The 72,089-nt window shown below is 31.2% G+C and overlaps 3 protein-coding genes and 1 non-coding gene across 4 annotated transcripts in view; all 4 read right to left on the bottom strand.

Annotated features, from left to right (window-relative positions):
• LOC111639661 overlaps positions 1–12,392 on the bottom strand; it is a 14,784-nt gene extending 2,392 nt beyond the window's left edge. The window contains exons 1-5 of the mRNA XM_023385575.1: positions 12,299–12,392; positions 7,708–7,827; positions 1,765–1,840; positions 1,520–1,647; positions 1,179–1,238 (exon numbers count right to left, since the gene is read on the bottom strand). Coding sequence (XP_023241343.1) covers positions 1,179–1,238; positions 1,520–1,647; positions 1,765–1,840; positions 7,708–7,827; positions 12,299–12,392 — 478 coding nt within the window. The remainder of the gene's footprint in view (positions 1–1,178; positions 1,239–1,519; positions 1,648–1,764; positions 1,841–7,707; positions 7,828–12,298) is intronic.
• Positions 12,393–18,636: 6,244 nt separating this feature from the next.
• On the bottom strand, positions 18,637–25,045 carry LOC111639660 (apolipoprotein R-like). Its single transcript, XM_023385574.1, has 5 exons — positions 25,042–25,045; positions 22,796–22,975; positions 21,608–21,682; positions 21,438–21,519; positions 18,637–18,736 (listed from the first exon to the last, which is right to left on the bottom strand). The coding sequence occupies exons 1-5, from the start codon at positions 25,043–25,045 to the stop codon at positions 18,643–18,645; spliced, it is 435 nt and encodes a 144-aa protein (XP_023241342.1). The 3' UTR covers positions 18,637–18,642.
• Positions 18,989–19,070, bottom strand: Trnas-cga. The gene has a single exon. It is a non-coding gene; the product is annotated as a tRNA-Ser (tRNA).
• Positions 25,046–30,323: 5,278 nt separating the features above from the next.
• LOC111639658 lies at positions 30,324–46,010 on the bottom strand. Its single transcript, XM_023385571.1, has 14 exons — positions 45,880–46,010; positions 43,081–43,199; positions 42,396–42,461; positions 42,140–42,226; positions 41,259–41,337; positions 40,703–40,824; positions 39,940–40,035; positions 38,349–38,534; positions 38,190–38,276; positions 38,031–38,097; positions 33,875–33,996; positions 33,703–33,798; positions 32,395–32,583; positions 30,324–31,451 (listed from the first exon to the last, which is right to left on the bottom strand). The coding sequence occupies exons 2-14, from the start codon at positions 43,178–43,180 to the stop codon at positions 30,703–30,705; spliced, it is 2,046 nt and encodes a 681-aa protein (XP_023241339.1). The 5' UTR covers positions 43,181–43,199; positions 45,880–46,010; the 3' UTR covers positions 30,324–30,702.
• Between the last annotated feature and the right edge of the window lie 26,079 nt (positions 46,011–72,089).

Genomic DNA, 72,089 nt, shown 5'->3' with positions numbered 1-72,089 from the left:
GTAGTGTCTTGCCCATGTATATCATACTTTCCTGCTAGCAATAGAGTCGTGCCGGTCAAATATGTAACTCCATTCAGGGGAAAATTTTAAATTGAAATAACGAGATTTCTGGTGCATATCAGAACTCCTTATATAGTTAATCAGGGCCTGTTGCCCCTAAGCTTTCCATATCTGGTCTCGACTTTCATATATCTAACATATTTTCGAGTCTAAGGGAAGACAAACAGACAGACGACAGTGGAAGTTTATAGGTCTACAATTTTTTGAAATTAATGACCCCAATAAATGTTATATGGACATTTAGTTAAATCGGCAAAATATTTGAATACTTTCTTAACTGTCGATTCTCTACAAGGAAAATTAAATCATGATTTGAAATGTAATTATCGAAAGATTCAGATTAATTATTTATTTTAATTAATAACAAAATTTGTTTAGTTAACTCGNCTCATCCGATTTCAAAAATTCTTTCACCAATATTTAGAATGGAACCTCAGGGTGGACATAGGCTGTATATTATTCCGTTAAACATTCATATAAATTAAAATATATAATCTAGGTTAAGGCTTTTATGTCCAACAGATACCGCTACGAGTACGACGCCCTAAGTTTGCTTTTCTGTGAGGCATTATGCTTTTCTGTGAAAATGAACTAAAGCGGATCATCATCTATCTATCTATATAAATAAAAATGTAATGTTCGTTTGTTCCTACCGATTCCTTTGAAATTTTGACACAACGCTGCATTCGAATACGCACATGTTTTTTATATAATATATATGTCGAAATTCCCCCCACTAAAGGGAGATGGTTAGGATTAAGGCTTATCGTAAAGAACTCTGCTTCTATTTATACTATTGTAGATGCGGTTTTTTGCGTTTTAATAGGGTACGTCAACAGAATGTACACTAAGAAGAAATTTTCGAAAAATCCCCCCCTCGGGGAAGTGTTATAAATTTATAATAGATACATTTTGAGCCACAACAACGCGTGGCGGGGTCTGCTAGTATTTAAATACTTTCTTAACTGTCGATACTCTACGAGGAAAATTAAATCATGATTTAAAATGTAATTATCGAAAGATTCAGATTAATTATTTATTTTAATTAATAACAAAATTTGTTTAGTTAACTCGAAGTAGAGCCTGCAAAGACGTGCATCGGTTACTAAGTAGCTTACTTGGATTTCTAGTATCTTCATTGTCGAGTTTCTCTTCGTTATCATTATTAGGAGTATTGCCTGAAATAGATGTGAACAACGTTAAAAAAATAAATATTTTCTTCTGCAATAACAATTGAAGCATACGTAAATTAGATTTTCTTAATATCTAGAATTATTTTTTAAATTAAATATTTTAATTCGAATCATTTGAATTGCTTTCAAATTTCCACTTATACTCTATTATAAAAATGAATAAATATAAAAACAGACTATAAAAATACGAGGAATCATTACGCCAGAAAATTATTACATTCCGTACAAAATTAAAATATTGTGAGTAAGGATTGAAAGGTTTGTACCTATCTCGTAGCACGGAGGAAAGACGCTACGAGGAGACCATTTTCCGGAAGTAAAGGAGCAAGTTAGCGTCATCGAGGTTATTCCGTTAGAAAAAGCGTAATCGGGCATGCAGGTTCCAGTGCATTCTCTAAAAAAGTTAGAAAAATAATTTAGCGCAAAAAATACAATTATTCGTTCGAATCAACAAGCAAATTGTTATCACAATCACTGATAAAATTTGCGGTCAATTGAGTCGAAGACTTACAAAGCGTGAGAACGATTTAAACAAGAGAGATATCCGGTGAGCGGAGGATTGGGTTTCCGACATCTATTTTCGATGGCTGCAAAAATATTGCAATAAAAGTTTTAAGAGAATTTACATTTAAAAGAAGAAAATAAGTTGTACTCGAAATTTTATTTATTTATATTTATACTTTATTTTATTTTATTATTNGAATTTTGAAAAAAACAAATTTGCTGATTAAATACGGACAACCGTTTAACTGAAGTAAAACGGGTTTTCCCCTTGCTATGGATGTCTGCCTAGTTCAGTTCAGCCACATTCCGCTACAGTTCGCCTTTATTATCAGTTCGAAATGGGGTGGTTCCATAATACCCGCAGTGTTCCATAATACCACCTTCTCCTCTACTTATTATGAATACAAGTTATACTCGAAAGTTTATTTATTTATTTATTTTTATTCAATTATAACAAATGATCTGGAAATGTAACTTTAAATTAATCGTTAGATACTCGTTTAGCCATTATTTTTCACTTTTGCTGTTGGAAATTGTCCAAAAGACTTTAACATAAAAGAAAAAGTATAATTTTGAATTTCTTTTGCGCATTTTCATTTTGAAGCAAAACTTTACAAATAAATAGCTATATATATAGCAATTTATATTTAATAGCTATAGAAACTATATTAGTAGGTTTTTTGATTCAAATTTTCATAAATAAATAAAATAATTTGCTAGTACAGTATATGTTCTCAGTACTAATCAGTAGTGAATCGCGTTATTACTCATATTTCCTTTACTTTGCTAATGTTTGTATTGTTCTTATTCTGTGTAAGTTACTGGTTTTTTTATTTTTGGTTATTGAGAATGATTTTTACATATGGTCTTTAATAAAATAAACTGTGTTACTAATTTGATACTAAAGATAATAATGATACGTATTATTTTACGTAATTTTAGACAGCGAAACAATAGAAAACAATGGGATTGTCTAATTTTTCGAAACGCAGATGTTCTTAACATAACTAAAGTATAATACCCACTTTGGTTCTATTATAATGAATGTAATTTAATTATAAAACTCTACACATTTAAGCAAAAACATAATATTAGGCGAAAACAATATTAATATGCTTTTCGTTCATATTTATACATAAATAGAACTTTATCGGACTAAAACTTTAAATAAACAAAAATTTTAACTTTTGCAATTATTATTATTAGACTATTTGGTCTCGAGAACTAAACGTCTTCAATTTATTACTTGGTTTCTTTAGAATAAAGCATTAAGCCATTTTTTAAATTCTAAAATATTAATACTTTTACGTCGAGTTCATAATAGTTATGGTTTTAATTGTTTCATTATTAAGATTTCAATCTTTTTTTATACTTAATAACTTTCAAAATTAAGTTTCCAATTCTAATGGAAGGCATACTAAGAAATACAGCTATTAATTATTGAGTAAACTGTCTTAAAGGAGAGAAACATAATATATTCGTATTGGTCAACCTGCACTAAATATAAAAAGAAAAACACAGCGAATGTCCTATCTCGTAGCACGGAGGAAAGACGCTACGAGGAGACCATTTTCCGGAAGTAAAGGAGCAAGTTAGCGTCATCGAGGTTATTCCATTAGAAAATGCGTAACCAGGATAGCAGGTTCCATTGCATTCTCTAAAAAATGTTGGAAAATAATTTAGCGAAAAAATACTATTATTCGTTCGAATCAAAAACAAATTATTATCACAATCTGATAAAATCTGTGGTCAATTGAATCGAGCACTTACATAGTGTTTGAAGTTTTTAAACAGTTAACATATCCTTTACGCGGATTATCAAGTTCCGGACATTTCTTTTCGGTGGCTACAAAAATATTGCAATAAAAGTTTTAAGAGAATTTACATCGTAAGTATCTTAATTATTAATGTAGCATTGTGAATATTTAGTAAATTTTTTTTCAATAAATTAGTTCTATAATTAAAAAAGTACTTATTATGAATACAAGTTATACTCGAAAGTTTATTTATTTATTTATTTTTATTCAATTATAACAAATGATCTGGAAATGTAACTTTAAATTAATCGTTAGATACTCGTTTAGCCATTATTTTTCACTTTTGCTGTTGGAAATTGTCCAAAAGACTTTAACATAAAAGAAAAAGTATAATTTTGAATTTCTTTTGCGCATTTTCATTTTGAAGCAAAACTTTACAAATAAATAGCTATATATATAGCAATTTATATTTAATAGCTATAGAAACTATATTAGTAGGTTTTTTGATTCAAATTTTCATAAATAAATAAAATAATTTGCTAGTACAGTATATGTTCTCAGTACTAATCAGTAGTGAATCGCGTTATTACTCATATTTCCTTTACTTTGCTAATGTTTGTATTGTTCTTATTCTGTGTAAGTTACTGGTTTTTTTATTTTTGGTTATTGAGAATGATTTTTACATATGGTCTTTAATAAAATAAACTGTGTTACTAATTTGATACTAAAGATAATAATGATACGTATTATTTTACGTAATTTTAGACAGCGAAACAATAGAAAACAATGGGATTGTCTAATTTTTCGAAACGCAGATGTTCTTAACATAACTAAAGTATAATACCCACTTTGGTTCTATTATAATGAATGTAATTTAATTATAAAACTCTACACATTTAAGCAAAAACATAATATTAGGCGAAAACAATATTAATATGCTTTTCGTTCATATTTATACATAAATAGAACTTTATCGGATTAGAACTTTAAATAAACAAAAATTTTAACTTTTGCAATTATTATTATTAGACTATTTGGTCTCGAGAACTAAACGTCTTCAATTTATTACTTGGTTTCTTTAGAATAAAGCATTAAGCCATTTTTTAAATTCTAAAATATTAATACTTTTACGTCGAGTTCATAATAGTTATGGTTTTAATTGTTTCATTATTAAGATTTCACAACTTTTTTTATACTTAATAACTTTCAAAATTAAGTTTCCAATTCTGATGGAAGGCATACTAAGGAATACAGCTATTAATTATTGACTAAACTATCTTAAATGAGAGAAACATAATATATTCGTATTGGTCAACCTGCACTAAATATAAAAAGAAAAAACAGCGAATGTTCTCGAAAATATTGAAAACTATATTGTTTCTAAATAGAACGAAGAGAAAACAAACTTTTAACAACGACACTTGCAGTTTAAATTAGCGTTAAAGATTTATTTTTTCTTCTTATTTTGATGCCACTCACTCGGAAGACGAACATTTCGAACAAAAGTTTTTATTTTTACTTGACAAATTCGTTCGGCACTTATCTCTGGCTTAACGATTTATGTCACGATAAGCAAGACGATTAGAAATCTCTGTTGTCCATTACAATTACTTTTNTTCACTTTTGCTGTTGGAAATTGTCCAAAAGACTTTAACATAAAAGAAAAAGTATAATTTTGAATTTCTTTTGCGCATTTTCATTTTGAAGCAAAACTTTACAAATAAATAGCTATATATATAGCAATTTATATTTAATAGCTATAGAAACTATATTAGTAGGTTTTTTGATTCAAATTTTCATAAATAAATAAAATAATTTGCTAGTACAGTATATGTTCTCAGTACTAATTAGTAGTGAATCCAGTTATTACTCATATTTCCTTTACTTTGCTAATGTTTGTATTGTTCTTATTCTGTGTAAGTTACTGGTTTTTTTATTTTTGGTTATTGAGAATGATTTTTACATATGGTCTTTAATAAAATAAACTGTGTTACTAATTTGATACTAAAGATAATAATGATACGTATTATTTTACGTAATTTTAGACAGCGAAACAATAGAAAACAATGGGACTGTCCAATTTTTCGAAACGATGTTCTTCACAGAACTAAAGTATAATACACACATTGGTTGTATTATAATGAATGTAACTTAATTATAAAACTCTACACATGTAAGCGAAAACAATATTAATATGCTTTTCGTTCATATTTAAACATAAATATAACTTTAATTGAACTAAAACTTTAAATAAACAAAAATTTTAACTTTGGCAAGTATTATTATTAGACTTTTTGGTCTCAAGAACTAGACGTCCTCAATTTGTTACTTGGTTTCTTTAGAACAGTGTTTCTCGACGGGGGCGATATCGCCCTCATGTGGGCGTTTTTCCATGTTGAGGGGACGATTAGTAACAATTTATATTTTGGGGGAGGAAAAACAATTTTCTGGGCGATATAGTAAAACATTATAGTAAGAATAATTAGATATTTTATTCGTTATATCGTACAATAATTAAACAAATAACATTATACTAGTCACTAGTCTATTCAACGCAGTACGAATTTAGCGTTAGCCTTGGCCCTCGGCATCGGAATTTTGAAGTGAAGGGGCGATACTACGTAACGTTCTATTGAAGAGGGCAATACTAAGTTGAAGGGGGTGACGATTCGTTAGAGGTTGAGAAACACTGCTTTAGAATAAAATATTAATCCAATTTTTAAATTCCAAAATACTTTTACGTCGAGTTCAAAATAGCTATGGTTTTAATTGTTTCATTATTAAGATTTCACAACTTTTTTTATACTTAATAACTTTCAAAATTAAGTTTCCAATTCTGATGGAAGGCATACTAAGGAATACAGCTATTAATTATTGACTAAACTATCTTAAATGAGAGAAACATAATATATTCGTATTGGTCAACCTGCACTAAATATAAAAAGAAAAAACAGCGAATGTTCTCGAAAATATTGAAAACTATATTGTTTCTAAATAGAACGAAGAGAAAACAAACTTTTAACAACGACACTTGCAGTTTAAATTAGCGTTAAAGATTTATTTTTTCTTCTTATTTTGATGCCACTTACTCGGAAGACGAACATTTCGAACAAAAGTTTTTATTTTTACTTGACAAATTCGTTCGGCACTTATCTCTGGCTTAACGATTTATGTCACGATAAACAAGACGATTGTAAATCTCAGTTGTCCATTACAATTACTTTTCTTGTCCAAATATTGAGTATTTGTGATGGACGGGAGTTTCGCAACTTGATTTCCACGTTCCATCAGTTGCGTGTAAATTATAATTTCTATTGACGAGATCTGGCATTTTTAAAATAATTGTAACTTTATTCGAATTACATACATATTAAAGTAAATGAGGTACCAAGTATCGGTTCGGGAAAATAATATATTAAGTAAAGGCATTAGTGTAAAAATATACACACATAAAAAGTACCTGTACACACGAAAAAAAGAATATGTACCGTATTTTACGAAATATAAGACGCAGCTTTTATCTTAAAAAATTGGCATGTCTTATAAGTGAAATTGCGATCTCCCATAGGCTAATGAATTCCTAAACGGCCTCCAATAGGTAAGCTACAGGCAATATCTAACTAGCTCAACTCTAATTAAACAAAGCATTATTAAAACATATAATTATTATTTGCTATATTCATGTAGAATATTTTGATAGAAAATTTTGATTATAAATGACTTATTTCGAACAATCTAAATAAATTCTATAATCTGAGAAGGATTTAGCCGTTTTCAGGTTATAGAATACTCGAAGACAGACAGACAATCAGACATGAATTCGAAAGTAGCCTACATCCTTTTTAGGACTATCCTGAATGTAGTTTCATACAAATCGGATCATGTGATACTCGAACAAACGGACAGACTTAAAGACAATGTCAGAAAGACGTGAATTCAATTTTATATAGGCCTACAGGTCTATAGATAAATCGAGAAATATAATAAAGGAAAAAAAGAAGCAGAAAAAACAACTCTATATTATTGCAAATTAACATAATTCGAAATACCTACAGTAAAAGAAAAAATACTAATAAAAGTAACCGTATCCGCGAATTAGAGTAACGAGGCTTTCGTTATATCAAATTTATACTTCAATTTTTAAAAAATTTCAATAATTTATTTTTAAAAAGGTCTAAATAGTCTTGTCTTACCTTCCAGTTCCAGATTTTCTTGAGTGAGTTTGTCATCGGTTTGATCTTCTTTAACTGAAAAAGACNATAATATATTAAGTAAAGGTATTCGTGTGAAAATATACACACATAAAAATGTACCTGTACACACGAAAAAAGAATATGTACCGTATTTTACGAAATATAAGACGCAGCTTTTATCTTAAAAAATTGGCATGTCTTTTAAGTGAAATTGCGATCTCCCATAGGCTAATGAATTCCTGAACGGCCTCCAATAGGTAAGCTGCAGGCAATATCTAACTAGCTCAACTCTAATTAAACAAAGCATTATCCATTTAAAACATATTATTATTATTATTTGCTGTATTCACGTAGAATGTTTTGATGGTAAATTTTGATTATAAATGACTTTTTTCGAACACCTCTTTCCCCTGCGAAATCAATGTGCACATTGTAATTTTACTTTGTTTTTTCCAGAATATAGTTTAAAAAAGAAAATTTCGAGACATGATGTCTAAGGCGCGGTAATGGCTTAATTAAATACGCTAAATACTTTTTTCTAAATATTCTGATCTGATATGGGGTGCATCTTATATGCAATAAAATATAAGTTTAAATATATTATATAAAATAAATTTGTCTTCAAATTTATTTTATATAATTGCCATCCGACGAAATTCTACTTATGAAAATTTTTTGCAAAGATTCGTCATCAGGGGGCAGCTAAAAATCTACATTTACAAGCGCCTATTCTCTAGTAGATATAAAGCTGTAATATCCTCAAGCGGTAAGGATGGTCCACCAGTGGCCCTTGTCTTTGTCTCTGAATACTGGAGTTGGATTCGCGCCTCGCTCGCTCGCTCGGACAGGCTGGCCACTTGGAGTTTTCCAAGTTTACTCCACGTCTGTTACTCCTAAATAGCGACCAGTTTCCCTTGAAAGACCCAAGTCATTATTGTCCCGTGCGCGTAAGGCCGGCTACATCGGACGCATCAAGATAGATGGACGCATCATCGGATGTTCCATCATCGTATCTTTGGAGTCATAGCCTCAGGAGCTGCATACTCCATATGAACAACGTTGGAATAAAATAAAAGTAATAAGGATAGAAAGAAAGAAGACGTCTGTAATATCGCCAATTCCAATTTTGAAATTTGTATTTTTGATTGGATATTTTTCTGTGTTTTTTACAGGACGTTTTAATTTTGACGGCCAAGTAGGCCTAATCTACAAAGAAAAGTCGGTCGTCAAAGTTTCTGTATGCCGGAATACAAAGTGAACAAATGGTGATTCCTTTTTTGGACGGACTTTGTCTTCAAATTTATTTTGTAATTCTAATTATATAAAATTTAAGTTTATCGATTAAATAATTAAAATAATATCGAATTATAATAGAAATTTAATTTATATTATTACATAGATGATCGTCTATTAATTATTTGTATAGTTTTAAGGGGAAGGAGGGTCACGAAAATTACACCACTGTAGACGATAGGAAAAGAGGAGTCGAGACATCGTTTATGTCAGGGGTGTCCAACCCGCGGCCCGCGGGCCGCATGCGGCCCAAGGCAAGTTCCAATGCGGCCCAATAAACGTGTAAACAAAACCAAAAAATTGTTTTATTTTTGTTTTATTTATTTATTTCGACGGCATAAACTCAAAAAAGAAGTTTCACAAAGCCGTAAACTTTTATACATATTTAATTTTTGAGCGAAAAGGAAATATTTTCAAATACCTGGAGATGTGTGAATGACGAAGAAATACTGAATAAAGCTGAAGTTGTGACTCAAAGGAGTATAGACCCAAATTTGAAAAAAGGAGAGAAAGGCCAAAAGAAAAAAAGTGGTGAAAAAGGTTAAATAGACTTTTGTTATGCAAATATCGACTTTAATTTTCCAATCTTCCTCACTACTTTTATCTTTCGGCCTTTCTCTACTTTTTCTCAAATTTGGGTCTATAATCCTTTAAGTTCCAACTCCAGCATTATTTAATATTCTTTCCAGCATTGCAAGATTTGGCTACTCTGCGACAAATTTGGCTACCCTTTTTTTAGTTTGGCGTAAAAATTATCATTTTGCGCATTGGCTACTTTCTAGGTTACATATTATTTATAAATATATTAGTCGAATAAAAATGCACTTTAAAATGGTGTTTTGTCGTTTTTTATTAATTAGAGACCAGAATAGAACAAATATTTGTGTTTTTCAAGTAAATTTTTGTCTGTTTCCTTTATAATAGATGAATTTATTTAATTCTAAGTAAAAATTGGAAGAGTCTGTAGAAGTAAATTTTTAAAATATCCTTTTTCGTGATAAAGTTTTAATACTTATTACTATAATCCTTGCTAATCCTTAAATATACTTGTATATTTAAGGATTGGGTCACAAATATATTATATAGGCCTATACTTGTGGCCCAAAACTCCATGACGTCTTCCAATGTGGCCCAAAGGAACGAAAAGGTTGGACACCCCTGGTTTATGTGGACCTTTTTAGTGGTGTTAGTGGCATATGAACTTGTTCTTATAAGTCTACTTACTAGTCATGTAAATAAACTATCAGTTAGAAAATGTTCACAGAACTGTAATTATTTCTTCGGTGTGGAGATTTATAAAATGTAATTAAATTAAAACACTATAAACCATGTAATCCACTATGCATAGAATTAAAAGAGAGGAAGTTTATCAAAAGTACTGTACCTGTACAGTACATCATCGCACACAACAAGAAGGAAGGAACTCAAAAGTGGCTCAAAAACTGTTACGCAATTCCTAAATTGGAAATAAAACGTTTCTACTCAGAACCGTCAATCGACGAATAAATCGCCACGAGAATCATCAAAAATGTTTCTTTACCGTAGATTGCGTTTTTACAGGATTTAGCTATGTAAAGCATCGCAATGATTCTCTCAAACGCAGCCTCCTCTTTTCTTTTATCCTAAAAATTATCACAGTAGAAGTTCGTTAATTTAACCTATGGGACAAGAGTTAGTGTCGGCTTATAAAAAATTACGCATCACCAGAAGTTTTGTATTTTCGCAAACTTCAATAAATTTTATGCGGTCTGAACGTTACAGATATTGCTGTGGATTTTATACCAACGCAGGCTTCCGATTTGATTACGCAAGTTTAATCAGAAATTGGTTGACTAAAAAAATTAATAAAGATATCCCAGAGACACATTTACATTAATTCAATTGCCTTTATGTTATTATTTACTATATTTTTTTATATTATTGTCTATTTAGGACTTATCATATTATTAGGATTTATTATACTGCAGAAATAGAACAACAGTATAATAAGTCCTAAGTAGACATTAACGTAATAAACATATTTACATTCCTTACCTTGTTATGGAACTTGGAATATTTTAATTGGTCTGTTTTTATAAACTGGTATTATATCAATGTTAACATATTTCATGTTATTATTGATATAATACCAGTTTATAAAACAGTGTTAAAAACTGATTTCATGTAATGTATTATATTTTTATATTATATATATTACATTATATTACATATATATTATATATTACAAAAAAAGTTTTAAAATCTTATACTGGCTTATAGATTACTATAAGCCAGTATAAGATTTTTAAAACTTTTTTTGCTATCTGGGCACTAAGAGAGTCTCTTTTAGCGAGCTCATTATGGTTTCGGCCAAGTCCACAATGGGGCAGCCGGGTGGTGAGGGACAGGGCCCGACATATCCAGAAAGGAGCACACCAAAGAATTGTTGGGTTTTTCGACCCACCAAGATTCGCTTCCGAATTCACCAGAGCGGTAGGCTTCCATCTTAACCATTTGGCCGCCGCCTTAATCATTTTGCCATACGGCCGCATACATTGTAATAATGTAATTACAACTACAACTGTAATTTCCCATTGATTTAGAATGGAGCTCGCGCTCCACTATGGCCACGCCCTATAGTTTGAGAACCACTGTTATAAACTTATCTCTTTGTTTTAGAATTCCAGATTAGAATTCTATGCGATTCTCATATTTACGATTTAAATTAATACACATATCTATTTATTTACATCGATATATATATATATTTACATCGATGACAAGATAATTCATTGATAATAAAGGTTCTTTTTATTAGATATATTAAATTATTTAAATTCTATTTTATAACTTGGTAAAAATTTTTGCCATTTTTAATTGAAATTTTATATCTTTGTTAATTAATTTATTTAAAATTTAGTGAAGAATTAACAATAATTAAATTATTTAAATATAAATGTAAGTATATTTGAATTTAAATTAAATGTCAAGCGGTTATATGAGATACAACAAAATTTTCTACGTGTAGTTTTATAATGTAGTCTATATCGTAATCACAATAGAAATGATAAAAACGAACGTCGAAAATTGCATTGGGAAAAAATAAATGAAAAAATGGAAATTTATCTTAAATGAATTTCAGAAAAATGCGTTATATGCAATTCAAGTATAAATTATTCATTATGATTTTTGTTATACTAAAAAAGGTTCAAAATCCATTGTTTCAAAAATACAAATATTTAAATAATTTTTCTGGAGAACATTATTCCTCGTCGTATCGAAAATGTGTTAAAAAATTATCAAATTAAATAAAATTTACCTCTGAAAGCTCCTCCAGATTGGTGAGATACAGTTTTTCCACCTTTTTTTCTATAAAAACAAATATTTCGGTTAGTTAGATCTCCGAAATTCATTATATTAACAAATATTGTTTATAACTTAATTCTAAATTGAAACGTGAGAAAAATATGTTCGATTATTTCAAATCTCAGTTTAAAATATTAATTGATAATTATTAGTAATTGTTTGGCAGAGCGTTTGGTAAAATAAAACATTAAACATAAAATATCTAGCATTAAAGCAATTTCAGACGAATGTAGTTACGAAACTATTGCGCTAAATGGTTAACTTAATTTATTTGTTGCGGCAATAGATAGATTTTTATAATTTAAATAATTAATCATGTAGCTTTTGAATATAAAGTTGAACCTGTCTATCTCGAATTTCAAAGCAATGAGAAAAAGGTTGGAGATACACAGGTTTCGAGATATAGTGGTTCTCACTGCCAGCCCGAGCAAACTCAACGCCCTAGGCAAATGACTTTGACGTCGCCCCATTTAAAAAAAATTCGCAACAATATAAAACACCGATGTAAAATAGAGTATCTAATTTTTATCCAATATGCAGCACACAATATCGCGATCGTGAGACTATGGCGCTACTTTCAAAATGGCGACTCACGGGTAAATACGTGAGAAAGAATAGAGATCAAAAACATTTATTTTTTCATTATTCATTGTAATTTATGCATGTACTTTCGTCATGCCGCCCCACCCGAATTCAAACGCCCTAGGCTATCGCCTAGTTCGCCTATATGAACTATAGGCCCTGGTGGTTCCTGTACAGTAAACAGTAACAGGTTTTAATGGAGTACGGTATTTTATTAATACAATAGCAAGTACAGTAAATACCTGTATTACGGATAAATAAAGCGTTTTTGACATCCCTTAACAAAAATAGTTTGTCAATATTTTCCGATGCCCGATTTTTTTTCAATTAAGATTTAAGCCAAACTCGTAACCAATCAGAGAAAAGCAGAGTTAATTAGTAAGAGCTATGTACTATATTGCAAGAAATGTTTCTCAACTACAAATACTCAGTAACTCTATCTATGCTATCAAAATAGAGGTACTGGGCTTTGAAATTGTAATTGACAGTTTAATAAGTGATTAAATTACGTTTTTATAATTTGTTTTATTAAAGTAAAACAGACTGTAATATTCTTACGCGAGGTTTTTATCGTAAGTTTAAAGATTTGTGCATGTCGTCTTTATCAGTTAGCGACGACTTCACTCTATAGTCTCTGCCGTGGCTTAGTTCTTCGAGATGTGGTCGAAAAACTAAAAATTGCCATTAAAACAAACGGTAAGATGTTTTGCGTATCTACCAGGTAAAAATTTTACTAAAATTTAAGCGAAACTGAAAAAGCCAACGTCGAAATTCGTTATGAAGTGTTTTAAACAGTCGTGTCGTTATATCTGTTGCAGAGAATAAAGCTGGATGAAAATAAATTTCAGTTATCAGAAATTTTTAGAAAGAATCACAAAGGACACAAATGCCCAAGAAAGATAATTTAGTAATTATAGAAATAAAATAAGAAAAATATTAGAACTAGACAATACTTAGAACTATAATTTATTATTACGAATTAGAAATAGTCATTGGTATTTTCTCTAATGCTTTATAAATTTCGTAAGACACTTGCTTTTGTAGTCTATGTGTTTACAGTATGTATACTTACATGCGTTTGCAATATAGATAATTATTTAAATACAAAAGATTAATAATTCCAAGTTAAAAAATATATTTAAAGCAAAAAACTTTTTAAATTAATTCATACGTGCGAAAAGTATTTTCATTTCGATAATAGTGAATCGTCCTAACGAACGATTGCTTAGTTAACATTCCAATGATGTAAAATATCTTGATGCACGAGAGATAAAAGATCAATTTTTTTTTTTTTTTTTTTTAATATTTTGAAAGGATGTTTTTAATTCTTTATTAACGATTACTAATAATTTCACCATTTTGATCAAAACATTATTTCCCTTTATTTATATTTATAATTAACTAGCTCCTTACATCCGGCGTTGTCCGGATTTATAAGAGGAAAATATCCGAGTTATTAGATGTGAAAAACCAAATATAAAAGCCAAATATTATATTATTCTACGATTTTCACAGTGTAGGTTACACTGTGTAGCCTATTTTCGACTCGACGCACGTGAGTGCTATGGGCTACCCATCGCAGTAATAATATAGTTCGTCTATTTTGCGTTATATCATTGTCCCAGTTATCAAGTGAATAAAATATTTGCCCTTTTTAAAAAATTATATCTTTTTTGTATGAATTATATTTAATTTATTATTTTAAATTTTTTGCCAACAGATGACGATATACATGTAAAGCTGTACTGTACAGTAGGCAGATATTAACTGATATATAGAAATTATATCAAAATTTTGGGATGGAATGTATGTACTAAGTTGGGGTGGAATGTATTATCTACGTTAGAAGTATGTTAACGTAATTACCGAGTTTTATAACAATTAGTCGAACAGTTTAGGAGTGCATTGGGAACAAACAACGTCCTCATTTAAATACAGTATATAGTGTTTTAATAAATCAATTCAATGAATTTATTTATTGAAAGATTCCGGCACGATTATTTCGAGCTATAACACAATATTTTGTTCTAAAAGTATAGGAGCATCCCGGAAAAGAAAATAGAACCCGAACGATAACAGAGAAAACACGACGAGCATTTTACTTCAACTAAACTAGATTTTTAGAGTTAATGAGCACTTATGTAATAATATCTTATTAGCACGTAAAAAATTATCAAGCTCAAGAGCGAATTCATAAACTTATGAATATTTGATGAACAGAATACGAATATCAGGAAATAAGTTACAGCTATCAATGTCTAAATATTTATTAAATAAATACCAATTTCTCGAATTTTTTCACCTTATTTATTCTTTTACCGTATGTAATCGATTTTTGCAAAATTTTAATGAAATCATTGAACTCCAGTTAGTTTATAATAATAAACATATCTCTATTTACACGATGCACGCAATTAGAGAATGGCATTAGCATAGATTTAAAGCATCCAATTAGGCTAATTCAGTTTTACAATTACAGCGAGTTCTAAACCGCTCAAGTTTCGAAATTAGATAAGAGGATCAAAGCTTAAAAAAAATATGAAACGTATGACAACCTCTTGAAAATTAAGTAGTAAGAAAGATTTTTTCTGGATCAAACATCCCAGATTATCGGATTCCATTGTAGATCGCTGTTTTTTCCTATTCCCAGTCCAAAAAGTTCAACGAAAGTTTCTTTTCTTCTGCCCATTCAGTCGGAAATATTATGAGGAGGATCAAATCTATCATATAATTTTCTTTTAAGACATTTAATTACGGATCGTTAAGAAAAACGCTAATATAATGAGTTTTTATAGACTACTTGTAGAAACGATTTTGATTAAATGATAGTTTTTAGTGTAATAGACTAATTTTTTGTATATTTTTTAATACTTTATTTTTCGGAATGCCGCCGATCCCAAATTAATATACAAATGTGTAGTTATACCAAAAAGTAAAAGGACGAAAAGAAACGAGAAAAGACTTACGTTTTAGCCGCACTATTCGCTTGCACCAAACAAGCGACGATAAAGTAAATCACAACACGGCGTAATCCTAAAGGCATGCTTCCTCAATTCTACTTCCCATCAAGTCATTCCTAAGCTCGGCTTTATAATATCCTTTTCTTACGTCTTATCGAAATCGAGTACCGGATTGGACCGTCGATAATCGTCGGAATTTACGTAACCGCCGATGCGACGACGGATACGTTCCGAATAACCCCCAAAAATTTCGTTACGTAACGACCTATTCGATAAATGTATAATTTTATTTAGTCATTGGTAAAGAAAATTTATTTGTTTGGTTAAGTAGAAGAAAATTACACGGTTAATGACTTAATATTTATCTAACGAATTTTTGACGCGTTGAATTCTTTTTAACGTAGAAATTTCCTACGGACAGGCAAGTTTTCGAAAGATCTGAGTAAAATTTCGAGTGTCTTACTTTATTTTGACAAATATTTTGTTACAATTTCATAAGAACATTTTCCAATTTTTTGTGTCAACTTTTACCATTATTTTCGCGCCTCTCTTACATTATTTCTCGTTTCATTCACAAAAGTATTCGAATTTATGGAAATATTTTATGAATTATTATTGTATCGATAAGTGTCCGGTTTTTTTTTTTTATTTTTTTTATTCCAAAATTTGAAAATAAACTCCTTCAGTTTTGTTTAGCCTAGAAAATAATGTATTAAAAATTTTCCGTAGAAAGAGTAGATAATAGACGATGGTTTATCGACTCATGGTTAAAAATAAAGATAGAAATGTAGTTGAAAATTCGACAAAAAATGTGAATAATAATGTTAAATTTTTAAATAAACTTTTGTTTCTTAAGATTGTCGCTTTTTTAAAGCACAATTTTTCTATATTTCTCTTATTTTACTTTCGTGTTAAATTCTTCGTCAAAGTACGAAACATCTATTCCGAAATCTTCTATCTTGTCTTAAAATAACCATGATCACGAAAAAAAAACTGACGATGATTAAGTTAGAAAAATTTGCAAGTTATTAAATATTATAAATTCTGTTCCGAATGGTATTGTACGAAACTTTAATAAATTTCTGTTTTCAAAAGGACGATCATTAAATTACGATTTTAATTAAAATATGAATACAGAATAGCGAAATGTTTCTACAACATTAAAGTTATTATTGTTTAATCGTAATCGTAATTGATTACTTCTCAGTGTAATTAACTATCGTAAATTCGATAGTTAATTACACTGAGAAGTAATCAATTGTTATTAGGAAATTATTATTATTGTATGTTTAAAAATATAAAGCAAATTTTTGATTAAAACACATTTAAGACAATCTATCATTTAAATGTAATTAAAAATTTAGAAATGTCGAATTTTTCGGAAATGTGACTAGCACCACGAATGTCGGATTTCAGATTTTAGAAATTAGTCCCTAATATCTCAAAGAAGTTATTTTTTTAGTGCCCTTTTGTAATTATATTTTATCTTTTTCGTGATTATTGTATCTGTTCAACATTGGCTTAGAGTTTTACGTATGTACAGTACTGTACTGTCTGAATGCAAAAATATAATCATGGTTATATATGGAAATAATTAACCGGATTGCGCAGATATTTGCAATTTTATTTTAAAAAATTAAACAAGGTTTTGATTTTTTATTATTGTTTTAATAATTAAATACACAAAGTTTGTTGCTAATGAGGCCCGAAGCACTAAAATGCGCCTTAGAAAACTTGAAAAACATAATCTGATTAATTAGCATACAGTAAGAAGTCATCAACTTAAAATACAATATCAAACAAGTGAATAATTCCCAAAAAAGATGGGGTCCTATGGGAACCCCAGCTTAATAAACAACGTTGACTAAAATGCTTGGTATATTAACTAATGGTTAACTAACAAAGCAAGTGTTTGAAGGATATCAACGAGCAATTTCATCGAAAATGATGAGAAATTTAGAATGAGAAAAGTCGAAAAATTGAAAGTGTTCAGACCAGGGCGCCGCAGTAGACGAAGATTAAAGGTCCCGTTAATTCGTTCACTAATTTCTGGAACAGCGAATAAAATTTTCCGCAGTTCTCTCTAATTAATTCCGATTGACATTCCACCAATTTTCTCAGATTTCTGCGAACAACAAAAACGTTATTGAACGTAATTAAACTAGTTGAATTTAATTACAAAAAGTAATGAAATTCAGGATACTCACGAACAAATTTTAATCGAATTGTATTCGAAATCTTCGGAGAAAGACGAAAAGCATTTTTCGAAAGACACACTTTTTAAGCAGGATCGGGATTTTATCAGTTCTATTAAATTACGATAAGATCAGATTTAGGAAAAGTTAAAATGCGGTATAATTTTTTTGTATAATATTTATATAGATGTCAGTTAATATTAACGTTTTAAATTTAATATAAATTATTTTATTATTATTATTATTATGATGATAAATATTTAAGCTAGCTTACATAATAATGAAAGTTTAGTAATAAGTTATTCAAGATTGTTTCACATTTTCGTTATGTTAAATTGTATTCAATTNTCACCAATTAATTATATAGTTAGAATTATTATTATTTTCTTTGCTTATAAATAAAAAAGTAAAATATGCCCTTCAGGTAATCTTTATCAATAAAATTATGTATATATAATTCAATGCAAAAATTTGTTAATTACCAGATTAATTAACCAAGCACAATTGCTTCTAGTATAAAAGATGAAAATAATTTCCGAAAATGTTAGTATTACCTTGGGTTAACGATAAAAAGACAGGTATCCTAGTTCAGGATTCGGTCGACAAGGAACATTCCACCATGGCTGAGGACGAATTCTAGTCTTGGATGTAGAACTTTATAACAATTGGAAGAAGTTATGTTAAAATTATTAATTACCATTTAGTAAATTAACATAGCCACATTACGATGCCTCAGCACACCCATAGATATGCTATATTTGAGAAAATTAGAATGGAGAAAGATAACTTCCTTTAGAACAATCTTGCTTCTAATTTTCTCTCTTATCTACGATAAACTTCTAAAAAGTTAGAACTAAATGTGCAAAGCGTGCAAATAAGAAAAAAAAATTAAAAAAGAAAAAAGTACGCAGCCGACAGGATTCGAACCTGTGCGGGAATATCCCATTGGATTTCGAGTCCAACGCCTTAACCACTCGGCCACGACTGCGCCGGGGACTTAGATTTCATTAACTGTTAAAGTATGTGAAATGACATTTACCCGTTTGAAGAGATTCGTTGTTGCAGATATCTTTTTGCAAAGTGAAGAATCCGTAGAGAGCTGTCTTAAACAAAAGATTTTCGTCCGGAGAATTTTCTCCCCACGACTGACTGACATTCGACCGTTCTCTGAAATTTCAATTTTGATGTCATTTTATTTTGTATTTTTAAAACACACAGAAGTAAAAAGTTATAATTACAGACAAATTTTCTTCATTTCGGTTTCCGTCGTCGGGATATTTATCGAATATTTCGGGTTATTCAGCGCGAATCGAGATATTTTTTCGGAACAGTTTTCGGATAATCCGCAAAGGACTAAAAGAAATTTGTATTATTTAAGGTTGGCTAAAATAGACGACGGTCGGAAAGGACCTACCTGAAAAGGGAAGAGACAGAAATATAAAAATGACAAACAGAATTTCTCCCGCTTGCATTTTGCTTATCGTTTTGTCGAGTGCGGCTGCCAATATCGAAAGCGTAACCGTGACGACTAGATAAGATAACGAATATCTAGACAGTAAATAAATGTTTACGATTGTAGCAAATACGTAAATTTCAATAAGATAAATGTATAAATTTACTTAACGTTTAACGACGATTATAAAATTAAAACAGAATTCGAAGAGTTGTCATCGACTTCAAGTATTTTATTTCCCCTCTGCCAGATAATTTGGAAAAATAATGAACCTTCCATTTTACTTTCCCCGGCTGTTACGTATATAACAAGGATGTATGCAAATTAAAAAGTTCCAGAGCGTTAACCGACGTTTCGAGTTTGAATTGCCACCGTCTATGGAGTTTTTTATGGGCGAAGCGCAACTTTGTGGCGCAATATCTTCTGCAAAACGGCTTAAATGCACCAAAAATTACCTGTTTATTAGTAATCAGCACAAAGAAACTGTGCAAGTGTTCAAGAATTAGTCAGCGGTCAAAAAATTAATAATAATTTTCTTAGTTGTTTTGACGCCGTACATAGTCTAAAGTACAATTTAGATGTTAACAAAGTAAAAGACAAAACATCTGTAACGCCCTTAAAAAGACCTCCTGGAAGGCATCACCCTAGGGCCTAGGCAGATCGCATAAGTGTTGTATTGTCGAAACTTCAAATAAAATTATTCGTTTCCGATCATTAAAGAAGTAAATTTTCTAGATTGGGAAGCAAAAGAATTTAGAAGTCCAAATTCAACATATTTATTCTAAGAAAATGTTCTAAAAATTCGAGAAATAAGTAATTAATTTTAAATATAAAGTCACTATTTTCGTTCTTAAGGCATAATTATCTCTCCTCGCCAGTTGTTTCTTTCTTGGATTTTTCCTCTTCGTGGGCACCAAAAGAACATTTTTCCATACCCATTGCTAGTTCGACCAAGCCCACAATGAGGATGGCCGAGAGACGGAGCCCGACGTATTATTCGGAATACCATTGGATTGCGAACGCAGGACTAACTGTCAGTGTTCAATGGTTTTATCTGGAGATGTGCCAATACCTTTTTCTACATTATTTATTGGCATATAGTGCCGCATGGCATTACTAGGAAATTCAATCCACGAATACTCGAATATAACGTTGATAAAAAAATTAATTCAAATACTACGAATTTATTTTTTTAATCGCCCTCTTCGCTTCCTCACCACTTATGGTTGAATTTTCGACAAGAAAAGAAGCAGACTAGATCCTAGACGATTATGAATGAATTTTCGAAAACATTCTTCCAATGAGCGGATTTGTGAATAGCCTAATAGAATTTGTTTATTAGTGGCCCAACACCCAGCTCTCTTCGCTCGCTTTGCCTAATCGTTTCAAAATTTCGTGGCGATTAATTAATTCTTAATGCCACAATTTTTCTGTTCTTTATGTTTTTTTTTCTTTACTTTTCTTTCTTTCTTTCTTTTTGATAACTGAGAAAGTGTCGTGACGATTTTAAGCTAATTAAGTAATTAAACGACGGAAAGAATAGCAAAGACAAAGACTTTTACTCTTTGTGAATGCATTGTATTTTATATTTATTAATGAAGTATTAATTAATGTTATGAATATAAAGTTGCTCGGCTGTTTAGGATTTTAGTTTAAATTGCTACATTGAGATATTTTCGGCATCTAATCATAGGATAATTGCGATACAGTTAATTTCGTTAATATTAAACGAAATTAAATAAAGTTGGGCCTTATTGCCTAATGAAAAATATTTTATTTCTTATACTAATTTTTAAAAAAAAGAAAAAAAAAAAAAAAAAAAAAAAAAAAGATTACGTGAAGGGCATGGCTGAGGAATCGTCGAAAATTTTCATTTATTATATTGTTTATACACGTACTTACCTCCTGACTATGATGACAATTATTGTAATAGCTACTGCTAAGAAAACAAAACCTCCAAAGACACCAAGAGCAATAATACCTCCTAAGAATTTAATAATTTTAAGAACATTCAATCTGTTTCAAACATGTGTTAAAATATTTATTTATAAAGTTTTATATAAATTACTTACCCATATTAAGACGAGAAGAAAACAGAGAAGGACGTTTTGTTTGAGATCTTTTTCCATCCATACCCTTTGGGTGTGCTGTGACGATTGGGATATCGGTACCTAAGTTAGCTTTAGCCGAATACGAATATTCTTTTGTAATTAAAACTTAACAAAATAAATATCTGAGAAGTAGGTATCCCTCACCAAAAGGCATTACAACCTATTACCGAATAGTGCGAAAGTTTCCTCTTTCCACCAAGCAAACTTAAATATGTGTGAAGAATATTCTTAAATTGTATACCACGTGATAAAGTTATTCAAAAGATAAATTATTACGCATGTTAAGCGATAAAACATAAATCTGAGAAATATACAACAAGACATTTTCTATTCTGTCTATAAAACGAGCTAAAAGTAAATTGTGATGCAAATATGTCACAATTAGGTATACGTTATGTGATAGCAAGTAAATAAATAAAAGCATAAATATCCTAAAAGCAAAGAGAAAATTTATTTCTCATTATTTTTTAATATTACTCATGAACTCTAGTAATTTGAAATTGCTATTGTCTCCTATGATTATTACAGAAAAAACAACCTTAATGAAAGTGTACTTTGCAAATAATGGTGTAAAATTGATTGTCAATACCCAAAAGAAGTCGATTGGTTTCATTTATTCTACAATAATATTCCTCTTATGATCTCTAGAAAACAATTTCTAGAAAATAATTCTATAATTAAAATATTATTTAAAGTTAATACCAAAATTAATATTCTGTTTTCAAAATGTAACAGTAACATCCGGAAAATATCTTAATTCCTATTGCAAATATTCTAAATTTAAAAAAAATGTAAGCTACTACCGAAACATGCGTAATTATTCATCTTCAGGACTTTATTTTTCTTCTATGGATACATAATTTGCAGGATATTTTTATAAGTAACCTTTAAGCCAAAATTCCAAACCAAAATTAGTAAAAATCCCCAATAATTAAAGTTATAGAAAGTAAATATTTGAAATAATATAAGCAAATAGACCTTTCTAATAATTTTAACAATAGCCATAAACAAATTTAACATCGCGTTAAATAATATTTGCAATTTTTTATACAAATATATTTTAATATGTTTTATTTATTTTTTAAAAAAATTAAACATTACTTCTCAGTATTTAAGATTAATTTAAAAAAAAACAAATAAAATTCTCACCATAACATGTTGGAATTTTTCCTTCCCAATCACCACTGTCACCACAGATCAAAATAGAATCGCCTACCAATTTATAACCAACGTCACATTCATATACAACTTGCGATCCATAAGCAGTAGACTGTGACGTTAAATTTAAATGTCCTCGTAAGATGGAAGGAGGAGGTCTACATATAATGGCTAAATACAAAGAAAAAAATAGTTTTATAAAAACTTTATATGATAAATATAAAGTTTAAATGATATATAATGTACTTCCCGTATTCACAGGTCTGTGAAAATTGTGTATTAGATAAAACGTATAGTATAATTAATGAAATAAGGAAAAGAGAATAGACATAAGAAAATGAGGGAAAAAATTTGATTTATGTTCTCCTTATTAGGAAGAGGATGATATTTTGAGTATAAAACCATCGTTAAAAAATAAAAAAATACTTTAAAAGATGTCATCGTTCATTATAAGAATCTATGTTTGATATATCTAGAACAGGAAGAAAAAAACTTAAGCATCAGGAAAACAAGACGGAAACAAAACTTATTTAAATGCTTATAACAGAAACATTTGAATAAGTTTTGTTTTCCTGGAGAGGAAAAACAAGAAGAGTTAAAGGTTTGAGGAATAGAGACTAGAATTTTATAATTTTTTGAAATTGAGAATATAAGTTACATTAAAGAATTATACTTTTAAAAATATAAATTCTATAGACTCTTTTTAATACATCTTCAATGTTTTATATAGAAATATTACAAGTTTATCACTCTTATTAATATTTAAAAACATAATATTATGTAAATAATATTGACAATATGTCTCATTTCATATCGAACTAAGAAAAATCGTTTTGTGCCGAATTCGTGGCGAAAAGATGAACTATTTTATGTAGAAAACAATCTAATTATGTATTTTTTTATGTAATTCCTTTCTTTTAGTGCATTNAAAAAAAAATTATACGCGAGAATCGAACCCGAGAACTCAAGTTTATGAATCGGACTCGTTACCACTCTGCCACAGGACGCTCAAATAGAAATACGTATAATTTATACATAAAGTGCTAAAAAACTTTAAGCTCGATTTTCTTGATTATATTTGAGTATTGCACTTTAGTATTTTACAGGTAGTACACTCACATGGTGTACTACTTCTACACCAAAGATTGTCAAAATCCGTTACCCCAAAGCCGTAGGCTCTCCTTGTAAATAAGATTGGAGAATGAGAACGAGACCCGCCTTGAGCGTCAAAGTGATTCCTCCGCTTAGTAATGAGTCTCCGAGACATAGTCTCGTCCCAAATACGGCTTTGCCGTTTTACATGTTTATATTTATTTACGAAACTCGACGCGATCATTGCAATAAATGTCAGGCAGAAAGTAACGTTTTTGGAATAGGGCGACGTAAAAAAGTTATTATTTGAATATATTTTTTTTTTTCAGTTCGATGTCAATTAACAAGATTAGTAATTTCCGAGAGGACGATTGAAAAGGGAAGCAAAGGAGAAGAGGAAATATTGCCAACCAAATAACGATAAGCAATCAATTGAAACGGGAAACATCTCCGACTTGAAAGAGAAGATAATGCCCGTTGAGGAAACGTCTGACTTGCTTTCTTATTTTTCTCGATATGCATTTTTGTGCGTATTTTTACAGCACCCTGACAATCGAATCCAGGTTTTTTGTATCAACTGACTGCAATATAGAAAACTATAAGCAACATTGTGTATAAATCTTATTACCGCAATAAGATTACTTTTTCCTCTTTCTAATAACATTTATGTCTCGTTTACTTTTAATTATGTTTTACGTTGCGCAATATTTGTTAAAATTTTGGCATTTTATCGAGTTGACGAAACAACTCAAATCGGGTGAAAAATAAATGATGCCCGATTCGATGTCGCTCAAATATTCTTCCTTTTGTTTTGTATTAAAAAATCAAATGGCAAGAATCTTATTAAATTTGTAAAACAATATTTCTTTAAAACATAATTAGATACCCAAAACGATGTTAATTAATAACGAGTTTAACCGGTTCCAAGACCTTTCGGTAAAAATTAATTTTATAAAAGAAAAATTCGATAATAAAATTTCATGTAACTAATTTAGAATTATACTTATGAAGAATCTTTTCGACTTATTATTTCCTGAAATTACTTTAAAGTAAGACCATTACATCTCTTTCAATACAACAGAAGTTCGCGCGTGACTCCTAAACGTAGGACTCTTTCTTTCACTTACTTGTTAGTTATTTGATACCCATTTCGGATTTCTTAATCCTGATTAGTCTTATTCAAAAATGCACAAACATTTTCACAAAATAATTTCAATCCAAAAATTATTTAAAATGTAAATTTCAACATTGCGCATTTCGGACTTAATCGAGGACAACCGTGGTCTAACTTCCGACCTTTTCCTCGTTGTATCGAGGAAAATTTATGTAAGTGTTTTTATTTTAAATGTAGAAAACAGAAAATTAGTAACTTTCCATATTTTACATCGGAAAGTATTAAAGATAAACTAATTTTTGGCACAAAAATCTTTTTTTACGCACTATAATAAAATCCGTTTAAGGTTTTAACCAATTTGTCCGGCTTTATAAGTTATCATTACGAAATTACTAAAGTAGGAAAGTTGTGCGTATTTTAAAAATATATACCGTAAGTTAAAAATTAGTTCATTCAGACATTCACTAGTAAAAGCGAAATACGAAAATTGGTTTTTCTTGGATTTTTTGACGAATTTGGTTCTCACGAGATGAGAACCAAATTCGTATCCAATCAATTGAGAGTAATAGGAAACAAGAGTGATAACAATAGTTGGTAAGAATGCTGTCGTCTTCCATCTATTTATTAAAAAGAAAGAAAAAGAACAAACAAAAGATGGAGCATTGCTTATTTCGGTAAATAAATGGTCGTAGGTCGCATGTGTTATATTCGATGCTGTCATCTTGTATTTTCCATCTCTTTTTTGAGTTAACAGATCTATCATTGTGATTAGTGGGAATTATTTCGTTAGCGAAAAAAATCCAACACGTTGGACTGCCAACGCGATTGGCTAAACCACGGGTCGCCAAACTTTTTTCATTGTCGACTGAACTTTTCGAAACCTCACATCGACCCCCACCAAAAAATTTGTGTTACAAGAAAAAAAAAAAAGCTTTTACTACGAGGGTAGGCTGAAAAGTAATGCACACATGCTTGTAGAGCGTGGACGAAATGATTTTCAGAAGCGTGCCAGGTGGCATATGGAAGTAACATTCCCCCTCTATGCGCATGTGCAGTTTGAGGTTGTTGCGTTAATTCAGTATATTTTGAGAAGCGAAAATATGGAGACATGTTCTGGTACTATGTCAACGCGAGTTAAACAGCATGCTGTTATCGAATTTTTAACTGCTGAAAAAATTACGTTTAAAGGCTGTTTATGGTGACGATGCTGTTGATAGGTCTATTGTAAATTGATGGATAATAAAATTTCGTAATTGCGAGCCTGGAAAAGCCACAATTGTTGATGAAACACGCAGCGGAAGTCCGATCGCTGCCACAGACAATTACCGTTGCACCTTGTTCCAATGTTTAATTCTTCTCAGTACATACAGACTCTAAAACACCTCTGAAGTTGAGTTTGGCATGTTAGAGGCAGCCTGGCATCAATAATCTTGCAACATGACAATGCTCGTCCACACACCTCGTGCGTAACTGGAGAGGCTTTGTGAAACCTGAAGTTTAAACCGATTCCACACCCTCCTTATTCCCCCGATCTTGCGCCTTGTGATTTTTATTTGTTTCCTCTACTTATGAGAGACCTCAAGAGTAATCATTACACCTCAGACGATGAGGTGAAGGCAACTGTCAAGTCCTGGATTCGAGAAAAGTTGGACGAATTTTTAGACGGAATGAAAAAACTTGTTACACGTTGGGAGAAATGTGTTGACCTTAACGGTGACTATGTTGAAAAATAAATATATGATTTTGAAGCTTAAGAATTGTACTTTAATGTACTTTTTTCCCGAACTTGCTATTTGTTTTTGTTCGTGTTCTACAAGCATATGTGCATTGCTTTTCAGCCTACCCATGTATTTTAATACTGTACATTTCTTTTGATTTTACATTTTTTACATTTATTGTATAGGCCTGTATGTGAAATACTAGCTGACGTTATTAGCTGTAGAGATGCTAATAACGTCAGCGTACTACGAATCAGACACAAGCTTACGAATGCTGCGGATGACTTGACATGTAAGTAAGAACCAGAGCACGGACTCTACAATTTCCGTTTGTCCTGTGCGACTTGATCCGTAGCCATTTTACACGTTGACCGATAACTGTACTATTAAATTCATTGAAACAATATTCAAAGACATAATAATATGTATATTTATATTTGTGATTTTTAGTTTCAATTTTTCAATCGACCCCCAGGGGTCGATATCGTCCACTTTGGCGACCCCTGGGCTAAACAAACATTCGTCGGAAACGACGTTAATCTGTTTCGCTTTTTGCGTTTCGCCATCGAATTGTATTCGGTGTGAACTAACCATTAGTATTCAGCTTTAGCTAATTTTGTTATTATTTTGTGAAACGAGAATAGAGAAATGATCCGCCAATCCTACAGAAGTGAAGCAAGCATCATTGGATGAAGATGGCGGCTGACAAGAGAGAATTGAGATTATATTTATAATCTCAATTCTCTCTTGTCAGCCGCCATCTTCATCTTCATCTATAATGATATATTTTTCATTAAATTTATCATTTTATTTTTTTTTTAATTTTAAACTAACGCTTTTTATTCGCATAAATTTTTTACTTTTTATTCACTAAAAAGTAAAAAATTAATTTTTTTTCCAGCTCTTACAGTATATTTGGTATTGTGGCTATATACTTTTATTTTCATATCTGGAACATCGAATTATCGAAATTCTTCTTGGTTTAGTATTTAATTGGGAAGTGAGTTAAAATTGAGTTACAAGATTTTATGTAGACAGTAAGACTAAAAAGGGTTTTTTCTTTTATTAAACTTTTTCCGCCCTGTGAACACTAAGAGGGCCTGTTTTAGCAAGCCCATTATAGGTTCGGCCAGACAAACCCACAATTGGGCAACCGGGTGGTGAGAGACAGGGCCCGACATATCCGGATGGACCCGTTGAAATATACACCGATGGCTCGAAAGACAGTAACTCAGTAGGTGCTGCGTATTGCGTATTTTCTGACAGAGTACAAGTGTACCGGCAGTCAGATAGACTGAACGAGGAGGCGTCCACGTTCCAGGTGGAACTGTTGGCCCTGGAGAGGGCGTCCCAGTGGATCCTAAACACCCGGGACCAGAGCCGGTCACGGTTTACTCAGACAGTCGTAGCTTCAGGTCTTGAGCGACAGGTACCATAGAGATGTGTTGGTACAGGAGATCAGAGGTAAGTTGCTGAGGGCTCTATCTCTGATCTCCTGTACCAACGTTGCTCGTTACAACGTGCTCGTTGTAACGAGCAACGAGGATGGTGGAACCCTCGACTACTTACAGTGCATAAAAGGTATTCTACTGCAATGATAAATGACAAACTGACAAGAGCGCTGGACTCAAAATACAGTAGGTAGGCCTATGCCTTCGTGCCTAAAGCTGGCCGTACTCCAGTGTGTTGTAATTGGTTAACGACGCAAATACTGATCGGACACGGGAGGTTTCCCCATTTCAAGTGCAAATTTGGACAAGGAGATAGTAGCTGCTCTTGTGGGTGTCCTCGCAGTGACGCGAGGACTATGTATGTACTTGACTGAGCTCTTACTGAGGATTTTCGCCGAGGGGCTGGCCAAGTCGTTTGGTCCAAGCCGCTTGAACAAGTACTTAGAACGCTAGCAGCTAGTAAAGGAAACTTGAAGAAACTAAAGGACTTGATGGAAAAAGATAGATCTAAGAGATCTATCACTTTTTCCATCAAGCTCAGTGGACACACTGATCAAGATCCACCAACTTGTAGGGAAAAGGACCCCGCTGACCGTTAAAATGATGAGCTGAAGAGGCTGCACCATAAAACGTATGCCAGATAAGAGGGTTGGGCTTGAGAGAGCGGAAGGAGCCAGCATTTTGTTACTTTCAGGTCCAACTTAAAACAGTCCAAGACACCCAAAGAGGTATCAGACCAAGACCTATGATTAAGGCATAATCTCTTAAATATATTCCCTCTTATCTTATCTCTTAAATAATAATCCCTGTGATGCCATTTTGCGGGGCAGAGCAGAGTTCGCTTTATTGAGAGTTCGGATATGAGGACCATCATTAAAAAATTTTTGAAGCTTTTTCGACCCGTCCGGATGCGATAACAGGTCTTTCTACAGCGGTAGGCCGCTAGCTTGACCGCTCGGTCATCCGGCTGACGAAAAAGGGGTAAGGACTTGAGACAAACAGCACTCACAATTTACTAAGTTATATGTGGCGCCATCTGTTATCAGGTTTTGTTTACAAATTTTAATTTTTCGTTAATTTTTTTTGCTAATTGCTAAAATTATTTGAAATAGTTTAAAAATATATCACCGTCTAAAATACATATGAATGAAAAGTTTTAACTGGATTGGAAATTGGGTGAAAACTGAGTTACAAGAGTTTATCTTGACTTAATGTGTTCATTCGGTGTTGAAGTAAAAAGCGTATTTTAATAATATAAAATTAATATTAATAATTACGTATGTATGTATGTATGAGATATATACACCACAATCAATATATTCATGTATACAGTATATACAAAAATGTTTGATCTGTGTTTAGATAAAAGTATGATATAATATCAAATAGTGTTTCTCTAATTAAGTTTCACGTTTCGCTGTCAAGAAAAAAGGATTTTTCAAAATAATTGAATTTGTAAGATTAATTCTTTTGGAGTAAGATTTGAATTTCCTAAAGAGACTCCTTTTTTTAGAAATCTTGCGTTTCCTTACACTTTTCGTAAAAGTATATTGACTTGTAGTTATCTTAGGATGTAATTTATTTCAATAAAAGTAATTTTATTACAGCTTTTAATGGTACACAATCATATTTAAAAAATAAAAATAATATAGCACATCAGAGATAACGCTGAATATAATCATTGAATCATTAAAATTGAATTTCATTATAATCATAACCGAAATGATAACTTTTACCCATTGGTGTAACTAGGATGGGACAGGAGGAGTGTACCCTGGATATCAAATTTGAGGGGTGTCATTATAATTCGAAAAAACTTTTAAAAAAATGCACCTTTTTCCAAACATTTCATTATCCTAGAGTATAAACGCCCACTTTTCGAATTGCACCTAAATTCAGCCAGAATTAAAAAAAAAAAAACGATTTCTGTATTAATTAATCCTACAGTAGTAATTAATCCATTTGATTGCAATGTAACAACTTTAATGAAGTAATCACGAAGTTGATACTTTATTTAACGCTACATTGTGCCAAAACTCTTGTATAGAATATTGTTTACGTGAAGAAGTTGTACCCGAAAATAAACAATCCCAAAGTTTGAGAACCACTGGAGTAAGAAAATCTCATCCGGAATTCTGTTTTGCTTATAAATTCTGATCTGTTCAAGCGAATTATAGTTAAACGGGTAACCGGTTGTTACCGCCAGAGACAACTTTCTTATTTTAAAGTTACTACACGCGCCGAACGAAATATGTGCCACTTGTTAGGAATAAGAATTTATAATTTAATCGCGGTGCGTTCCTACGATCTGTTTAATAAATTTCGCCACTACAAATTGAGTTTGTAATATTTATAAAAATGCAATTTTATCGAATACAAATAACATTCAACGAAAAGCGCGCATTTGCTGTTTCGATTGGAAGTAACCGTTTATACTGGAACTCGACTACTGCCAATCAAAACGATCTGTAGTCGAAGCCATGATAAAAGCATTGGATCGATGATCAGATAACAGTGACGAACTTATCCGGTGGTACACAAGACACACGAATGTTTGTCGGTGCTCTTGTGTCCGGTGCGTTGAATCTGATGAAAGTAATGATGTTGTTGAGCAGAGTGTTCTCTGTAAGTTCCCGACTCGGAGCGATTGATGCTCTGACGGAAGATACGATGACCGTAACCCGTGATTTCCTCTTCACCCGTATGACGAGTTTCGGAGGCTGTCGAGGGATATCCTCCGTCCGGTTGGTGACCGAATCTCTCAGCGTCGGTGTCAAATTTGTCATAATTTTTGAAGTGATGGCGGTGGAGATCGTCGGATTCGGTCCGTTCCCCTTCTTCCTCCAACCGATCTAACAAACGAGATTCGTTTCGACTTTGTCGATGATCCGTGTTATTCAATAGACTTTGCTTAAGAATTCTGTCGTATAACCTTTTTTGTTCTTCTTCTCTTTTCATTTGCAATCTTTGCTCGTAACTTTCCTTTTCTAATTCCGAACCTCTAAACCGTTCTTTATCCATGTCACTATGTCGCGATTCCTCCGATTCGCTATCTTCAGCTCGTTCCTCGGCCTTAGCCAACCTTTGTTGTTCTTCGTTTGAATTTCGAATTAGAGAGTTTTCGGCTTGTCGTTGTAACCGTTGTTCGTAGTTCGTTGTGTGTTCGTTGGCTTGACTTTGTCGATATTGTTGTTCGTAATTACTTTGCGAAGCGTGACTAAGTTGCTGATTATAATCTAGATTTGAATATGTCGATCTTCCCGGTACGTTTGCTGCAAGTTAAGGTTGAAAGAATTAACTATTAGTATTAATTAATGTACAAATGCCCTTATAATTAAGTTTATTTTTAAATCTTTAATGCATTTTTTCAGTTAAAAATACCCAGAAACTAAATATACGAAGATTTGAGCTCGAATCTAAATATATAAAATTACTTGTCCTGACTGACTTAGTCACTGATTCATCATCGCCCAGAGCAAACCACTGAACCTAAAGAGGTGAAATTTGGTGCACAGTTAGGGTACGTCATGGATACGCACACTAAGAAGGGATTTTTCGAAATTCCCAAGCGGGGGGGGGAGAGGGAGAGCATTAAGGCTTAACTGGAAGAACGGCTTCTATTGTACTATTTTAGATGCGATTTTTTGTTTTTGACTGCGTTTTAGTAGGGTACGCCATGGGAATGCACACAAAGAAGGGATTTTTCGAAATTCTCCAGCGGGGGGGAGAGGGAGAGCATTAAGGCTTAACCTGAAGAACGACTTTTGAAATTGTTCCATACTTTCCCTTACATTGATAACATTTCAGACATTGTTATAAATATTTTCATATATTTCGATTTTTTAACCAAATGTTCGAACCGTTTTAAATTCGAATTTGTTATTGCATATTGGTTCGATTATAGAACGATTGTAAACGTTCCAGAAAATTGATCAAATTGAAAACAGTTTGTTTGATTATCGGCAATTCTCATCATTCTCAGCGGTAGGTGTTATATAACAATTCCTATGGTTGTTGAAATACTGAATATAAATGGGGTTTGCTTGCAAAACCTCCGCGGGCGAAGTCGCGGGTAACAGCTAGTAACAATATAATCTTACATACTTTGAATGAGCTCATTTTAATAAGTAGGATATATTATTAACTTACATCGACTATCTATACAATAGATCTTATTAGTTAATTAGAAAAGAACAACATAACGTAGTTCGTTACCTTCCACACATCTTGGTGTATATTGCGGAGTCCAAATTCCTTCCAAGCTACAACGGACGGTATCTAGTGAGGGGTTATCCATAACAGTTCCTTCGGGGCATCCCAATTTACAAACTGTCTCTTCCGAAGAATGGCTGCATCTGATGCTTCCGGCAAATCTCAAACGATGAGGATCGCAGTTTGAAAGAGCTTTAAAGTTTACACCAGTTTTAGTGTTAATTACTTTTAGGCACAATTTAAATATTTTAAAAATAATTTAAAATGAGTAAACAACTTAATGTTAACTTATATAATATGTAAACAATTCTACAAGTTGAATAAAGTATAGGCCTATGTCTACTATTTAATTAAGGTAATACAGTAATTTTCTAACTTCACGTAACGCGTTTTTAACTATGAATCACGGTCTCCCAGTAAATTTCTTCATTAAAATGATATGTTATATGATATAAAAACAAAATTTAAGACAAATCGTCACGTAGACACGGCCGAGACGATAAAAACGTCTTCTTTCCCATCCAAAAGACTCGGTTTCAGGTTTGAATTTCATACACTGTAATTTCTGCTACATTGGAGTTCCTCTTATCTCTCGTTCGTCCCTTGTCAAGTCTGGTCCAATTATCGGCAGATACGATAAAAGACCCTTCTCACTATCAACAGACCCAGAGGTAAAGGTAAAAAAATATTAAATTTTTCAAAATATTTAATGGACAGTTTGTCCCGGATATATCGGTCCCACCCTCACAATCCGGCCGCTCCCATTTTGGGCCTGAACGAACCCGCGAAGGTATGGAAAAAAAGTCATCTTAGTGATCACAAGGGAGAGAGTGTTAAAAGATGAGAAAAAGAAAGTTACTCGTCCAACGAATTAATTTGGTTCGATAAAAATAAATAGGAAAGCCAATCGTTCGACTTTTATCGTCGGCTTGTAAACAATTACATGGCTGAAGTTCCATGATTATTGATAAAATACAGAAAGATTTTTCAAGAATCCATCCAGAAATAGATTGTGGTTTTCGTTACATTATATAGTCTTATTATCTATATTACATTATTATCTATATAATGCAAACATGTAATGTTTGCATTATATAGAGACAAACAATAAAATAACTTAAGAAAAATTATTATTTTAATTCTACGTATTCACAATTACGTCACTTTGAAAATAGTTTCTTAATCTTTAAACTTATTTTAGCACAATAAAAACTGGATGAAGTATATATATATTGAGACGACATTTTCTATTAAAGTAAGAAGTTATTTTGTTTCAAAATGTTATGGTCGTTGAAATAATTGTACACTTACGATATTGGCAGAACTTTCCTCTGTATTTGACGGGGCAGAAACAGAAATTAGGAGCCGCGCAACTTCCTCCATTTTGACAGGGCCTTTCACAGACAGCTGTAATAAAATAACGTATGTTTGCAACTCTACCGGTTTAGTAACGTAGAAATGAAGGAAAAAAAAGTTTTATTACGTTGGCATTCAGTCAGGTAGTGAGTAGGAGTCCAAATACCAGTTCTGTTGTCGCAGGTTCTAATCTGTTCCGTCTGTCCATTAGCGTATCGATATCCATCGGCACATTTAGAAGTGCATTCCCTGTCCGTAACATTATTAATTATTATTAATAATATTTTTACACATATTAAGATGATAATAGCTTATTTCCAACAAATTAATCGTTTCATTCAGACAAATTGTATCGTTTAGTTTAGTTATCCGGTAACGTGATCCTTGGGCGATCTGCCCAGGGAGAATGCCTACCGGGAGGATTTTCTATCAGAAACTGGTCCCCATTTACGTGTTACAAACGTAAAGAAAACCCGGAAAAGTCTATGTGGCCAGCCCGTTGGCGTGACGCAAACCCACGACCAACTACCAGTGTTCAGTAGTTTTATCCACTCGAACACTTGTTACCCAATTTTATCGTAGATATAAAAACTTTTTAAAATTCTATTAAGAAAAATTGTCCAGAAAAAAATTGGAGAGCCGTAGCTACGGGGGGCTTGAGGTGTCTAAGCCCTCCTCAGCTAAGTAGACACTAACTATTTGAAGTATACAAAAAATATTGGCTACTATTACGTTGTTTACCACTAAACTGTAGTAAATAGTGCCGGCCGGAAAAGAAAAATATCGTTCACAATTTTTTCATTTTGTCCCAATGACGTACAGTACAGTACAGTACTCCCCACTATAGGACTGCAGCGGCTTCTTAACCAAATTTATAAATGTTAAAACTGTTTTAAACCTATAAATATTTAATTCATCGATCTACATAATCCATTCCTCTTCGTTCGGCGATTCGATATTATAATTAACCTAACTCTTTTTTTCTTTATTAAATGCGTAATCAATGTTTTTAACAAAGAAAGACTTAATTAGTTTATCGCTATTCGAATTTAATTACAATACTGTATATATCGTAAATTACTCTCAAGGTAATATCATCGATGTAATGATAAGATTTAGCAACAGATGGCAGCACGAATACGTAAGATGCAGTTTCATTATTATATTTTCTGATTTTGAAGAACTGTTAAAAAAATACTAATAAATTTTACCTACGTCAAGAATATTAACATTTAAAAAATAATTTTTACAACGTACGGTAACATGTTATTTGTTGTTAATATAACATTATTTCGGTTATTTATATAAAAATTTGCCATGTTATGGTATGATCTATATATATATAAATGGACGTGTGTGTCCCTATATTTCACTTTTCCGCAAAAACTACACATCGCACGTGAATGGTGTTTGTATGTGGTGGTAGCCCCAAGTCTCCATTCGTGCATAGGGGTGGTTGCGTCTCGATAGCTATAAGGGTGCGGGAGATATGAGGCTGAAAGTGGTTGAAAGTGGCTTTCTATTTCGAATGTTTTGTTCGAATTTGTTCGAATTAAATTCGAACATAAAATTCGAATATTGGTTCGATTATAGAACGATTGTAAACGTTCCAGAAACGTTGAAAATAGTTCGTTTGACTAAACGTAAAAATTCTCTAATTAGTCTGGAAACGGGGGACCTAATTCTTGCATTCTGTGAAAACGGGTAAGACTGGCTATAATGTAATTATCTTCATCTTCACTACCGTTACTTTTTGCCCAACGAAGCGGGTCCTTGCAGCTAGATTCTAGATTACTTAGAAAAACAGTCTTTTATATATATATAAACTATATTACATACAAATAAAAACCCAGCGAAGGGGGTCCTTGCAGCTAGTAGTATTATAAAGAAATACTTAATAATTAATGGCGTTTGATACTTTATTCGAATTTCTGCTTGAGCGAGAACGTGCTGGTCGCGTATACGGACCCTACTGTACAGTACAGTATATAAAAATAGTTAATGCTTCTAAACGATGTAAAAATATTCATTGTGATAATTCTTGCTCTATTAAAATAAACACAATAAATTTATTGAATGTAACGTAATTTGAAGTTATGCTAAATTTTAATTGCCGTATGTCATCAATAATTAAAATGATAAATCATATTATAATTTGAAGTTTTATAAAATAATGCTTTGCTTAAAATATTAATAAACTTAATAAAATGTGTATCTATCCATTATTATAAATCATTTAATTCGGTTAAGTTGCTAATGAATTGTTTATTAAATGAAGACAATTTAATATTTGACTATTTTGAGGTTGAAATTATAAAGTATAATAGTAAGGTTTATTGATTTTAAACCCATTAGATAGAGAGGTCTAATAGATAGAAGAGGTTCTAAGTGGCCGAAAAGATTATATTGAAAATTGTAGTTACCCTGTTTCATATGTGAAATATTAGGTGGTTAACAAATTTGAAGATCTTTCTTTAAAATGTAAGAATTATAAGTTTATTTTGATACGACTCGCAAGAGAGTTTTATTTAAAAATTTAAATTCTTCCTCTTGAAAAAATGCAAGTAAAATTGCAAAACATTTAAAAATTTAACAAAAAGTATTTCCACAATTTTTGTTTATGTTTGTCATTAGAAGCCGTAATTGAACATTGATTACTTTTGTAAAATAAATAGTGTAAAAGCGAAAACCGACAGGAAAAAATAATAATAATAAAATAAATAAAAGAAAATTATCAACGCTTTTAACTTCCACATGAATTGAACCCTAAATGTAATTTCTACTAATTTTGCAATATTAATGTAAAATTTATGTTATATATTCATTTTTTCCATTAAAACATCAAAATGTTTCAATTTGAACTGTTTATAACATATAATTTGAATTAACTGAAATTTTATCAGCCAGATTTTAAAGTAATAATGAATTGCAATAATCTACTGTACATTATAAATTATGTAAATACATAATTTTTACTAGCAACACATAGACTAATTTATTTATACCAGAATATATAATTTCTACCAGTAAATATATTGTTTGTACACGAATTCAGATTTTTGTGTACAAACAATGTATTTACTGGTATAAAAATGCTAGCTTTTTATACGCACAAATATAATTGTTTGTTTTTCTTTATTTACTTAAAAATTTCAGGTATAAAGTATAATTTGTTTCAAAATAAATTTAATAAATTTTTTCGTTTTTCAAGTTCGGCACAGAAATTAAACTTTCAGACTCACCCTGTTACTTTAGTGCCAGGCCCGATACAGTATAATGACGGCCTCGGCAAACCGCTCTTATACACATAATTTATGTTTTCGCTTCCATTCGGTTTTCAAACAATTCGACTAGCCAATCAACAACTTTATTTTACCCTTGAGTAAAATAAAGTTGTCGATTGGCTAGTATTTTTGGAATCTGTGGATGTGATAATTCCTAGAAAACGGTTTCATATTGATATTATATGTTGCTCTTCCAGCAACTTCAACGATATACTCTAACTGATAGAGACATTAATATTTGAAGGAATAAAAATTATAAATATGGTAACGGGCAACAAAAATTACGAAATCAGCGAATGAAAAATGACGCAAAGATTTCATCTTAAAATAACACAATATTAATTAAAGAAACAACATAAGTTATGACCACACAACAAACATTAATGACAATTACGAAATATTTCAGTTCTTCAAATCATAAATAAACGAGATTTTGAATAACTCTTACTATAAAACGTGCTCTCAAATTCTCCGAAATGTCGACGTACGCAAACTCTAAGAGGAGATTTAAGCAAATGCTAGAACTATCCGTTAAATGTATACAATAGAAGTCTTCCAGATGGATACTTGACTAGGTGATAGTTAAACTCTTAAATATGGAGACACACTAGACCAGTCATAGTGAACCTGTGGCATCATGCCATGATTTTAAAGTATCCATACTGAATCTAAACATTCAGTATGAGTACTTTGATTTGATTTGAAGTTTTAGGATTTTTAAATTGTAAAAAATTTTTTTTGATGGGTTTCATAAATTTTCATATGTCGTTGAAAGCTAGGCCCGAAAGCTGTCATAAAAAGTTTTAAAAGCCACTAATTATGAATCTCAGACAATAAAAATTATCATTAAATAAACAATAGATTTTTCATTAAACGAAATATTTGTTTCCGTTATAATCATATTATTTTTACCGTTATAACTAATATTTTAAATGATAATGCTGATGTAAGTCGAATTAAAAACTAAAATAGAAATGCATTTTACAAAGAAAAACTTACATGATCAACTGGTTGTATATGCATCTTATGTATCCTGGTTTAGGCGGAGGAGGGCGACGACACAAACCTAAAAAGAAGGGAATCATAAAAACGAAAGCGTAAAAATGTACCGTAAAATGAAAAGCTAACGTTTTGGCATTATAGAGCGAAACAACATACCATTCTCGTAAGTGGTGAGGGAAGAAGATGTGCATTGGGAAGTGGGACAGAGACGATCACCCGAGTCGATTTCTTTATATCTCGGATCTTAAATGTAGATATTACATTAGTATTTTTCGAAACAAATCTTACATAAAGTATTTTAAGTAATATGGAAACCTTCGATGCATCTAGGCGTCAGACGAGGACTCCAAGTTCCTTCCAAGTTACATCGATAAGTACTGTAAGAGGGCTCGAGAACCATTCTTTGAGGACATCCTAGAACGCAGACTGTCTCGTCGGAAGTGTGATTACATCTAATGCTTCCGGCAAACTTCAGATGTAGAGGATCGCAGTTCGAAAGTGCTAAAATAAAATTTTAAAAGTGTCTTCTAATAAATATTTAAAACAAAACGATGCAATGCAATATATTTTTACTGTGGTGTAATTTAAACAATCGATTTTCTGGTATCACATATTTCTTTTGTTTTCTATTTTTTAAATAAAATACCAAAATATTACATTGAAAACAATTTTTGCTAATAACTTACAATGGGAAACTCGCATTAAACGTTAATTATTTCGATAAGAATAGCTTCTACGAGGGATGCAAAGAATACAAATATCTTTACGAGAAGTCTGGCCGTAACTCTATTTGCATTTCATTTCGTTAGTTTTATTTAATTGCATTATTTAGAGACTATTTATTACAATGTTTATGTATAAACTTTATATATTATGTAATTTAATACAGGAATTTATTAATATTTAAATAATTTCCTTCTATCTTTGCCACGCATCTTTATATTGTGATAAAGTAAGTAAAAATGAAAATGTCTATCTTACTCTTCTATTGGGATAAAACATTTATTAATAGGCATAACATTAAATATATAAATATAAGTACAGTAGACCCCCCTATAACGCTTAGATACGTTCCACGCTAACCGAAAATTACGTTGTAGGAGTGAGCCAATCGCAGCCCGATAGGTGGGAACTTTACGGANATATATAAATATAAGTATAATATAAAACTTCAAAATATAGTATTTGCTTAATAGATACATTTGAGTAATTTGTTTCCCACAGTCCATGATTTTTAATGCATATTTAATCAATAAATAATAATTAATTTTTTATTAAAATAATGATAAAACAAAATAAAATATTAGTTATTTTGTTGTTTTAGTATGTATGGCGACATTTAATTTTATTTAAAATTTTTTCTCTAACAGCAATATCGATTTTCTAATGCACAATAAATTAGTAGTTGAATTAAAGTGATTTTCGCAATACAATAAATGAGATATTTCAGAAAAGATGATTAGATTCCTTTTTCATTCGACGATCCCCAATCGATATTTCTTAAATCTTTTCGTATATTCATATTTTCTACTTACAGAATTTGTCCTATTATTATAAAATGTACTGTACAATATGTCATTTCTACTCTAATCTAAGAATGAAATAAATTAGACAAGTAGCTGCATATATTTATGTAATTTTATCGCAGAAAATGATTGAAATTAGTTACTAATACAATTGGCACAGAAAATATCATTATACAGATACTGTATACAGATGGCGACGTCGCACAATTTTTAAAAATAGTTTCCACCTTTTTAAAAACTATTCATTTTACAAAATGAAACATGTTTAACAAGCGTACGAATTTTTATTAAACGAATTCAAAAAATTGTGCAAGTTTCCCATTTTAATCGAATATTATCGGAAATCGTATACGAAATAAACTTTAACAGCGGATACGTACGATATTGGCAGAAATTTCCTCTATAATCTTGTGAACAGAAGCATTGGTTTCGTCCGATGCACACCCCTCCGTTATTGCAGGGAACGTCACAGGCAGCTGCGAAAAATAATACTTTGTGTCAGTACTTTACTCGTATTGGCGCCTTGTAACGACGTCGACGATTATAAAGTCTTTTTGATGCGCAATTCAAATTTCATTTTTATAGAATAATTAATGACTGACTCTACGGATATTATCCTCTCACGCTTGTTCTAGACGTTAGAATATTTATATTTATGTATCTAATAAAAAAAAAAGTTTATTTAAACTGTATCTTCAAGGAAGAATTTTGTAAATATTTTAAAATATTTTAGTTAGAATAAACTTTTAGTTTGACAAAAAGTATCCTCCATGCAGCGTACAGGAGGCTACAATTTTATTAACGTGAATATTTTATAAGAGCAAGAAATAGATTCGGAATAAAGAAAAAATATTTAGAATTATATATAATTTATACATATTTTAAAATTAAAGACTATTTTAAAATAATCTTTATAATCAAGCCCGTAAAACTTCATTTTAATTTAAAGTAAACGTGCGTTAAATATTTTACGTGCGAAAGATATTTGCATCGAAAACCGAAATTAAAAATGCTCGAAATGTATAAAAATAAATTCCTAATCTCTTTTAAAATATTCACGAAACATCTTTTTAAATTATTTATTTTTCCACGTTTTTGAATTTTAAAAGAACGTCAAATTAAATTATTGGAAAACATTCTCACGTTTGCAATTGGGAAAATGACCGGAAGGACTCCATCTTCCGCTTTTACTTTCGCATCTGTACAGCAGTCTGTTTTCTCCGTTGGGGAAATGAAAACCCTGAGAACATCTCGCCGTACAATCACTAAATAAAATTAATTCATTATCGTGTAAGTAAATATTGTCGTTTGTAATTTTTCGCATTTTAAAAGACATCTTAATTAATTACAAAAACGTTATTTCTAAATATTAATTAAAATGATTTAAATGTAAAGCAAAGGCGTAAATGAAATATTTATATTTTATTTTATTATAACATACATGAATAGAATAAAGGATACTAATTAACAAATACGAAACGCAATTTGTTAGAATTCTTTTCAAACATGTTTTGATTACATAATTTAAAAGAAAGATTCTATTTAAATCATTAAAATTTCTACAAAATCGGTATTTAGTTGTTCTTTTATCCTTATCGCTTCGGATATTGTAGCTAATGATTATTTGCAGTTACTTTTGGAAGTATTTTTTATTTTGTAGACACGACTGCCGAAATATGTGAAAAATAAAATTACTCACAGGGTTTCTGCGTTGGGCACGCAATAAACGTAACCGTTCCTAGGCGAAGGAGGTCGTCGACAATAACCTCTGGTAATCCCTGTAATTTATAAATAGAAATTTATAAAATATTTATATGTTCTAACTTATTTAATAATTGATGCAAAAGAGTATGCTTTTATATTAAATATTGCTTATTAAATTATGGTATTTATAAAGTAAAATATCAACACAAAGTTAATTATCATTGCTAAAAGCACATTAAATTTTTAGATTAAATTTTAAAATTTAATTACCGAGACTGTTGATATCGCGAAATTTGCAGTTTATATCACCTTCGCTTGTAAAATTGCAAAATTATTTTTACAATATAATTAATACGAATATATAGGCAACTTATAAACGTTTCAAGATCTTTTCATCATTTATATAGGCAAAATCAAAAGATGGGAAAATATAAGCTGCGAGTTTGGTTACGGACGAAGCGAAAAGAGCATTATCGATCTTTTGCCAGGGATTATCGATTTGGATAGATCATTTGGTGGAAGTAGAGATGATATTGGTCGCTATTATTTGAGATAGATAAGTCACGTAATCAAAAAGTGACGGGGAAATAACATCTTTTGTGTTCCGTCGGATCGGCCGACGGACGACCGATGTTTGTATCTGTTCCTGGAATGATTAATGACAAACGAATACTAAGATAACGCCCGCCGTTCCGCCTAATAATAAAGAGAAAAGAAAAAATAGAAATTCAATCTCGAGAACTTTAATAAAACGAGCAAAAACGCAAGAATAATTATTTTAACAAATCAAAGATTCGGAATTTTTCATAATTTTTTGTCTACTTTAAATGAAGGATTAAAAGTTCTATTTAATTACAGTTTTCAGAATGAAATTACCTGTCTGGTCGTGTCCGAGATCACCTCTATTTCCATAAATGTCATCGGATGTCTGAGAATTTTCGTCTTCGGAGACGAGAGATTGTCCTACAATTGAAATTATATTTTTAAACGTTACGTTCCATTGCATTTTTTTAGATTTTTTAAGATTTTAACTTAAGTTGTCAAACATTCAAAAATAATTTAATTTCGGATAATTATTTTTTATTTTAAAATGTATTCTAAATAAAAGAAATTTTTAGACACAGTATTTTACCGGTCGAATCGATGTCTTGATTAGTTGTTGGTTCGGAATCGGGACGATAAATTCTGTCTTTTATTTCTGAAAGTGTTCGTCGATAGAAGGTATTAACGTTCGAACATTAAAACTTTTAAATAAATAAATATAAATGTTATAAATTGCCAAAATTTTATATAATTTAAAAATTTTTAAGTAAAATTATTTAAAAAGTTACTAAGGCATAGAATTAGAATCAAAAGTTTATTTTAAGTCTTGAAATTTGATCCCGTTTTAAAATAGAAGTCCAGTAGTTATCATCAAGTAACTTTTATAAAAACACTTCCTCGCTTCGAATTTCAGTTTAATTCCTTTCGAAATTCCTTACTTAAATAAATCGGTAAAAGTTACAAAACAAAAATTTAAATAAATAAAAAAAAAATCAGAATATTCATTAAGGTTTTAATCTGTATCGAAATACTTATAATATTTATCAAAAGAAGTTGTTTTATGACGGAAATAATTTGAAAACTTTATAAACCACTTCCTCTTCCGTTTATTTGTGTCGAGGATAACAAAGCGCACAAAGCTATAAATAAAACGACGAACAAACGAGAGTTTCGATGTCATCAGTTATTATTTGAAGCTAATATGTGTTACTTGAATGGTGTCGTCGGTCAATTACGTCGTTCTTCGGTGAAAATGCCATTATCGATCGACTAACCTTTGCAAGAGGGGAAAAAAGAAACGGGTAACCATCCTCTGACTATCGAACAACGAAGTACCATGGTATTTTTGCCGTCAGGAAACGAAAATCCGGTCATACACGTCCCCGTACAACGCCTGTAACAACAACAAAAATAATAAAATAAAATGCACCACTTCTTTAAAATAAGTTTAAAGTTATTCGTATATATAAAATTCCCTAACCCGTACTGTACATCTCCGTACTTTTTATATTTATTTTATAAAATTTTTATTTCGAAGAATAATATGGATATCCATATTTTAAATACGTAATAAATTGATAAGTTAATGAACTTAATGAAAATAAGAACTCTAATGGAAAAGTTTTCACGCGTAATCTTGTTTTCGATTAAATAACATTATTTAATTTCCACTAATTTCTTTACTGTCTTAATTTCCATTAAAATCTTTTAAGAACTTTTGTAAAGATGCATGTACTGTAATTATAATTTAAACACGATTCTTTAAAAGACATTTGTCCCTTTCAATTCTTTGGGTAGGCATATACTTATATATTACGGTTTTGACTATTTCACAACGTGTGGAAAATCAAACGTTAGACATAGTTCACAGTTTTTCAGATATTCACATATTTTTAATTCATAAAAATTTCTTTTAAAAATTCTTAATTTGGCTTATAAATGGAGGATTATAAAATTAAGCTTATATTCGCTAAAGGCCTAATGTCGCAGCTACGCATAAAAGTAATAGAATTTTCGAGTGATTTGAAGATTTCGAAGTAATTTCGATTTTGGGCCACAAATCCAAGCAATATTTGATAAAGTTCTTTGGTAGCCCAGAAATCATTTGTAAGAATTTATTCGATCAAAGCATACAGTGGATAAGACGATTTCTATTGAAGAATTCACCGAATAAGACCTCTTTCGATTTAATATGTATACCTTGCCACATGAAAATGGGTGTTTTCATTACGCAAAAATATTTAAGAAATTTCTGACAAAATACAAAATTTCAGATCTATAATATTCTCATTCTTGGCTTCCCCAAAATTAAATATAGGCTATTCGAGAACAGGGAAAAAACTAAACGTAAATCACAGATAAATTGATGAATGTAAACTTAAATAGAAATTCAAAAACTGATGGCAATTATTTTTATTTTATTTGTATTTTTTATATTCCTGCTTAATCCTAAAATTTTATTTCGTATAAAAACTTCAATTTAATGACTTTGCTAAAAGTTATTTTTTGGTAAACTTTTACAAATACAGTAGAGCGTCGATTATCCGAATCAATTGGGGATTGTGGTTGTTCGGAAAATCGATATTTCGGATAACCGATTGTGCAAAAAAATATATAACCTATCCCATGTTGAAATTTTTCTCCGTTGCGTGTCGCTTCGCGTTGAATTTTCGTCGATGTTAAGCCTAACGTAAACTGTTTAAAATAATAATCGTGACTATGTATCGTTAAAAATTATTTCTTTATTTTGCACAAACAAAATAGATATATTGAAAAATATATAAACAATAAAAAATTATACTTCAGAAGTTAATTTAGTATCAAAAACGTAAAATATTTGAGTAGCCCAAGACACAGCCAAAGATTGCAGCGCCACAGAACTGGCGAAAATTTAAATTTGCCGACTGAAATTCTTTAAGATAATCGACGCTCTACTGTATCTTTATTTCTGTTTCCGATTATTTTCACTAACTTTTGAAAAGCGACATAAAAGAATTAGTAACGACTACGAATACAAAGTGCAAATATAATATTCACTTGAAAATTCCGTGTTTTTATCGCGCTATCTTTTAGTAACAGGCACATAAAGGAACGGCGAATATATATTCATTGGTTCATATTTTATAATGATATTCATTGAAAAATGGAAAGTACACTTCCTTCTAAAAGCTATTTATATTTACTTTTGTTGATGTGCTGGTTTTTTGTGACGTAATAATACGAAAATATCAATATTTAGGCTATAATATGATACTGACAAAGTATTGATAGCTTGTTTTATATTTTATTCATCAAAAGCTCCCATTCTGTTACAAATCTACAATGCATTTCTTTCTGAACGTAACGTGACTTTTTGTAATATCTAAACTTAAATTGAGTATGCCTTTCAAATTCTCTACATTTATTTCTATCGTAATGTATTTGAGTACATTTTATTGTATCTTTCCATTATTATCAATCGACAGAATAAAGTTAACTCGCAATTTTTATACTCAAAAACTAATTTTCGGAAGATTCCACTATAAATTTTAAAACTTTGCTTTGCTCTAGGGAACGGGAATTTTCGATTACGCATTCTCCCATCGACTAAAAAGAAATTATATATATGCGTAATTTGTATTGTATTATAAGTGTAATAATATATATATATATATATATNATATTTTTAAGTATTTTGCAAATTTGATCCCACGTCGAAGAAACAGTCAAATGTGCAATTCTGAAACAATACTGTATGAAACGAAGTCGTAAAAGATACGAAATATAAAAATACCAATCGTAAAATTTCTTATATATCAAGCAAAAACCGGACAGATAGCTCGAAAGAAACTTGTCAAGCTAATGGATTAAACAGCGTATACCTTCTATGCAAAACAATATATATATATTATTTATTTTTTTAGTCTGTAAAATTATTGAAATGTATTATTTCTTAATGTTAAAAACTATTCTATAATCTAAACCTCGAATCATTAATTTTAACATATTAATATGTATTTGTTACATTCGAAATATTTTTATAAAAACTAAAATTTCTATTTTCAACATTTGAATTTCATTAATTTTCTTTTTACCTGTAGCCGTGTGAAAATTGTTGTTCGCAATGAATAAATCCTCCTTTCGGTGTCGACGGCTTGGGACAAAGAACGCTCGGAGCTATAAGAATGTTTAATCATAAATAAATAACGCAAGATTACTTTTAAAATACCGATAAAGAATTTGAGAGTACAATTTTAATATTTTAAAACTATTTTAATTTATCTATATGTACACACATAAGTTGACAAAATTATGATAATGTTTATAGATTACTAGCAGACCCCGCCACGCCTTGTTGTGGCTCAAAATGTATCTATTATAAATGTATAACACTTCCCCCTAGGAGAAAATTTTTCGAAAAATTTCTTCTTAGTGTACATTCTCTTGACGTACCCTATTAAAACGCAATCAAAAATGCAAAAACCCGCATATAAAATAGTATAATAGAAGCCAAGTTTTTCACAGTAAGCCTTAATCCTGTCCCTCTCCCCCCCGGGGGGAATATCGAAAAATCCCTTCTTAGTGTACATTCTGTTGACGTACTCTATTAAAACGCAATCAAAAACGCAAAAAACCGCATCTAAAATAGTATAATAGAAGTGAAGTTCTTCACAGTAAGTCTTAATCCTGTCCCTCTCCCCCCCGGGGGGAATATCGAAAAATCCCTTCTTAGTGTACATTCTGTTGACGTACCCTATTAAAATGCAATCAAAAATGCAAAAAACCGCATCTAAAATAGTATAAATAGAAGCAGAGTTCTTTACGGTAAGCCTTCCCCGTAAGGCTTACCGTAAAGAACTGTCCATCCCCCATGTTTAACGGAATAATATACAGCCTATGTCCACCCTGAAGTTCCATTCTAAATATTGGTGAAAAAATTTTTGAAATCGGATGAGTAGTTTTGGAGATTACCTGCTGCATCCAAACTTACATACAAACATTACCTCTTTATTATATTAGTATAGATTACTTATATTTATAGATTATTATAATACTCTATCTATCTATCTAAAAATATTTCATTTAAAAATTCGTAGGGGAAATACAGTATATGGGTATCGTTATTATTATTATTTATAATTGATACAAACATCATTAAAGTGTTGTTTTATAAAATAATATTAGAAATCAGTTTAATCCCATTTTGTATCATAATTTATGTATAAAGAATGGTATAATAAGAAATTGTAGAGTTGGAGATTATTTATGTGACTTCTTTGCATTAATGCAAATAATAAAATTTCTCAAATAATTTAGATGTATAATCTATTTTATATAACTTAATATTATTTCACTTTGCTTTCAATATTAATTTTTTATATTTATTTCAAAAAACTAAAAATATTTATTTATTTATAAATATTAAATTTATGAGAATGTTAAACATGTATTAACACGAGAAATGTGTTAGATGAGTGGTGAGACATTTTCTTCCAATGCAATGGTGCATTATTCTTTGTTTAACGGATAAATTGCCTTGTTGCAAAACGTACCATAACTCAATTATGACTAAAAGTTACGAGTTGTTTTGGAACCTTTGTCCGGATATGTGTCATAAAGAAAGCCTAGTTTTCCAACGCTCACTACTTTCTATGTAATCTAAACTAAATACTGGCCTAATTGTATTAAATAAAATAATAAAAAATAAAAAATTACATTTCTTCTGCTGCAAAAAATACCAAGTGAAAAAAGTAATCCTAAATATTATTTAATGCCGTATTATATTAATATTGTATTTCAAATTGAAGTACTATAAGTTATATTATACTGAAAACTTATTCGCAAAGTACACCATGTGCCAAGGCACGCATGCATCATAATTGTCTCCCTACAAATACATGGAAAGTAAACAAAAAGTTAATATCCACGGATAAATGCCCCGTATGACAATTAACAGAAACTCTTAACCATGCCTTCCTCCAATGCACACATACAAAAAAATTATAAGAATTCCTGGAAAAATTCAACAATATTCCAAAACCATCTAATGAGAATGAACTCCAATGGCTTCATAACATACAAAACAAAAAGGTAAATTACGCTATCTTAATAACAGCATTCGAAGCTATCTGGAGAAGCAGAAACACAGCGTATTTCCGGAAAATCAATGATATTACGACAATCACGAAATTCAAGTTCCACTTACAAACAGGGGCGGACTGGCCCTAAAATTTTTGTGTGGAAAATTTATTACCAGCCCAGCCCACAAATAAAAAAAAATGTATTTTTTCTATTTATATTTAAATATATTCAAAATACAACATTGACAAAAATTACAATAAGCACAAGTCTATATTCTACAATATTAAATTTTTTTTAGAAGTTTGCTTTGTTGAGCAATAATATTAATGACATCATCAGAATGTATTTCGTTTAAAAAATCCTTCTCTACTAACATTAACACGAAGGCTTCTAGATTTTCTTGCGAGATACTTATAAGTATTATAGCCTGCTTTTAATAAATTTTAAAATAGAAAAGCTTTGTTCATCGGACACTTGTGTTACAGACATAGATAGCAGATATTTGTATGCTTGACCAAGTATAGAATAAGCGCCACTTAACATGCTATATCTGAATAATATATTATAACAACAAATAGAGCAATTTTTGCAAGCAATGCAGTAAGAGGATAAAATCGCATCTTTATTAGTTTCTACTTGATCATCAGTAGAATATTCATTTTCGTTTAATTTTATAAAAGTTTCATTGACATTTTCTTTTAAAATATTCCATGACGATTTAAAATGTTGTAATTCTGAAATAATATTGTGTTGAGTGGATTAAACTGTATTAAAATACTGCTTAATTTTTGAAATGCGTTTTCAGGAATATTTAGTGACGGTCCCGTAAATTTTGGTCTAATGTGCTTTGAACTCGCTGTAAGATGACAGTCGAACTCTCCCCGGTTGCTCTCTCTCCCACCTTCCCTGATCTAGATCAAGGACGTGTGAATTTGGTTTAGGAATGCTGCAATTAAATCGTCTTACACTCGTTCCTGTTTACGAAATAAATCGTCGATTTATAAGCTTTAGCTCGACAACCAGTTTCCCATTGGAGAGGGGGTGAGGTTCCGGCCTTACACTACAAAATAGGTTATTTTTAATTAAATCGTTTGGAATACAGAGAAATTATTATTGAATAACATTTTTTACTTGCCTAAAATAAAGGAAATAATATAAGTGGCCATTAAATTTGTTATGACTACAATCATTGCTTTGGTGGCTAGGTATAAAACTAACAACTTGCATTTCTATAGTTTAGCATTAAGATTCATAGGAGTAGTGAACAGTTTCTAGCAATGTAAACAAATGACCAATTTTCTCTGTTTAGAAGGTAGTTTTGATTATTTCTCTCCTATGATGCTTTCTGGGCCGAATCGGGCTAATGTAGTGTTTGACTCAGATCGGCCAAACTAATTTAACTTCGGATACGGGTAGGGCCGGGTAAAATGATACAGGCCTACACTGCTACACATATACCTATATTATATCTAAAAATTGAAATTTACCTTACTTAACAAAAAAAAATAAATGAATTTTTTAAAATTAAACTTAACCAAACGGTACATTATGTACATATTTAGAAAAAAAAGGCCAAATTGTATACGGCCCATGTGGAATTTTCCACATTTTCCACATGGCCAGTCCGCCCCAGCTTACAAAGACTACTAGAAACGATAAATGAAAGCAAAAAGAATCTAAATACGAAAAAAATCAACAACTGGGAAAAAACAGGAATGATTCAAGTCATCAAGAACAAAAACAACCAAATAACTTTACAAAATGTAAACAATTAAATGTTGCAACGTAACCCCTCCATATAGTCTGTTTAATCAACTTTCACACCATACTGTACATCATGAAAACAAATTAGTAAATCTTTACTGGAAAAACTCATATGTGTATTCACATTAACTACAAAACCGTTATGCACTGAAATACTTGTTATGTTATAATCATCAATCATCGATTGAAACACTGTATATGATACTTTTCTGTAAATAAAGATATGTGCCAAGACGGTCTGTAGAAGCCTGAAAGTTATGATACATGCGTAAATCTTGCCACCAACGGTATCTCCATCGTGACAAAACCGATACATTGTACTGTACTTCCGAATCTGTGGAATTCTGTTTTATCGATAATATCGCAGTATAACGACCACACTGGTATTGATACAGGCCAGATGGCCGAGCGATCAAGGTGGCAGTATACTCTCTGGGGGACCCGGGATCGCATCCGGACGGGTCAAGGAATCCCCATGTATTTTTCGGGGGGGTGGTCCGTCCGGATATGTCGGGCACCGTACCTCACCACCCGGTCGCCCCATTGTGGGCCTGGCCGAACCCATAATGGGCCTGCTATAAGAGGCCCTCTTAGTGCCCATAGGGCAGAAACAGTATAGATAAAAATAAAAAAATAAAAAACTGGTATTGATAATTAACATGTTAAACCATTTCTTCAGCTTCCACAATTTTCGCGCGAGAAGTTTTCAGCGTTTTTCTCAAAATATCAAAAAACCACGAGGTATGGTAAGTTTTGGAACTGGAATCCATATGTAATCCATAACTATTTCAATAACGAGCAATTATTTATTGTGACATCGTCACAATGCCAGGCTACAATTTTTAATCATATTTTTAATTNCCCTTCAACGTAGTATCGCCCCGTTCACTCCAAAATTCCGATTCCGAGGGCCAACGCTAACGCTGAATTCATACTGCATTGAATAGACTAGTCACTAGTATAATGTTATTTGTTTGATTATTGTACAGTACGATATAACGAATAAAATATCTAAATATTCTTAATATAATGTTTTACTATATCGCCCAGAAAATTTTTTTCGCCCCCCAAAATATAAATTGTTACTAATCGTCCCCTCAACATGGAAAAACGCCCACATGGGGGCGATATGCCCCGTTGAGAAACACTAGTTTAGAAGGTAGTTTTAATTATTTTTCTCCTAGGATGCTTTCTGTTTGGGCCGAATCGAGTGTTTGACTCAGATCGGCCGAACTAATTTAACTTCGGACACGGGTAGCGCCGGGTAAAATAATACAGGCCTACACATATACCTGTATTATACCTAAAAATTGTAATTTACCTTACATAACAAAAAAATAAATGAATTTTTACAAATTAACTTAACCAAACGGTACGTTATGTACTGTACATATTTAGAAAAATACGGCCCATATTGTATACGGCCCATGTGGAATTTTCCATATTTTCCACATGGCCAGTCCGCCCCTGCATTAATTGCCTACTTGTGGCAAGTTACTTTCAATTTCTACCTCATTTGTTAAATATGTCATCGCTATTCTAAAGTGTTATGGAAGCTTCATGTTTTTGTTTTGCAATACCACGCTATAGTAATTGTTAAATTTATGATCATCTTCAGTTTATGCACTCCATAATCAACTAACGCAACGGAAAAGATGTTCTGTCATCTTGTGAAAAAATAAATACAATAAATTCTACATTTTACCAGATACATTAAACTAAAGCGCTAAAGTTATAAAGACGTATACAATTGGTTTAGCTGAAATAATGTGTGGTCAGAGGTTGATCGCTAGTCGATTCTTTTTAAAGAGAGACCGTAACTACTAATGCTCAGTGGTATTATCCACTAGAAAATTGTAAGAGTTAGAAACTCATTTTTATACTTACGTTTCAGAGATTTCTTCAACGTAATTCACTTTGACTAAGTTTATATCCATTAACTCAAATTTCGTAAAAAGTATGTCTTCTGAGAAGAAGACCTTTCCTTTTTGCTGGTTGGTCATTCTCAATTCAATATTCTGTCTTGATCCTATCACGGCGTGAGTTCCATTAAGTACTTTTTCAATTGGTTCTTTAATCATCTTGAAATAATTTTGAGTCACTTCAACATTTTCGTGAAGGATTGAAATGACATCATTTTTATTTATTATCGTCTAAAAATATATAAATAGATGAAATTCATGTAAATTAATATACACACACAACATTAATATTCTTATATAGGATCTAACTTGCAGTTGCAAATTTATAATGCTTTGGAATTTATGTATAAGCATATTTAATTATAACTATTTTCAAGATATTACAATAATTTCTGTTGTGAATTAACTGTTTCAGGCATTCAAAGTAACAGTGTTTTTGTAGGTGTAGATTTAGCTAGAGTATTTACGATGGATACTCTTATAAATTCAAAAATAAACACAACATTGTGTGTTTCAATTTAAATTAAGAAATATAATTTTACATGTAGCGGGTCATTTATCTACNCCCTTCAACGTAGTATCGCCCCGTTCACTCCAAAATTCCGATTCCGAGGGCCAACGCTAACGCTGAATTCATACTGCATTGAATAGACTAGTCACTAGTATAATGTTATTTGTTTGATTATTGTACAGTACGATATAACGAATAAAATATCTAAATATTCTTAATATAATGTTTTACTATATCGCCCAGAAAATTTTTTTCGCCCCCCAAAATATAAATTGTTACTAATCGTCCCCTCAACATGGAAAAACGCCCACATGGGGGCGATATGCCCCGTTGAGAAACACTGGTTTAGAAGGTAGTTTTAATTATTTTTCTCCTAGGATGCTTTCTGTTTGGGCCGAATCGAGTGTTTGACTCAGATCGGCCGAACTAATTTAACTTCGGACACGGGTAGCGCCGGGTAAAATAATACAGGCCTACACATATACCTGTATTATACCTAAAAATTGTAATTTACCTTACATAAGAAAAAAATAAATGAATTTTTACAAATTAAACTTAACCAAACGGTACGTTATGTACATATTTAGAAAAATACGGCCCATATTGTATACGGCCCATGTGGAATTTTCCATATTTTCCACATGGCCAGTCCGCCCCTGCATTAATTGCCTACTTGTGGCAAGTTACTTTCAATTTCTACCTCATTTGTTAAATATGTCATCGCTATTCTAAAGTGTTATGGAAGCTTCATGTTTTTGTTTTGCAATACCACGCTATAGTAATTGTTAAATTTATGATCATCTTCAGTTTATGCACTCCATAATCAACTAACGCAACGGAAAAGATGTTCTGTCATCTTGTGAAAAAATAAATACAATAAATTCTACATTTTACCAGATACATTAAACTAAAGCGCTAAAGTTATAAAGACGTATACAATTGGTTTAGCTGAAATAATGTGTGGTCAGAGGTTGATCGCTAGTCGATTCTTTTTAAAGAGAGACCGTAACTACTAATGCTCAGTGGTATTATCCACTAGAAAATTGTAAGAGTTAGAAACTCATTTTTATACTTACGTTTCAGAGATTTCTTCAACGTAATTCACTTTGACTAAGTTTATATCCATTAACTCAAATTTCGTAAAAAGTATGTCTTCTGAGAAGAAGACCTTTCCTTTTTGCTGGTTGGTCATTCTCAATTCAATATTCTGTCTTGATCCTATCACGGCGTGAGTTCCATTAAGTACTTTTTCAATTGGTTCTTTAATCATCTTGAAATAATTTTGAGTCACTTCAACATTTTCGTGAAGGATTGAAATGACATCATTTTTATTTATTATCGTCTAAAAATATATAAATAGATGAAATTCATGTAAATTAATATACACACACAACATTAATATTCTTATATAGGATCTAACTTGCAGTTGCAAATTTATAATGCTTTGGAATTTATGTATAAGCATATTTAATTATAACTATTTTCAAGATATTACAATAATTTCTGTTGTGAATTAACTGTTTCAGGCATTCAAAGTAACAGTGTTTTTGTAGGTGTAGATTTAGCTAGAGTATTTACGATGGATACTCTTATAAATTCAAAAATAAACACAACATTGTGTGTTTCAATTTAAATTAAGAAATATAATTTTACATGTAGCGGGTCATTTATCTACGATGTTTAATGACATTATGTAGAATTAACTGAATTATTTGTTTCGTTAATAACACACATTAAATATGATTTACACTCACGATCAATTTCCCTTAATTTAACCACCTAAATCTTTTCAATGCTGATCAGAACTTCTGAAAAATTATTAATTGACATTTGTGTGAGGATTTAGACTTTTTTGGGAGTTTTAAAAGCTTAAACCATTATAAAGTTTTTTTTATCATTATTTCTTTTCTTCCTTCAGTTTCCCCTTCCAGATAGGTTGCATTTAGACCTTATTACACATCAGTGTACTGCGTCACTTCGAAAGTTGACCTTTTAGACCAGTGTTTCTCAACCTCTAACGAATTGTCGCCCCCTTCACTAATACCGTTACGTAGTATCGTCCCTTCACTACAAAATTCCGATGCCGAGGGACAAGGCTAACGCCAAATTCGTACTGCATTGAATAGACTAGTAACTAGTATAATTATTGTACATATAACGAATAAAATATCTAATTATTCTTTAATATAATGTTTCAGTATATTGCGCAGAAAATTGTTTTTCGCTTTAAAAAATATAAATTGTTTCTAATCGCCTCCTCAACATGGAAAAACGCCCACATGATGGCGATATCGTCCCCGTTGAGAAACACTGTTCTAGACTGTCAAAGACATTTAGGACGAACGAGGAAGTTTTCCCCTCACCACAGAAAATTCTCCAATTCCACTTTCGTTACAATGTACAAATAAGTAGCTAATTAACAGCAACCTCCACCTGTTACATGGTGGATAGGAGCCAAATGGTCACTTACTAGGGTAGACCTTACTGAATATAGCATCCCTCTCCTGCTACTGTCCAATCAAAACGATAAGAAGACAGATTAGATGATCGACAATTGAACAATCATCACCCAGTTTGCACCACAGATGTTCTGACCTTAGTCATCTGTGGCCATTAATTCAGTGAGTTTGACAGCTGTTGTCAATTTTATGATGAGAAAGTGTCAAAGTAAAGTAAACAACATCTGATGCAATCGCATGTAAGTTCGATTTGCCCCGATAGTTCTCCCTTTGGGATGTGTATAAAAAGGGATCGCACCCCCGCACCTTTGAGCGATCGCCGAGGAGAAGATCCTGAACCAAGACGATTCGAATCATCTGCTCTCGACTTACAGAGTTCGTAGTCCTCGATTGCCACTTCTAACGAGATAATGACTTAGAAACACTTATTTCCCTGTCTCTTAGTTTTAGATTAGATTTTAGACAGTAAACTTACGGTTATTGGACCTACGGAGACCCGAGTTTTAAGAGAGAACAGCGACCGTCTCTACTTATCGCGACACGTAATTATTATTATTACAATATCTTTATGTAGACTTTGTCTGTACTCAATTTGTATCGATCGTTTGTTAATTAAATATGTTTTTCTTATCCTTAATTATGTGTCATCCTTAAGTACGCCCGACACCTTGACACGACCTCGCTGTCACTCCCACTACATTACCCAAGCCATCCCCTGACAAAAAAACCGATAAGTGGGGAGAAGTTCGGCGCTGTAGCCCCTCGGTTTTTACATTTGATTTTGTAAATTATAATGGCATGTGCTAAAGAAATTATTATGATTATGTCGACTACATTTTTTTTACTTATAGCAAGGAATGAAGTCCGTTTACCAGCAAAATTGTAAGGTAAATCTCACTTTCTCTAACGTGAATAACAATTCAGAAGATAACGAACATTTGAAAGCTTTACTTATTATATGAGAAAAAAGTGTTGTCATGTTTTCAGTTCTTCAATATTCACAATTGTCAGTTACGTGAATTATGTAATTATACAATCAGTTTTTTCGTTAACTTTAATACGAAATTCACACCAAATATTATAATAAACGATTTTTTGAATAGTCTTGTATTTTAAATTTATAACTACAGTTATTTTTAATAAAATGATACATACGTCGATATCAAGAAAAAAAAAGTAATAATCTTCATGACTATTATGGAAGTAAGTGATGTTGTATCTTCCTTCTTTCACCGATTGAGCCAATTCCTGAAATGTCTGAGGAATGATTTCGGTTCCAGGATTAACCATGAACGATCGCAAAGTTCCAACATATGCTGATGTCAGGACAAATGAAATCAGGATCCAACAGCCAATCAGGATACGAAACGTTATGAGAAAATAGCGATCAATATCTGTATCTGGAAAATAAAAATAATAATATACGAAAATAATAGTTAAGTACTTACGAAAAGAACAAATATGTTTTAGTTTACGAAATTATCGATTTCTTATTAAACAAATACACAATTTCTGTAAGTATCATATGTAATATGACACAGTGGTCGCAGCATTTGCGCTAGAAAAAATCTAAAAATGTGAAATTAACTAAAATAATATTTTCGTTCTGAAATACAAGCCAGCGGGCTTGTATTCTAGAACGAAATTTACAAAATCGTTATTTTGTAAAATTTTTATAGGAAATTTACAAAATCGTTATTTTGTANATCGAAAAGAAAACGTGTTGTATTATCATTAAAAGACAAATTGAAGTATTTGTTTCGATTATCCGGATTTTTCCTTATCCGGACTACCTTCATCCCCAATTAGTCCGGATAATCGAGGTTCTACTGTACATATTAATAATTAAGATATGAAACGTACAGGTATGTTTGGAGTTTCAACACTTGCAAATACACAAGCTTGAAAATTCGTGCTTATATAAATTTTTTAATAATTATTCCTATTAAAATTATTATTAAATCTGTTCAGGAATATTTTTTCAGTGGTGCATTATAAGTTACTATGAAAACTACTGTGTAAGTTGTCAATATATGAAAACTACTGTGTAAGTTGTAATATATGTTTACATTGACGTTTCAATTAATCCGATGATGATACAATACAGGATGTACATTTTTTTTCCTTGTGTCATAAGTGATTCTTTTTCCTTTACAACCATCTTACTCACATCAGCAAGTGCAACCGACAAAGATATTGCTCAAAATGCCATAAATTTATATTTCTGTAGTATTTTTTATATTTTTTATTAGTTTTCTTTTTATTGTAGCGTATGATGTGCAAGAATAGGTCATAACTTTTAAAAGTTAATACACGCTCGCTTATTCAGCATACACTGTATTTTAATGTGATCTATTACGCTTTATCGTTTTCATGAAAAAGCTACTAATGTCCCCTGTGTTTTCATTTATTAGAATTTCGTTTTTGTGTATAACATTTTATATTAATGTACTATTTTCTTTTCCCTTGACACCAAAATAAATCTAGAATTATTATAAAACTTTCTCAGTCTACGAACGAGATCAGACAAACTCAGTTTACATGCCACATATTAACTATTATTAAAATGCTATAATTAGAGTAAATGGAAATAAGCTTTTCCAAAAAAAAAATAAGATGATAAATAGAAAGGATTGAAAAACAGAGTTTCTAACCCGAAATCAAAAAATAAAACTGACGTGTCATATAAATTTTTTCTGACATGCGACTTTAGAAAGGTGTGCCCTAAGTTTGTCAAGTCACGCGCATACGAACCCATATTCATTTTCGGCATATCCAGAATTATGTCATTCCTCTGTTTAAGAAATAGCCGAGTTGTACATGGATTCGTTTGAGCTTTTTTATTAATAATTTCTTGAGAAATTTTATTAATATGTTAATATTATATTTTATTTTTTTCTATTTCATTTGGAGAAACTGACGAAAATAATATAATACTATCATAACTTTCCAAACCTCGTTTTTAAATTTTTTTATATTTAATTATATATCTAGCCTATATAAAACTATATGATGATTATGTAAGGTTTTTTATAGACACCCTACGTAGTCCAGTTTTATATAATTTATTGCATTATCTATAGATATATTAAAGTGCAGCAGATGTCAACGGAAATAGCGAGTCACTCGGTTTTCAAGCAGTAAAACATAAATGGTTTAATAATGGAAATCCTCGATTTACTCTGATGTAATTATATAAACGACAGATATGTTAGGTAACTTCTTTCATGTTACATGCTCGAATTGAGAATGGGAATTAAAGAAATTATACGCGTAGAAAGATTTAATATGCTACTCAAACTCTAGTAGTAACTTTAATACCACGTGATTGTTTGTTGTGCCAAGAAAAATCAAATCGAACCACTAATGTCAACATTCGAAACATGAAACCTAAATACGTTGTCCATTACAAGCCGTATAACATAAATTAATTACAAGCGTGTTTCAATGTTCACTATGAAACAACGCTTTTTAGTATATTTAAATATATAACTATAGTTTATCATTTAGCATCTAGCTCTACATTTTTGGCTTTCGATCATTAATTTACATGCAAACAAATCAAAAACTTAACTCTCAACCTTGATTAATCACATTTTATGAGTATTGTTGTTCAGAAAAATAGAATGTAATAAGAATGTTAATCAGAATAAGAAACTAGTTTAACAGATACAGCATTATTACCTTAATTTACAAATATAATTAAAAATTAATTAACAATATGAAATGGCCTCACTGCATTTTCTGCTTATAATCATTTTTACCTTGTTTACAAGAATTTCTGTAATAAATACTACAAAAGAAATCAAATATCCTGCAAGTAATAAATAGAGTAGACCCGTAATATCGTCCACTTTCAGAGGTTCTTCATTATTAGTATCGATTGTCTTATCATCGTAGAAGGAGTCGATTCTTGTTTTTTCATGAAGAATGTCTCTATTAATTTTTTCAGTTAATCCGCATTGTTGAATACGATATACCCTGTTAAATATAAATGTATACTATTACTCTTCAGTATTAGACTTCTGTATATATAGAGTAAAACAGAGTTTCTNATATAATTTTACATGTAGCGGGTCATTTATCTACGATGTTTAATGACATTATGTAGAATTAACTGAATTATTTGTTTCGTTAATAACACACATTAAATATGATTTACACTCACGATCAATTTCCCTTAATTTAACCACCTAAATCTTTTCAATGCTGATCAGAACTTCTGAAAAATTATTAATTGACATTTGTGTGAGGATTTAGACTTTTTTGGGAGTTTTAAAAGCTTAAACCATTATAAAGTTTTTTTTATCATTATTTCTTTTCTTCCTTCAGTTTCCCCTTCCAGATAGGTTGCATTTAGACCTTATTACACATCAGTGTACTGCGTCACTTCGAAAGTTGACCTTTTAGACCAGTGTTTCTCAACCTCTAACGAATTGTCGCCCCCTTCACTAATACCGTTACGTAGTATCGTCCCTTCACTACAAAATTCCGATGCCGAGGGACAAGGCTAACGCCAAATTCGTACTGCATTGAATAGACTAGTAACTAGTATAATTATTGTACATATAACGAATAAAATATCTAATTATTCTTTAATATAATGTTTCAGTATATTGCGCAGAAAATTGTTTTTCGCTTTAAAAAATATAAATTGTTTCTAATCGCCTCCTCAACATGGAAAAACGCCCACATGATGGCGATATCGTCCCCGTTGAGAAACACTGTTCTAGACTGTCAAAGACATTTAGGACGAACGAGGAAGTTTTCCCCTCACCACAGAAAATTCTCCAATTCCACTTTCGTTACAATGTACAAATAAGTAGCTAATTAACAGCAACCTCCACCTGTTACATGGTGGATAGGAGCCAAATGGTCACTTACTAGGGTAGACCTTACTGAATATAGCATCCCTTTCCTGCTACTGTCCAATCAAAACGATAAGAAGACAGATTAGATGATCGACAATTGAACAATCATCACCCAGGTTGCACCACAGATGTTCTGACCTTAGTCATCTGTGGCCATTAATTCAGTGAGTTTGACAGCTGTTGTCAATTTTATGATGAGAAAGTGTCAAAGTAAAGTAAACAACATCTGATGCAATCGCATGTAAGTTCGATTTGCCCCGATAGTTCTCCCTTTGGGATGTGTATAAAAAGGGATCGCACCCCCGCACCTTTGAGCGATCGCCGAGGAGAAGATCCTGAACCAAGACGATTCGAATCATCTGCTCTCGACTTACAGAGTTCGTAGTCCTCGATTGCCACTTCTAACGAGATAATGACTTAGAAACACTTATTTCCCTGTCTCTTAGTTTTAGATTAGATTTTAGACAGTAAACTTACGGTTATTGGACCTACGGAGACCCGAGTTTTAAGAGAGAACAGCGACCGTCTCTACTTATCGCGACACGTAATTATTATTATTACAATATCTTTATGTAGACTTTGTCTGGTTATGTACATATTTAGAAAAATACGGCCCATATTGTATACGGCCCATGTGGAATTTTCCATATTTTCCACATGGCCAGTCCGCCCCTGCATTAATTGCCTACTTGTGGCAAGTTACTTTCAATTTCTACCTCATTTGTTAAATATGTCATCGCTATTCTAAAGTGTTATGGAAGCTTCATGTTTTTGTTTTGCAATACCACGCTATAGTAATTGTTAAATTTATGATCATCTTCAGTTTATGCACTCCATAATCAACTAACGCAACGGAAAAGATGTTCTGTCATCTTGTGAAAAAATAAATACAATAAATTCTACATTTTACCAGATACATTAAACTAAAGCGCTAAAGTTATAAAGACGTATACAATTGGTTTAGCTGAAATAATGTGTGGTCAGAGGTTGATCGCTAGTCGATTCTTTTTAAAGAGAGACCGTAACTACTAATGCTCAGTGGTATTATCCACTAGAAAATTGTAAGAGTTAGAAACTCATTTTTATACTTACGTTTCAGAGATTTCTTCAACGTAATTCACTTTGACTAAGTTTATATCCATTAACTCAAATTTCGTAAAAAGTATGTCTTCTGAGAAGAAGACCTTTCCTTTTTGCTGGTTGGTCATTCTCAATTCAATATTCTGTCTTGATCCTATCACGGCGTGAGTTCCATTAAGTACTTTTTCAATTGGTTCTTTAATCATCTTGAAATAATTTTGAGTCACTTCAACATTTTCGTGAAGGATTGAAATGACATCATTTTTATTTATTATCGTCTAAAAATATATAAATAGATGAAATTCATGTAAATTAATATACACACACAACATTAATATTCTTATATAGGATCTAACTTGCAGTTGCAAATTTATAATGCTTTGGAATTTATGTATAAGCATATTTAATTATAACTATTTTCAAGATATTACAATAATTTCTGTTGTGAATTAACTGTTTCAGGCATTCAAAGTAACAGTGTTTTTGTAGGTGTAGATTTAGCTAGAGTATTTACGATGGATACTCTTATAAATTCAAAAATAAACACAACATTGTGTGTTTCAATTTAAATTAAGAAATATAATTTTACATGTAGCGGGTCATTTATCTACGATGTTTAATGACATTATGTAGAATTAACTGAATTATTTGTTTCGTTAATAACACACATTAAATATGATTTACACTCACGATCAATTTCCCTTAATTTAACCACCTAAATCTTTTCAATGCTGATCAGAACTTCTGAAAAATTATTAATTGACATTTGTGTGAGGATTTAGACTTTTTTGGGAGTTTTAAAAGCTTAAACCATTATAAAGTTTTTTTTATCATTATTTCTTTTCTTCCTTCAGTTTCCCCTTCCAGATAGGTTGCATTTAGACCTTATTACACATCAGTGTACTGCGTCACTTCGAAAGTTGACCTTTTAGACCAGTGTTTCTCAACCTCTAACGAATTGTCGCCCCCTTCACTAATACCGTTACGTAGTATCGTCCCTTCACTACAAAATTCCGATGCCGAGGGACAAGGCTAACGCCAAATTCGTACTGCATTGAATAGACTAGTAACTAGTATAATTATTGTACATATAACGAATAAAATATCTAATTATTCTTTAATATAATGTTTCAGTATATTGCGCAGAAAATTGTTTTTCGCTTTAAAAAATATAAATTGTTTCTAATCGCCTCCTCAACATGGAAAAACGCCCACATGATGGCGATATCGTCCCCGTTGAGAAACACTGTTCTAGACTGTCAAAGACATTTAGGACGAACGAGGAAGTTTTCCCCTCACCACAGAAAATTCTCCAATTCCACTTTCGTTACAATGTACAAATAAGTAGCTAATTAACAGCAACCTCCACCTGTTACATGGTGGATAGGAGCCAAATGGTCACTTACTAGGGTAGACCTTACTGAATATAGCATCCCTCTCCTGCTACTGTCCAATCAAAACGATAAGAAGACAGATTAGATGATCGACAATTGAACAATCATCACCCAGGTAGCACCACAGATGTTCTGACCTTAGTCATCTGTGGCCATTAATTCAGTGAGTTTGACAGCTGTTGTCAATTTTATGATGAGAAAGTGTCAAAGTAAAGTAAACAACATCTGATGCAATCGCATGTAAGTTCGATTTGCCCCGATAGTTCTCCCTTTGGGATGTGTATAAAAAGGGATCGCACCCCCGCACCTTTGAGCGATCGCCGAGGAGAAGATCCTGAACCAAGACGATTCGAATCATCTGCTCTCGACTTACAGAGTTCGTAGTCCTCGATTGCCACTTCTAACGAGATAATGACTTAGAAACACTTATTTCCCTGTCTCTTAGTTTTAGATTAGATTTTAGACAGTAAACTTACGGTTATTGGACCTACGGAGACCCGAGTTTTAAGAGAGAACAGCGACCGTCTCTACTTATCGCGACACGTAATTATTATTATTACAATATCTTTATGTAGACTTTGTCTGTACTCAATTTGTATCGATCGTTTGTTAATTAAATATGTTTTTCTTATCCTTAATTATGTGTCATCCTTAAGTACGCCCGACACCTTGACACGACCTCGCTGTCACTCCCACTACATTACCCAAGCCATCCCCTGACAAAAAAACCGATAAGTGGGGAGAAGTTCGGCGCTGTAGCCCCTCGGTTTTTACATTTGATTTTGTAAATTATAATGGCATGTGCTAAAGAAATTATTATGATTATGTCGACTACATTTTTTTTACTTATAGCAAGGAATGAAGTCCGTTTACCAGCAAAATTGTAAGGTAAATCTCACTTTCTCTAACGTGAATAACAATTCAGAAGATAACGAACATTTGAAAGCTTTACTTATTATATGAGAAAAAAGTGTTGTCATGTTTTCAGTTCTTCAATATTCACAATTGTCAGTTACGTGAATTATGTAATTATACAATCAGTTTTTTCGTTAACTTTAATACGAAATTCACACCAAATATTATAATAAACGATTTTTTGAATAGTCTTGTATTTTAAATTTATAACTACAGTTATTTTTAATAAAATGATACATACGTCGATATCAAGAAAAAAAAAGTAATAATCTTCATGACTATTATGGAAGTAAGTGATGTTGTATCTTCCTTCTTTCACCGATTGAGCCAATTCCTGAAATGTCTGAGGAATGATTTCGGTTCCAGGATTAACCATGAACGATCGCAAAGTTCCAACATATGCTGATGTCAGGACAAATGAAATCAGGATCCAACAGCCAATCAGGATACGAAACGTTATGAGAAAATAGCGATCAATATCTGTATCTGGAAAATAAAAATAATAATATACGAAAATAATAGTTAAGTACTTACGAAAAGAACAAATATGTTTTAGTTTACGAAATTATCGATTTCTTATTAAACAAATACACAATTTCTGTAAGTATCATATGTAATATGACACAGTGGTCGCAGCATTTGCGCTAGAAAAAATCTAAAAATGTGAAATTAACTAAAATAATATTTTCGTTCTGAAATACAAGCCAGCGGGCTTGTATTCTAGAACGAAATTTACAAAATCGTTATTTTGTAAAATTTTTATAGGAAATTTACAAAATCGTTATTTTGTAAATTTCCTATAAAAATTAACGAAAGTAAAAAAAAACAAAATTATAAACGAACAGATGTAAATATACTTATGACACTAATTATTATCTAAAATTATTAAAAATCATGACATCAGAATTCATTACTTAGGCCTATACACATTTTCGTAATATATTCGTTCAATAAAATTTAATGTCGTGCAGAGGATAATAATACTCACCTTGTCGAAAAAAGTTTCTCAATATAATCCAAAATAAAGTAGAGAATCTCGGCATTTCCTTGTTTCTATACTCATTTTCTTTTTTTATTATTACATACGAAGTTAACAAGATAATAAAAAGAGAAAAAGGTATACAAATCCAAATCTGAAATAAAAATTTTCAAAATTATTTTGTATACAGTATTTTAAAATAGGGATGTTTTTATAATACAGTAAAACCTGCAATAATGGACATCTGTAAATTGCAGCTGTTTGTTTATCTATCTTCTCCTGTATATAAAATAACCTCCAAACAAAGACGACTTTATACAAAATTTACATGTTCGTTTGAGAGGGCGTTGTTGAGAGGATCTGAAGCATATTATTTTATACAGATTTAAAATTATAAAAAGGAAAATCGTAGGCATATTTACTTTGGTTAAAAAATTGAAGTTTTTGATTTTTTTATTAAACATTATATTAAATATACGTGTTGTTTTGTTATATTTCACACGGATTTGTAATAGCCTAACAGTAGCCAAATAGATTACACTACTGAACTCCTGTAGTTGGATCCGAGTTTGTTCTTCGCCAACGTTCGGGCCGCGTTGTTTTTCTACTTTTCTTCTAATATCTATCACGATCATAGAATAGATTTTGATATTTATGTGTTGATTAAACTATAAATATTTTCCCTGAAAGCGTATTTTCCTTAGCATATGGCTAAAGTTCTGTATTGATTTATACTACCAATCAGTAAATCCGATACGTAATCAAATATTTAATATTTCTTAAGTCATGTAAATTTCGAAGCGTATAATGAAGTATGTGTTTTTTAATTAATATATAGAGAAAATAATATTTTTTGAAACATTACCATTACATCGAAAGGTTTTACCAAGATAAAGGCTTTATCTAATGGTTTTGCTGCACGTATTGCAAATATAGTTGGATTATGACTTATGGAAGAATAAGACATGTAAGTTTTTCTCATTCGATAATTTCCAATCTCGATGTCTGCCTAATGAATAACATTAAATTATTAAAATATATATTAAGAAAATATAACTGCTGAAAATAGTTTGTTTACCTCCAGTAAAAATTCGATTTCCAACCTTAAAGGACACAAACAAAATGTATTTAACACATATAATATGAGTAACTTATACTACATGAAAGACAACATACTTAGAATGAAGACAATCAGTTAACAGGTCAACATATCTCCTAATAAATGTTTCCTTCTTGTTATCTTCGGCAATTTCCTAGAAAACAAGTTATTATTGTTATTTAATTTTATATATTATTGTTTGTAAGTTTATAGTTTAAATTTCACTTTAAATTTTCAATAGTTCTTTCTCTTTGTTTTAGGAAATATTTTTCTGTAAACACAAATAACTAAAAAATGCTTTAGATGAATTACATGACTATAATATTATTATAAAGCAGATTATGAATTAGAAATATTTTCAATAGAAAGTTACTCGAATATTTAATATGTCTTAAAACGAAACTCAAAAAAAGGCGCTACAATATGTTGTATGTATCAGATTGCTTTGCATTTATAATATTAACTTTTTTTATATGTATTAATAAATTGTTAAATAATCTTTGTTACTGTCTGAAAATGAGCCATCTGCTACTAATTGTATTTTATCAAACATTAATAAAATAAGAACTATTAACATTAAAGCAACTATTACAATATACATAGTAGTAGTGGTTTGGGAAGCTTTATCACAAAATTAATTTCAGATGTCAATAAATNTAGACTTCTGTATATATAGAGTACATTACTTTAGTAGGGAAACATATTGAAGATATTTCAGTTACTTAAATTATTCAAAAAGCATTTTCACCGTGAAATTGTTAAATTTTTGTACTGTTCAAGCACATCATGTATTAAATAAAAGCATTAAATAAAGAAGTAACTAAAAAATTTTATGATTACTCCAATATCACGATTTAAATTAAAAATATTGCACTTTCAATTATTTATTCTCATCTGTAAACACTTAAATAGTAGCTCTTTCGTTATTTGCCATAAAGAAAGTACGTCAAAAACTAACTTTTTTTGTAGATTAAATAAATTTTATGTGAAATTTAAAAAAGTCAATATTACATTATTATCTTGGAGCGTTTTACAAAGTTTTACTAATATTCAGCGATTGACTGGATAAAACTACTGAACAATAGTAGGTGAACGCTCCTTTACATCTAATCATTGGAATGCCTACATGTAAATTCGCCTGTATTATTGTAAGTGTACGACATCTAAACAATAGACATACATAGTAACATAATAAAGGAGAATCTGAAATATATATTATGAATTTTGCTTGTTCTATTACCGTATTATAATCCCATGATGATATTTGTTTAGCATGGTATAAATTTATTTTAGTATGAAAATAAAAACTGCTTTTTAGTTTTTACTGATAGAAAAAGACGACATGATGTTAGCGAAGCAATGAAAAATTAATTTTTCTATTGATAATATACATACAATATACAATATCAATCATTATTTTTAAATATGACATTGTAGGAAAAATCATAGTTTGATGATCTGTTTTAAGAAATTTATAATTTTATATAAATGTTATAAAATTTCTATGTACGCCATTACATGTGATACTTGAACATTTGCGGAGTTTCGCATATGTGGTACGTTCTGGCATCAATTGCTGGCATATACCTAGAAAAAATGCAGTTCGTTTGGATTATTAATATAAATATTTTATAATTTATACACGAATTATGAATTCAACTGGTGTATTAATTAATGAATGTTATACATTAATTCAGGGGCGGACTGGCCCTAAAATTTTTGTGTGTGGAAAATTTATTCCCAGCCCAGCCCACAAATAAAAATATGTATTTATCTATTTATATTTAAATATATTCAAAATACAACATTGACAAAAATTACAATAAGCACAAGTCTATATTCTACAATATTAATTTTTTATTTAGAAGTTTGCTTTGTTGAGCAATAATATTAATGACATCATCAGAATGTATTTCGTTTAAAAAATCCTTCTCTACTAACATTAACACGAAGGCTTCTAGATTTTCTTGCGAGATACTTATAAGTATTATAGCCTGCTTTTAATAAATTTTAAAATAGAAAAGCTTTGTTCATCGGACACTTGTGTTACAGACATAGATAGCAGATATTTGTATGCTTGACCAAGTATAGAATAAGCGCCACTTAACATGCTATATCTAAATAATATATTATAACAACAAATAGAGCAATTTTTGCAAGCAATGCAGTAAGAGGATAAAATCGCATCTTTATTAGTTTCTACTTGATCATCAGTAGAATGTTCATTTTCGTTTAATTTTATAAAAGTTACATTGACATTTTTCATTAAAATATTCCATGACAATTTAAAATGTTGCAATTCTGAAATAATATTGTGTTGAGTAGCTACTGGATTAAACTGTATTAAAATACTGCTTAATTTTTTAAATGCGTTTTCAGGAATATTTAGTGACGGTCCCGTAAATTTTGGTCTAATGTGCTTTGAACTCGCTGTAAGATGACAGTCGAACTCTCCCCGGTTGCTCTCTCTCCTGCTTTCCCTGATCTAGATCGAGGACGTGTGAATTTGGTCCGGGAATGCAACAATTAAATCGAGTTACATTCGTTCCTGTTTACGAAATAAACCGTCGATATATTAGCTTTAGCTCCACAACCAGTTTTCCATTGCAGGAGGTGGGTCCCGGCCTCACACTACAAAATAGATTATTTTTAATTAAATTGTTTGGAATACAAAGAAATTATTATTGAATAACATTTTTTACTTGCCTAAAATTAAGGAAATAATATAAGTGGCCATTAAATTTGTTATGACTACAATCATTGCTTTGGTGGCTAGTTACAAAACTAATACTGTAACGTGCATTTCTATAGTTTAGCATTAAGATTCATAGGAGTGGTGAACAGTTTCTAGCAATGTAAAAAAATGACCAATTTTCTCTGTTTAGAACAGCGTTTCTCAACCTCTAACGAATCGTCGCCCCCTTCAACGTAGTATCGCCCCGTTCACTCCAAAATTCCGATTCCGAGGGCCAACGCTAACGCTGAATTCATACTGCATTGAATAGACTAGTCACTAGTATAATGTTATTTGTTTGATTATTGTACAGTACGATATAACGAATAAAATATCTAAATATTCTTAATATAATGTTTTACTATATCGCCCAGAAAATTTTTTTCGCCCCCCAAAATATAAATTGTTACTAATCGTCCCCTCAACATGGAAAAACGCCCACATGGGGGCGATATGCCCCGTTGAGAAACACTGGTTTAGAAGGTAGTTTTAATTATTTTTCTCCTAGGATGCTTTCTGTTTGGGCCGAATCGAGTGTTTGACTCAGATCGGCCGAACTAATTTAACTTCGGACACGGGTAGCGCCGGGTAAAATAATACAGGCCTACACATATACCTGTATTATACCTAAAAATTGTAATTTACCTTACATAACAAAAAAATAAATGAATTTTTACAAATTAAACTTAACCAAACGGTACGTTATGTACATATTTAGAAAAATACGGCCCATATTGTATACGGCCCATGTGGAATTTTCCATATTTTCCACATGGCCAGTCCGCCCCTGCATTAATTGCCTACTTGTGGCAAGTTACTTTCAATTTCTACCTCATTTGTTAAATATGTCATCGCTATTCTAAAGTGTTATGGAAGCTTCATGTTTTTGTTTTGCAATACCACGCTATAGTAATTGTTAAATTTATGATCATCTTCAGTTTATGCACTCCATAATCAACTAACGCAACGGAAAAGATGTTCTGTCATCTTGTGAAAAAATAAATACAATAAATTCTACATTTTACCAGATACATTAAACTAAAGCGCTAAAGTTATAAAGACGTATACAATTGGTTTAGCTGAAATAATGTGTGGTCAGAGGTTGATCGCTAGTCGATTCTTTTTAAAGAGAGACCGTAACTACTAATGCTCAGTGGTATTATCCACTAGAAAATTGTAAGAGTTAGAAACTCATTTTTATACTTACGTTTCAGAGATTTCTTCAACGTAATTCACTTTGACTAAGTTTATATCCATTAACTCAAATTTCGTAAAAAGTATGTCTTCTGAGAAGAAGACCTTTCCTTTTTGCTGGTTGGTCATTCTCAATTCAATATTCTGTCTTGATCCTATCACGGCGTGAGTTCCATTAAGTACTTTTTCAATTGGTTCTTTAATCATCTTGAAATAATTTTGAGTCACTTCAACATTTTCGTGAAGGATTGAAATGACATCATTTTTATTTATTATCGTCTAAAAATATATAAATAGATGAAATTCATGTAAATTAATATACACACACAACATTAATATTCTTATATAGGATCTAACTTGCAGTTGCAAATTTATAATGCTTTGGAATTTATGTATAAGCATATTTAATTATAACTATTTTCAAGATATTACAATAATTTCTGTTGTGAATTAACTGTTTCAGGCATTCAAAGTAACAGTGTTTTTGTAGGTGTAGATTTAGCTAGAGTATTTACGATGGATACTCTTATAAATTCAAAAATAAACACAACATTGTGTGTTTCAATTTAAATTAAGAAATATAATTTTACATGTAGCGGGTCATTTATCTACGATGTTTAATGACATTATGTAGAATTAACTGAATTATTTGTTTCGTTAATAACACACATTAAATATGATTTACACTCACGATCAATTTCCCTTAATTTAACCACCTAAATCTTTTCAATGCTGATCAGAACTTCTGAAAAATTATTAATTGACATTTGTGTGAGGATTTAGACTTTTTTGGGAGTTTTAAAAGCTTAAACCATTATAAAGTTTTTTTTATCATTATTTCTTTTCTTCCTTCAGTTTCCCCTTCCAGATAGGTTGCATTTAGACCTTATTACACATCAGTGTACTGCGTCACTTCGAAAGTTGACCTTTTAGACCAGTGTTTCTCAACCTCTAACGAATTGTCGCCCCCTTCACTAATACCGTTACGTAGTATCGTCCCTTCACTACAAAATTCCGATGCCGAGGGACAAGGCTAACGCCAAATTCGTACTGCATTGAATAGACTAGTAACTAGTATAATTATTGTACATATAACGAATAAAATATCTAATTATTCTTTAATATAATGTTTCAGTATATTGCGCAGAAAATTGTTTTTCGCTTTAAAAAATATAAATTGTTTCTAATCGCCTCCTCAACATGGAAAAACGCCCACATGATGGCGATATCGTCCCCGTTGAGAAACACTGTTCTAGACTGTCAAAGACATTTAGGACGAACGAGGAAGTTTTCCCCTCACCACAGAAAATTCTCCAATTCCACTTTCGTTACAATGTACAAATAAGTAGCTAATTAACAGCAACCTCCACCTGTTACATGGTGGATAGGAGCCAAATGGTCACTTACTAGGGTAGACCTTACTGAATATAGCATCCCTCTCCTGCTACTGTCCAATCAAAACGATAAGAAGACAGATTAGATGATCGACAATTGAACAATCATCACCCAGGTAGCACCACAGATGTTCTGACCTTAGTCATCTGTGGCCATTAATTCAGTGAGTTTGACAGCTGTTGTCAATTTTATGATGAGAAAGTGTCAAAGTAAAGTAAACAACATCTGATGCAATCGCATGTAAGTTCGATTTGCCCCGATAGTTCTCCCTTTGGGATGTGTATAAAAAGGGATCGCACCCCCGCACCTTTGAGCGATCGCCGAGGAGAAGATCCTGAACCAAGACGATTCGAATCATCTGCTCTCGACTTACAGAGTTCGTAGTCCTCGATTGCCACTTCTAACGAGATAATGACTTAGAAACACTTATTTCCCTGTCTCTTAGTTTTAGATTAGATTTTAGACAGTAAACTTACGGTTATTGGACCTACGGAGACCCGAGTTTTAAGAGAGAACAGCGACCGTCTCTACTTATCGCGACACGTAATTATTATTATTACAATATCTTTATGTAGACTTTGTCTGTACTCAATTTGTATCGATCGTTTGTTAATTAAATATGTTTTTCTTATCCTTAATTATGTGTCATCCTTAAGTACGCCCGACACCTTGACACGACCTCGCTGTCACTCCCACTACATTACCCAAGCCATCCCCTGACAAAAAAACCGATAAGTGGGGAGAAGTTCGGCGCTGTAGCCCCTCGGTTTTTACATTTGATTTTGTAAATTATAATGGCATGTGCTAAAGAAATTATTATGATTATGTCGACTACATTTTTTTTACTTATAGCAAGGAATGAAGTCCGTTTACCAGCAAAATTGTAAGGTAAATCTCACTTTCTCTAACGTGAATAACAATTCAGAAGATAACGAACATTTGAAAGCTTTACTTATTATATGAGAAAAAAGTGTTGTCATGTTTTCAGTTCTTCAATATTCACAATTGTCAGTTACGTGAATTATGTAATTATACAATCAGTTTTTTCGTTAACTTTAATACGAAATTCACACCAAATATTATAATAAACGATTTTTTGAATAGTCTTGTATTTTAAATTTATAACTACAGTTATTTTTAATAAAATGATACATACGTCGATATCAAGAAAAAAAAAGTAATAATCTTCATGACTATTATGGAAGTAAGTGATGTTGTATCTTCCTTCTTTCACCGATTGAGCCAATTCCTGAAATGTCTGAGGAATGATTTCGGTTCCAGGATTAACCATGAACGATCGCAAAGTTCCAACATATGCTGATGTCAGGACAAATGAAATCAGGATCCAACAGCCAATCAGGATACGAAACGTTATGAGAAAATAGCGATCAATATCTGTATCTGGAAAATAAAAATAATAATATACGAAAATAATAGTTAAGTACTTACGAAAAGAACAAATATGTTTTAGTTTACGAAATTATCGATTTCTTATTAAACAAATACACAATTTCTGTAAGTATCATATGTAATATGACACAGTGGTCGCAGCATTTGCGCTAGAAAAAATCTAAAAATGTGAAATTAACTAAAATAATATTTTCGTTCTGAAATACAAGCCAGCGGGCTTGTATTCTAGAACGAAATTTACAAAATCGTTATTTTGTAAAATTTTTATAGGAAATTTACAAAATCGTTATTTTGTAAATTTCCTATAAAAATTAACGAAAGTAAAAAAAAACAAAATTATAAACGAACAGATGTAAATATACTTATGACACTAATTATTATCTAAAATTATTAAAAATCATGACATCAGAATTCATTACTTAGGCCTATACACATTTTCGTAATATATTCGTTCAATAAAATTTAATGTCGTGCAGAGGATAATAATACTCACCTT

Source organism: Centruroides sculpturatus, unplaced genomic scaffold, assembly GCF_000671375.1.
Source record: "Centruroides sculpturatus isolate CEXI.00-Female unplaced genomic scaffold, Cexi_2.0 scaffold1211, whole genome shotgun sequence".
Classification (NCBI taxonomy): domain Eukaryota; kingdom Metazoa; phylum Arthropoda; class Arachnida; order Scorpiones; family Buthidae; genus Centruroides; species Centruroides sculpturatus.
Note: the sequence above shows the minus strand (reverse complement) of the source record. Positions and strands in the feature narration are given on the sequence as shown.

Excerpts from the sequence above, each read along its gene's own strand:
- LOC111639658 (XM_023385571.1), bottom strand. The coding sequence starts at position 43,180 with ATGACCGGATTTTCGTTTCCTGACGGCAAAAATACCATGGTACTTCGT. Across the intron at positions 42,462-43,080 it reads TTTTTTCCCCTCTTGCAAAG|AAATAAAAGACAGAATTTAT; the intron begins GTTAGTCGATCG and ends GAACACTTTCAG. Across the intron at positions 32,584-33,702 it reads AGGAAAGTTCTGCCAATATC|CTCTTTCAAACTGCGATCCT; the intron begins GTAAGTGTACAA and ends TAAACTTTAAAG.
- LOC111639660 (XM_023385574.1), bottom strand. Across the intron at positions 21,683-22,795 it reads AAAAATTCCAACATGTTATG|CACACCCAAAGGGTATGGAT; the intron begins GTGAGAATTTTA and ends CAATCGTCACAG. Across the intron at positions 18,737-21,437 it reads ATTGTCATCATAGTCAGGAG|TTCTACATCCAAGACTAGAA; the intron begins GTAAGTACGTGT and ends ATTGTTATAAAG.